The sequence below is a fragment of the Epinephelus fuscoguttatus genome, linkage group LG4 (assembly GCF_011397635.1).
Source record: "Epinephelus fuscoguttatus linkage group LG4, E.fuscoguttatus.final_Chr_v1".
In the NCBI taxonomy this organism is placed as follows: domain Eukaryota; kingdom Metazoa; phylum Chordata; class Actinopteri; order Perciformes; family Serranidae; genus Epinephelus; species Epinephelus fuscoguttatus.
Window position 1 is genome coordinate 8,028,317 of NC_064755.1, and position 72,089 is coordinate 8,100,405.

The window sequence follows — 72,089 nt, forward strand, 5'->3', positions numbered from 1 at the left end:
AAAAGAGAGTGAGGGCTCAGTGATAGGGGCAAGGGGTATATAGGGATTGGGCCTATGTTTGTTTTTATTCAATTTTAAGTATACTTTTATGATAAACTGGGCAATAGTGTTTAAATTGAAAAATACACACACACACACACACACACACACTAACACATTAATTCAATAACTGAGTTGTGTAATCTGCCAGTTTCTGTCATCATTGTTTTCCTCTTGTCCTATTTTCCTTACCTAATATACGCATCTCTTCAGGATGAAATGACATTTTCCCGATGGGGTCGTCTTCAGGTTCTGTATAGCACCTGTTATTTTTAGTCATGTTGCTTCTGTTGTTTGCTACACACTCACACACAGCAGGTCCAATACAGAAAATAACAGCGCTGAACAATTCCACATGTAACACATTTTTGTATGGTTTGCAACACTCACACTTTGTGATGTATTTATTTTCAGTACACAGCACAGCTTACAGACTAGAGACTTACTTTAAAGTGTACTCAGCAACATCTTCAGCACCACAGACAGCCGACATTAAGAAGCTCTGAACTGCATGCTCGTGCCCTCACTCTGAAGTGTTGCTTTGGGAAATGCGTGTAAATTTAAGAAAAACACTCCTAGAGAACACACTGAACTTCTTAGAGTGATCATTTTGAGAATTCAGGGCGTCGCTGTTTTGTGTGTAACTAACAGTTTTTGGATGTCAGTGGAATTCTATAGCACTGTTGCATAAGCTGTAAGATATCAGGCTTGCTACACAGGTTGGTCAAAATCAACTGATGGCATTGGTGTGGTAAGAGTCTGATTCTAATGAAAACAAAAAGACTAAATAACACCTGTGCTACCCAGAGGTGGAAAGAGTACTGAAAATTTGTACTCAAGTACAAGTACTGTTACATTGCTTAAATTGTACTCAATTACAAGTAAAAGTACTGGTGTTTAAAAAATACTTAAGTAAAAATACAAAGTACTCTTCTCAAAAACTACTCAGAGTATTAATTACTTTTAACTGATGGATGTTTTATTGTGTCGTCAATAGCAGGCATTCGATTCGATTCACCTGTATAAAATATCAAAAACAGCTCAACTTATACAGTGAAATTACTGCAATGATATGCCTATTATGAGGCAAGAGTGTAAACACATGGCACACACATGAATACATGGGGCTTGCTGACTCCACAAGAGTCACAGCTTTCCAGTCAGCCCCAATTTATCCAACTGTAATACTGTTTAAGAACCCCAATATGCAGGAATAATGAAATAGAATAGGTGAAATTGCATAAATACCGCACGCAAAATAACCGCGTGGGTTTTGCACAAAACTGCAAGGGATCAGAGTGAAGTGGATGTGTCTGTAAAGGGGTAACGCTTATCATACGAAAACATCTGGTATATTGAAGTAAGAGAACAAGGGACCCCTTGCTTGTGCCCTGTTTTCCATGCTAAACATTAGCCTGAATTTGGAGCACTATTTACCCCCCTTACCGACAAGCTAACATGACATGGTTAATTTTCATGGTTAATGTTTCATATAACATAGCGTCACTCTAGCACAAAATATAGGCCTGCTGAATGTAGGCCTGTGAGTATTAAATGACTACAGATTTAATTTATTGTAATGACGGTGGTTGTCCAAATATTAAGCTAAAACATTTCTAAGAACTGTAGCTTAATTATGCATGTACGCACGCGCACACTTTAGCTAGCTCCATCTTATTTTAATATCAGGCAAACCATTGGCAGTGACAATATCTTTGCAGACTTATCTTAGCCAAACTAATAACCAGTGCTTAATTTGTAAAATTAATAAGTAGGGGAACACTTTGGGCCTCTGAGAGAGCAGTGTTCCCCCACTCCCAAAAGTGGGGGAACATTTTTCTAAGCGGCACCCGAGCCGCCTCACTGCGCGACTCCGAATGGAATAGTTGTGACATCTAGTGTTGTCACAGTACCAAAATTGGGACCCACGGTACAATACCAGTGAAAGTATCACGGTTCTGAGTAGTATCACGATACCACAACGAAAATGAGGCAGATGTGCCTTTTGTCATTTATAAAAAGATAAATCACTTTTCTATAATACATCAATGATATTTCAATGGAATAAACTACTTACTGACTTATTCATACTTCAAAAACAGCATCAATAAGTGATTAACATAGGGGGGATCAAAATAAAATAAATAAATAAAATAAAAATCAACCAGCCACCCTCCTCCCCTGACAAGTCCCTTCATAAATAAAGAACAGTCCCTAAAGTGCGGTGAGGTTTGTAGGCCGTTATCTGCCACAGAGAGAGAAATGTGAACAGCTCATTTCTCCTCTGACACGCCACATACCTGTGTGCCGCCACGGCTCGGTTGTCCAGGTACTACTGGGCAGTCATGACACCAACGAAAGAGGAAATTACTGGACCTAGAGTCGGACTTCTCTGTCGCTGGTGAGCCATTATGTTGCGACGCGGAGGTCACAGGATTTGCGTGGAGCGCATGGACACTCACCCTTGGCTTCTTTGTCTCCAAATCTTCAGTCCATAGATTAGAGCTACTCCGCTGTGTAGGTATGTTACCGCCAGACACCTGTGCCTGCTGCAGCGGAGTTGTCCTTTCCTTACGTCATAGATTAATTGGCGCGGTCGTGATTGGACAGCCTTATTGGCTACAAAGATGCAGATGAAAGGTTTGAATATTAATTCAAATTGTGGGTGTAGTCAGTAGCGACTTATGATTTTAAAAGTAGCGAAGTAGATTACATGGTGTAAATTGTACTCAAGTATAAGTAAAATTACACACTTGAAAAAAAACCTCATAAAAGTACAAGTACCCAAAAATCTACTTAATTACAGTAATGTGAGTATTTGTAATTCGTTACTTCCACCCCTCGTGCTACCCCTTAAGTGTCATTTTGTCCAGAAAAGTGCTGTTATATCAAATAACTAATTACAGCTGAAGCCAGTAACATATTGATTAAGCAGAGAGAAAATGTGTGTCTCATAAATGTGTCATGGTTGCACTGTTCAGATCAACACACACAGTTGCCACAGCTGTCTTGGTTTCACACATTCACATGGTGCTAAAATCAGTTCACCATGTGGTTCCCATTAGACAGGAAATCAGAGATGTTAATTGTTTTTAATGTCATGGTGTGATGGGAATAAAAACACTGAAATGTAATGTGTGGCAATAGGTTTAGTTTATTCTTACAGCAATATCTGGCTGGATCTTACAGACTGTGTAGGAAAGGTAAGAAGTTACTCAGGATGTGGATCGGTCACAATCAAGTATGAGAACTTTTGTATCATAAAAAACAAACACCAAGCCCTTCAAGTTTTTTTTAAAGTTGCTGCTACATACAGTATGTGCTCCTGTCTGAACATCACTGCTGAGAAACTGTCATTGTTCATTACAGTCTTTTCTTTGCTCTGTGTTATGTCTATCTGTAACTCTGTGTTCTGCTCTCTCACCTGAACTCCCCAGTCACCTCAGCTCATAATACAAAATCAACACAGTCAGGCTCTGCTTGCCACACTATAGCCACACAGTACTCACTGAAGAATCCGACATGTCACATTCATCCATTCTCTCTGCTAAATTATATAGTACCTGAAAATGCATTCAATTTCAACTCAGTATTGTCTTCTTTTGTGAACATGGATATAAAATGTCCATGAAGTTAATTTACTTTGCATCATCCTTCAGTGTCATGTGAGTGTTAAGACTCATGTAGCCACATCGTCTCCTACCATTGCAAAATATGTAGCACTTTTTTTTTGGTGAAGACAATGCTGCAAATGTAATATTTTGTGGGACATGAAATAAACAGCAAAAAAAAGTAAATGTATTGCAACCAGCTGTGAAAATGTTGTGACAGCTGGTATTGTTTCTTGAGCTGAGATCAAAATTAAGGTTGAGTTCAAATATGGGTGTGGTCCGAGCTAGCCGGCTGAAAGTAGGGGTCACAGATTGCTGTATTATAGCTGATCCCATTGCAAGGTGTTTTCGAACTAGATGTGAGATATGACTTTGTTCATCTATAGCAAATGAAAATTGTTGTTTAAGGACATGAACAATAGCTAGCCTAATAGTCTATCTATCTGTGTTTTGGGAATGAGTGAGCATTCAAAAACAATTTTACAAGTTTAAAAATGATGGGGAAATTCAGAAATTATGCTTTTTAATAACCTGTTCTAATGTCGGTTGATTTGTGTGATGTGTGCTCCAATTGACCTATGGCTAACAGTCCAGGAAATCTAGCTCATTTTGGACCCCAAAATCAGACTAATTGTAAGAGATTTTTTTTCACCCTACATCATTTCTATGAGGTGTCCAGAACAACATACTAAAAGTCCTAAGAAATCCTAGTTGCGGAAATATGTAGCACAGTCCATAGGGACTTGGGCTGGGAACCAGAGGGTTGCCTGTTCAAGTCCCCGTCCGGACCAAATATGAAGCGTGGACTGGTGGCTGGAGAGGTGCCAGTTCACTCCCTGGGCACTGCCGAGGTGCCCTTGAGCAAGGCACCGAAACCCCCAACCGTTCGGGGCACCTGACCAAGGCAGCCCCCTCACTCTGGCATCTCTCCACTTTGTGCATGTATAGGTCCTGTTTGTGCATGTGTGTGTCTTTCAGACCTGTGTATTAATGACAAAAAAGAGTGAAAAAATTGAATTTCCCCTCAGGGGGATTAATAAAAGTATATAAAATTAAATTTAAAAAATTAAATTAAAATGTGTGCCAATATGGCCGTACAACAATACACCCAAATGGGCTTGTCTTTTTTCTTTTACTCCTATCACAATGAAACTTTCCAGAATGAAAGTAAACATTAAAAGTAACATTTTTTGTATTACAAGTTTTTTTAAAAATGAATTTGAATATGCAAATGAGCTCAAAACTCATTAAAATATAGCCTAAAATACACCCCAATAGGCTAATTTTTCCCTTAACTCTCATCACAATGACACTTAACACAATGAAAGTATACATGAAAAGTAACAATTTTTGTATTACAAGTTTCTTCGGAAATGAATTTTAAATATGCAAATGAGCTGTGTAAAATATGTCAGGCTATGACCCCCCTGCCCCCACCCCCGCAGACAACATTCCAAATATACAGTGGTGGAAAAAAGTTTTCGGACACCCCATGCATTTGTGAAATATTGCATTAAGAATCACTCTTAGGTCTTTAAGTGCAATTTCTTTTAGTACAGTCACAGCCAAAATACTAAATAAATCCTAAAAAAGCCATTAAAAACTTAAAATTGATTGGTTCCATAAAAATACATAAGAAATTTTGAGTATTGGGTCATTTTGGTACCAGTGATGAAGGCCGTTCTTTTTATTAAAAGACACAATTTTTCGTGTCTACATAAAGCCAGCACATTTGAAAGTTCTTCAGACACAAAGATGGCTAAAACAAGGAACCTAACGCAGGAAACACGCTTGAAGATAAAGATTCTCAGCCAGGAAGGGTACAGCTGCCGCCAGATAGCCAGGAAGTGCAGATGCAGTCCTTCAGCAGTTGGATACGCTCTGCAGAAATACAGACGAACCAACAGCTTGGAAGACAAACCAAGATCTGGGCGTCCAAGAGTTTCTTCAGCAAGAAATGGCCGCATCCTGATCCGCATGTGCAGGCAAAACCGCCGAATGACATCACAGGAGCTTCAGCAGCAGTGGTCAAACCAAACTGGTGTCCAGTGTTCCACCCGCACTGTACATGGCTGACTTTTAGATCATGGCGTAAGGTCCTACAAGGCTATCAAGAAGCCCCTGATCAATGAGGGACAGAGGTTAGCCTGGCGTCGTTGGGCCCAGGCACACAAAAACTGGACAGCCAGGAATTGGAAGAAGATTTTGTGGTCAGATGAGTCCAGTTTCCAGCTTTATCTTCCTCCTACTAATGTGAGGGTACGCAGAAGGCCAGGCGAGCATTATCTCCAGCATGTACAGTACCTACTGTCAAGCATGGTGGAGGCAGTATCATGGTTTGGGGATGCATGAGTGCTGCTGGTGTTGGTCATCTCACTGTCTGTGATGGCACATTGAACTCTACCAAGTATTGTACCATTCTCCAAACCCACATGCTCCCTTCTGCGCGTGCACTGTTCCGTTGAGGTAAAAACTGGATGTTTCAACAAGATAATGCCCCTTGCCACACATCCAAGGCCAGTAGAACTTGGCTGCAGGAGCACAGTAAAGAATTAAAAGCAGTAATTCAAGAAGAATGGGACAAGATTACCCCTCAACAGTGTGAAAGGCTCGTGGGGAACATGCCAGCCAGGATTAGAGCTCTACTATGTGCCAATGGCAGGACTACTAAATATTAATTTGATGATGTGATGGTTTATTTATTTTTTGTTCAGTTTTGAACTCATTCTCTGTTATTTGTTGACTTTGATACCGACAATGTTGAGAACTGACATAATGAAACTGTCAAGAATTTAGTTTTGTTAGTTTTTCTTGTAAACAATAAACAAAAAAATATAATTTGTATTTGTTTGTATCTGTCTAATGCAGCCACACCTTTGAAAACACAAAAAAGATTTTTCCACAAATATTTCATGATAATATTTGAGATTGTGTAAAATTTTAAGGGTGTCCGAAAACTTTTTTCCACCACTGTAGAATAAATCACATACGATAATGTGGTGATAACATTTTGTGCTGGTAAATTTACAGATTGTTTGCAAGATATTGTTGGTTAAGATTAGACATTGTTGCTAAAGATAGGCTAACAATTGCAGGCAGTGCAATGATTAACTCGTACACAGCACGTCTAGCTGAAAAACCAGACAGAGCTGACAGACACACATTCACCAATAGCAGACAGCACAATGCAGAATGCACTTTGCACCAATTTGGCTATACACAATAGCAGATAGCATCCCTGAACAGCGAGTATCATAGGGGAAAATAACAAACTGAATCAAAGTGGGAAACCTAGCCAAGTGGGGGAAAATTCAACTCCAATAATCAATCAATTCAATCAATCAATTTTATTTATAAAGCCCAATATCACAAATCACAGTTTGCCTCACAGGGCTTTACAGCATACGACATCCCTCTGTCCTTATGACCCTCGCAGCGGATAAGGAAAAACTCCCCCCAAAAAAAACCCTTTAACAGGGAAAAAAATGGTAGAAACCTCAGGAAGAGCAACTGAGGAGGGATCCCTCTTCCAGGATGGACAGACGTGCAATAGATGTCGTACAGAACAGATCAGCATAATAAATTAACAGTAATCCGTATGACACAATGAGACAGAGAGAGAGAGAGAGAGAGAGAGAGAGAGATGTGACAGTAGCTTTATTGAAAGTAATAATATTATAGTTATAGTTCTGGCTACTGTGGTACAATATGTTGAAAGTATATATTAATATCTGGCAGTATACATGTGTGACAATAGTCATATGTGTATAATAACAGTAGAAGTATGACTAATGACTAATGATGGCAGCAGCAGGAGGCATCCGGCAGGACCACGGCAGCAGCACAACCACACACGTCACGCTGTCCAGGCACCGCTGCGATATGAGTTAATCTGAGAGACAGTGGAGCACAAAGGCTCCGGAGAAGAAGCCGAGTTAGTGACATCCAGAATGGCCGAGTTAGCAAGATGCAGTAATAGAATACAAGAGAGAGAGAGAGAGAGAGAGAGAGAGAGAAGGAGAGAAGGTGCCCGGTGTATTATAGGGGGGTCCTCCGGCAGACTAGGCCTAAGTCAGCCTAACTAGGGGCTGGTACAGGGAAAACCTGAGCCAACCCTAACTATAGGCTTTATCAAAGAGGAAACTCTTAAGTCTAGTCTTAAATGTGGAGACGGTGTCTGCCTCCCGGACCGTAACAGGAAGATGATTCCACAGGAGAGGAGCCTGATAGCTGAAGGCTCTGGCTCCTGATCTACTTTTGGAGACTTTAGGGACCACGAGGAACCCTGCGTTCTCAGAGCGCAGTGTTGTGGTGGGATAATATGGCACTATGAGCTCTCTAAGATATGACGGAGCTTGACCATTTAGAGCTTTATAAGTTAACAGTAGTTTTTTAAATTCAGTTCTGGATTTTACAGGGAGCCAATGCAGAGAAGCTAAAACAAGAGAAATATGATCTCGTTTCTTAGTTCCTGTAAGTACACATGCTGCTGCATTCTGAATTAGCTGGAGTGTTTTTAAGGACTTACTAAAGCTACCTGATAATAGAGAGTTACAGTAATCCAGCCTTGAGGTAACAAAAGCGTGGACCAATTTTTCTGCATCTTTTCGGGTCAGGATAGGCCTAATTTTCGCAATATTACGCAGATGAAAAAATGCAGTCCGTGAGGTTTGTTTTAAATGAGAATTAAAAGACAAATCTTGATCAAATATTACTCCGAGGTTTCTTACGGTAGTGGTAGAGGCCAGAGCAATGCCATCTAGAGAAACTATGTCATCAGATAAAGAGTCTCTGAGTTGTTTGGGGCCAAGAACAATAACTTCAGTTTTGTCTGAATTTAACATCAGGAAATTGGTGCTCATCCAAGTTTTTATGTCCTTAAGGCAGTTATGGAGTTTAGTTAATTGATTACTTTCTTCTGGCTTCATCGATAAATACAACTGAGTATCATCCGCATAACAATGGAAATTTATAGAGTGATTTCTAATGATGTTACCTAAAGGAAGCATATATAGAGTAAATAGGCTAGCACTAGCAAATTCAATTCATCTTGTTGCCAGACAAACACTGTTTATTTCTCCAGAAACCCAAACTCAACTTCTTTATTAATTCACACTACCTCTTTTTGTAACTATAAACAAGTGTTTCGGACCAGGGTTACACTTTGGGCTTCAACCCTTGTTTGGCTATGCACTGTGTATGAGAAGTAGCTAGCACCTGCAAAATCTATTCACACTGTTGGCAGGACACCACTCTTCATCTCTCCAGAAACTCAATCTGGACATTTTAAGTTACCAATTCTTTTCTAAATTTTTGGCCCCAAACCAAAACTGGCGTGAATCGAAGTTGGTTAGTGACATTTCCAGGAGAAAGAGTGCACACTGAATGCCGCCGTAACTACTGTAAAGCAGAAAATATTGTATGTGATAATGTTATACCATCTTTGCAACAACCAGTGCGACTTATAAATTTCCGCTCTGAACAAAACTTCAATTTTTGAGAGCATAGAAGCCAGTCCAAAAGTTGCATTGCCGTCACCCATTGGCAGTAGGATGGTTGGATGAAGATTTTACAGATGTATTCGTCATACATATGAATGGTGTTTTTGAGGTAATTCTATGAAATCACAATATTTTGATGAAATGGTTCATGAAAGTCTTATCGGTGTGTTTGATATCATAATGAAAAACATCTTAAATATAATACATTTTGTGGAAAAACAAAAAACAATTTTCATGATATGCAAATTAGGACATATTCAATTAGTGTTGAGCTAATTTGCATATTCAAACTCATTTCCAAAGAAACTTGTAATACAAAAATTGTTACTTTTCATGTATACTTTCATTGTGTTAAGTTTCATTGTGATAAGAGTTAAGGGAAAAATTAGCCTATTGGGGTGTATTTTTGGCCATATTTTAATGAGTTTTGAGTTCATTTGCATATTCAAATTCATTTTAAAAAAAACTTGCAATACAAAAAAATGTTACTTTTCATGTTTACTTTTATTCTGGAAAGTTTCACTGTGATATTAGTAAAAGAAAAAAAATACGCCCATTTGGGTGTATTGTTGTATGGCCTCTTGGCACACATCTAGGATTGATGAGAATTAAACATATTTCCGCAACGAGGATTTCTTAGGACTTTTAGTATGTCGTTCTGGACACCTCATAGAAATGATAAATGGTCTCTTACAATTAGTCTGTCGTAAAAGGCTATTTTGCCTGGACTATAAGTCCCGCCCTCAAACGCGAGGAGCCAATCACAGTGCGTATAGCCATTCCCATACACTCGACATTCTCTGTCTGGACGTTCATTGAAATGCATTACAGAATGTCAGTTTTGTTCGGTTTTATGAGCTTTTTCTGATAATTGAAGTTTAAAAATGGTCAAATGGTCAAATGGGGTACATGCAACTCCGACACAAGGTATCCTGAGAGGCTGGGCGATGAGGTCTATTTTTTACCCTTTCCTAAACCACATCTCAACCGAGAAAAGTGTCTCCTTTGGATAAAGTTGTGTGGTAACGTTAGACCACAACATCAACTCAACGTGAATAAGATTAACAAGGATGTCTACATCTGTTTTAAGGTAAGTCAACATCGTGTTTGAGGCAACATATTGTCACTTTGCTGGAAAGAAATATAAAGTTATCTTTAACATCTCTAGCTAACGTTAGCTAAAGTTAGCCTAATGTTAGCTCCTAGCTGCGTTGTTCATCATGTCACCTTGTTTGCTGGGAGTTCATTAGCCTATTTTGTTGTAGTTTTTGTACTTTAGTGATCGTACACCATTGTTAGCTGTTGTCCAAAGGGCTCTAGTTAAGCTAACGTTAACTTCTGGAGCTTAGCTTCATTAACTTATCTGTAATCGCAGAGATAACAAAGGTTGGCAAACGTTATGCTGAATGATTCAGTGTAAATGCTGCAGCACCAAACTAACGGAGAGACACTCTTGGTAAAGATGGTAAAAATGCCGTTATCCTTTTCTCTTATTCTGGGCCAAAAACCTTAACTTCAGTGGCACTTTAACTTGTTGTCTTTGATGGTGACAGCAACGAGATGCAGTTCACAAGCGTACACTGTGATCTGTAAATTCTGGCTTGTAATTTAAGCTTTTCATTGACCTTCTTAACGATAAAATGATTAATATATCCCTCCAATGTGTAGTTTAGGCCCTTTTGTTTACTTCTCAATGACATCTGATCGTTATGTCCCCAAAAATCATCAACTGCCTCCTGCGAAATGCCGTGTACTGTGACACCTGCCATAGCGCCAGTCACTGAATGTTGATAGTTTGTCCAAGTGAGTGGAGGGGGGCGTGGCTTAGCCATAGGTCAATTGGTAGCGTCAATGAGGTGGGTGCACTGCTAGGTAGACGGGTTGGATAAACTCTCCAATGGATTTCGATGGGGATTTTCTGGCTGATAGGTGGGTATACTGTAGAAAGCCAGAAAAAGAGGTGGGTACACCACTACTCCACTGGCTCCAAGGCATCATTTCTGTGGTGGCACATCTGCCAACTAAACACACTGTCACTGACAGTAGAAGCAGAGCTGTTTGGGTTGGTCATGATCCGCAACCATGAACTGTGGGAAGAGCAGAGGCTTGTGGATTTCCCTCTTTGTTTCGAGCTTTGTAGTTGGAGCAGCTGATAACAGCTCAGCCCAGCCAAGAAGTCTGTTACAACTGGACTAAATTTCATTGAAAAGTTTGTGTTTTACATTATAGCCTTTATTTCATGTATTTGAGTTGTGTTTTTTAATTTACATATAAAAGGTTCCACAGCATCTCCAAAACATAGTATATTTACATAAAAGTGCTTAATAATTAAAATCTTTTACATCCATGACAGTATTATACATACATGTGTTTACAAGTGGGATGCCACTGCAGAAATGGTGGCTTGTATGCTTCCACCTACAAGCTGGATTTGTCCGTAGAGCCATTAAGCAAGAACCACTTTTTTTTTTTTACCCTAATTATGTAGAGGAATGTGTAAGATCCCCTCCAGACATAATTTACCAGTATGAAAATACTGCTTGGAATAATAATTTGTACCTGATGTGATTTTTCTACAATAAAAAAATATCAAGAACCTTATCAAAAATACTTGAAATTACATTCTCTCCCTTTTTGTCATTGAAAAATCCAGAATCTATGAATAAACAAATGTAACCGATTTCAAGGCTTCTTTTCAGTCTCAGTGTATGTGCACCAGAGCCTTTAAGTTTACCACACTTATGTACATAAATTGCATTTTGAACCATGACTGGCTTCACATCTTACACTTCTTAAACTCAGATTTGAGTACAGAGACTTTCCTCCTTCAGCACATTAAGATGAAAACATCCTTCTAATGCCGAACTAGTCTGCACATACATGATTCTGCACAGTGAAGGTCAAACATCCAAGAGAATTAACAATAAACTGGCAACTAAAATGGCGATGGTTAAGGTTAGGTCAGAATAATGTTATATTTGACATATTATTTGACCGGGCGGCACGATGGTGTGGTGGTTAGCACTCTCACCTCACAGCAAGAGGGTTACTGGTTCGATCCCGGGCGTGGGAGCCCTTCTGTGCGGAGTTTGCATGTTCTCAGCATGTGTCAGCGTGGGTTCTCTCCGGGCACTCCGGCTTCCTCCCACAGTCCAAAGACATGCAGATTGGGGACTAGGTTAATTGGAGACTCTAAATTGTCCATAGGTGTGAATGTGAGTGTGAATGGTTGTCTGTCTCTATGTGTCAGCCCTGCGATAGTCTGGCGACCTGTCCAGGGTGTACCCTGCCTCTTGCCCGATGTCAGCTGGGATAGGCTCCAGCCCCCCCGCGACCCTCAAGAGGATGAAGCGGTTAGAAGATGAATGAATGAATGAATATTATTTGACCATAAGTGCTGTATGAGACAAAACAAAACCAAGGTTGTTGGTGTCCCACACTTAAGTTCTGATCAGACCGAGTGCATTTTGCAGGTTGCTGCTTGTAAGGCAACCACAGAATCCTGTGCTTAACCTTAGCTTAACTGCCATTTTGCTAGGAGTAGGATCAGTACCTTAAAATCTGCATAAAATATGGGCAGGTGGATGGCACTTGAGGACTGGACACAGGAAAACGGACATTGTTTGGGGTACTCGAGTAGCCTGGAAATCCAGACCCAAATCTAGAAAGATTTAGGGTCTGGCTATGAGTAATGCAAATGGCCCAACTCAAGGGGCGGCACCAAGCATGCATTTGAAAATATCACTGCACACAATTAAATAACACTACAACCAATCAGAATAATACACGGGGTGACGTATCCAGAGTGCTACCATAATTCACATCCGTAGTCATCTTGCAATGTTTACTGACTGATTCCGGACTTCGTTGTCGCAGTGCTGTCGTCATCTGTTTAACTCGTCTCTGGCCTGCCTATATCAGATACACCGATGTGATTGGTGCAGCTCGGTTCCAACGGCATGGGTAATGAGCATCATTACTGATTACCAGAGTGACTCGCTGAGCAAATTCAAATTGTGCTCTCGCAAGAACTCTGGATTTCCAGGGTAGTACTCGAGAGCCTCAGAAAAATAATTCACAGGAAGTACAACCAGCTGGTCCAGGAGCCTCGTCTGGATGATGGTCAGTTCAAGGCTTATTTTAGGATGAGTCAGGGACAGTTTGACAGTCTGCTGTCAACTGTCTGGCCTAATTATGGTTGGTAAAATGATAGGAAGTAGTTGAGGCTACAGGCTCTTCAGATATATCTTGCAGGTTGCCCAGAGTGACGATGAAAGTGAGCTAACGTTGGCTTAAAAGACCAGTCTGTTGGATTTAGGGGGCTATATTGGCAGAAATGGCATACAATAAGTCTTTGTCCTTCAGGGCATAATCACCTGAGAGTAAAAATCCTTGTGTTTCCTTACCTTAGAATGAGCCATTTATATTTACATAGGGAGCAGGTCCTTGTTTACAAAAATTGCCATGTTGCATCGCCATATTTCTACAGTAGCCCAGACTGGACAAACCAAACACTGGCGCTAGATAGGGCCATTCAGGTTTTCGCGCCAGCCACCATATTTAGAAGCCTGCAACAAGCAGTGTGGGGAAAAACACTGATTTGTAACATGAAACAGCTTTATTCAGTGTTTTTACAGGTTTAAGATTCTTGGTCTGTTTGTTTTGCAGAGGAAGAGTCCTCATTTCAGCTCCCAGTAAAAACCTTGTGAATGTCTGAATCAGGATAAAGGTAAACACAATGTGGTGGGCAAACCACCCATCTCCAACATGGCAACAATGCTGGAGATTTACTGATTTGTAATGCGATATTGCTTTATGAGTGTTTTTACTTGTTTTAATCATCTGGTCTGTTTGTTTTGGAGAGGAGGAGACCTCTGTTGATAATTCAGCTCCAGCTAAAATCCTCCTGAATAACACTCAAGGAATTCTAGGCAGAAGAAGGTTCAGCTGGTTGCTGTCTGCAGTCCTCACTGCTTGACGCCACTAGATCCCCCTAACACACTTACACACTTTACCTTTGACCCAAACCATGTACCTTACCACTTGTGCCTCTCAATTTATCCGACTGGACAATGAAAAAAAAAAAGACACACACAAATGATGTCTGCCGCTTTTCAATCTGAGTTAAAGTTTTATTAAATCGAGGTGTTCAGGGTACTCCTGCAAAAATGCAAGGCCCATAGTGTGGAAAAAGGTGAGGCACTCAGCCACGCAAGCTCATCAAGCAAAATCCTTCATTCTCACTGGGTGTGGTCACATGATAGCTTCTCATTCAGAATGAAATAAATCTGAATGAAATTAAAAGTTTTTCCAGGTAGTTTACATGGGAAATATTCATTCCAAATGAGGGTTTACACGGGAGATCAGTTTAATCGCCTTTTAGTTGCCTGTATTCGGTTCCATGCAAGGTTTGGGGCAGGGAAGATTTGTGATTGGACAGGGGATGTTACGTGTTCACGTTTACCGGAAGAAAACACTGTAGTCCTCGTTCTGGATAACAAGGTGCTTGGCAACGCCATTCTTAGTGCCTTTTTAGGGCTTGTTTTGCTTACATTCTTGAAGCAGCAGTACGACAACCTTGTTCTGCTAATGTTTTGACTGTTGAGGAGGAGAAGGGAGGCAGAAGACCGTGCTGTGGCGAATGGAAACCAGCGAGTGCAACGAGTCCGGCTGCTCCATCTCAGCCCATTGCTATGCACGCTATATACGTCATCATGCCAGAAGGGCAAGGAAACAAGCATGCACAGAAAGACCAGAATGAATTTAAAGAGGAATGAGTGTACACAAGTGCGAGAAATTCTTTCCTTCGGAATTAGAAACAGAATATTCCAGCCCCTTACATCGGAATGAATTTTCAATCGTGTTGGACATTTTCATTCCGAATTAGGTGTTTACAAGATCACTTTTAATAAATGAACTTTCATTCTGAATGAAAAGGGAATTAAACTGTCCATGTAAACGTACTCACTGAAAGCAAAAACCTGCCCCAGGCTGCTAAAACTTACTCTGTCTGATCAGGGCCTTATCCTCGAAAATGTTAGGAGACAAAGTAAAATACTTTTCCAAGAAGTGTGTCATTGAAGCCTAAAATATACACTTATGAAAGAAATGATGAAACGACTTAACATCTACACACAATAGAGAAGAAGACACTAGTTTTTACTTTGAAGAATGACTATGCCTTAAAGAGTCACTCTTCATACAGACACGGCATGATGTTTTTACTTTGCTGATTTGGTAAAAAACAAAAGTATTTTCCCAGACATGCAAAAATCCACATAGAAATATATACTAGATGGTGTGTTATATTGTGTTGTTCTGGGAATATATATTTTTTGCCATTCTTTCTTTTTACGTAACATACTTGGATTTTCATAACTTGTGAGGTTTTCACCCTGAAGAATTTTATCTCTCTTTCTGTCTGAAAGTGCTGTTTGACTGACTCGGGGTGAGATAAAGGGGAGAGCCTCAGGGACTTGGTGTCAGATGATCCAAAAATGCTAGAGATCAAGCTACCATGGATGCGTCTGCATTTGTGTGTGACCTGGGGAAGTGGTGAGCTGGGTGGAGGTCAAAGGTTATCTGGGGTCAAAAGAATTGCTTGTCTGTTCTTTTTTTTTTGTCTAGATGTCAGTCTGAGTCGCTCTCCTCTGGTCTGTCTTGGTGACTGTTTATCTGCCCTCGTACCCATCTGGCTAGAGTGAGAGAGCAAGAGGGGCCAAAGTGTGTGTGGCAGCAGGAAGTTTGACAGTGAGAGAGAGAGTGTGTGTGTGTGTGTGTGTGTGCGCGCGTGTGTGTGTGTGTGTGTGTGTGTGTGTGTTCTTGGCAACTGTAAATAAGTGTGAGCACATTTCCATAGAGCTGAAAATATAATGCTGCATCAGACCCAACTGTCAGCTTTCTCTTGACATTGAGAGGAGAGGGGAGATGGGAGGACAGAGGAAAGGAGAGGGGAGAGGTTAGAGAGGAAGAGAGGAGGCAAGAGAGGTGAGGGAGACAGGAGAGAGGAAAGGAGAGGCAGGAGCAAGGGGAGGAGAGAAGCAAAGAGAAAGAGAAGAGGAGAGAAGAGCGCACACACACACACACACACACACACACACACACACTTTGTTTGCTATGCGGTGACCTGCTGCAGACAATTATGTCTCCTTCGCTCTGCCACAATCAGATTACTGCTGGAGGACAAGGCCTCTGGACCTGCTGCTGTGAGGGAAATGAACACACACACCCACAAGTACACACACTCTCTCTACCTCTGTCTCTCTCACACACGCACATTCCATCATACACACATACACTCAAACTGGCGTAAATGCTTAACAGGAAATGCTGCGAATGAGTTAACAGATTTATAAAAAATAATTTCAAAGAAACAGAAAAATATGATTAAAACACGTCGTGAGAAAATTACTCTTCTGGCATGAATATGAAATAGCGTGATTATAAAACACCACAATCCCCCTTCTTTATGCAGCACTTGTTGGATATTTTGAAAATAAGAAAGACTGCAGATAAGAGGATGCAGATATGGTGTATAAAGCAGCTTTGAAGTTATTGGTATATGTCAATGAAATAAATGTAGTAAATAAATTCAACAGGACAATGCTAGGACAAGACTACATGGCATTTTTGTATTTTGAAATGGTCGCTGTGTCAGATTAGGTGATCAGCGTTTTTACTGCAACTTGGCTGAGAGACCTGGCAGACTGCACGTTGTACCCTGACTAGTCATTGCTTGCTGTATTCTACATCTTGTGTGATGTACATGGACAATAAGTAGTAAGATAATTCACTAAACAAAGTCCGTGGACTTACTCTACTGGACGGCACCAACAGAGGCTGTTTGCACATGTAAAGATGGTTTTATGAATGGAACTATTCATATTCATGTGACAGTGAAGGTGGTCTTTTTCCTTCCCAGTCAATAGAAAGAGGGTATAATGTGCACAGGACTGATTAATTTGGTATACTGTAATGCTGCTGACACGAGGGTGACAGTCAAATTGTTACAGCTTCACTGAAATGAAATAAAACATGACTGCACTTCTGCTCTGCTGTTTTCTTATTTGTGCATAGAAGAGGGCTCCTGTGCTCCTGTGAGCCAACATCTAATGACAAAGTAGTCAAGAGAAAGCAAAGAAATTTCCACATCATCATCTTTTTGTCAGGCTATCAGATGCATGGGTGGGTTTTATTCCACTATGACACAATAAAACAAACAACAGATAAGCCTATTTTTATGCTCATTCTCATTCCTAATGTCTCTTATCTGTCGGCGAGCTATTACTGTCCTGATTTCATGTGACGCAAACAGGCACACAATGAAAGGCATTACAGTTGCCACATGTGAGTAACCAAATGTACGTAACGACGATCAATCATCAATAAAAATAGCTAAACAACATTATTTACCAGGAAGGTCTAATGATAACTAGAATTATTAATTGCAGTTGTATGCCTTCGCACCCCAGCAAGTTTCTGTTACAGTTTTACCAATTCGGTATCTGACCAAATGTCTACCCTTCTGTTCCTGAGGTGTGCTTTTGATTACTGGGCAAAAAATTATTTTATGCAGAACATGATGATGTCACAGTAAGTTGACCTTTGGCTTTTTATATATAAGATATCATCGTTTCAACATTTTATCTTATTAGCTTCAGCTATTTTGAGATATGGTGCTCATGAGAATGAGAAAGAGGGATGGACGGAGGGAAGGAGGGATGGACAGATGGGTGGACAACCTGAAAATATTTTGCCATTATACCACAGGTGTTGCCGGTGTGGAGACATAAAATCTGTGCCTTTGTGAGATCACACTGACCTTAACCTTTGACCTACAAGCACCAGATTCTAATCAATTTATTCTTCACTTCAACTGGAGGTTTGTGTCAAATTCCCTCAAGGTGTTCTTGAAATATCACGTTCATGAGAATAGGACGGACACACATACAGACAGACAGATGGACAGACAGATATATACTTGCTCAGATATCAGCATCAGCCAGCATCTTCATGTATTGACAAACCTTCAGCTGTCCTTGAAATACACAGTTGAGTTTTCTTTTTGCTTATTTAGAGTTGAAACAATTACTTATTAAATCAATTAGTTTATCAACATAGAACCAGCCAACAGTTTGATTGGTCACTGAAATCATTTATCTAGCAAATATGTCAAATGTCACGTAAATCTTTAATTTCCTCTAGTGAAAATGCTTTCACTGGAAATATGATTTGTTACAGACTCATTAGAGCCCCTTCAATTTACAAGAATAGTTTGACATTTTAGAAAATACCCTTATTCACTTTGTTGCCGAAATTTATAGGAGCAGGTTTCCTCACCAATGAAATGATAAAAAATTTAAAGAAAAAATTTGCTTTGCTACAAAAGGCAACCACGCATCACTAATCATTAGCAAACACTGTTCTGTCTCTATTTCATTATTTTACATATATTAAAAATTAGTAAACTATAATGTAATATGAGTGTTACATAGGCTATATCACTGTTGATTGTTAAGAGTTTTTGTAATGTGTTAGTATGTCATGAAAAAGTCATATGCTGGCACTCAGTCATCAAAACTTTTAGAACCCCCCTTAAGATTTTTGTTTCAAAATAATCTGAAATGGTCAGTTTAGCTGTTAAGTTTATAAAACTTTCTCCTGGGGGAAATCCACCTCAGACAGGTTGGGTTGCAGAAGGTGTCCACTAAAAATGGAAAAAAAAAAAAAAAAAACCCTTTATATTGGTGTTTCATGTTCATTGTTGTGGAGTAGGGTAGTGGCTGAAGTCAGCTCCTTATGTCACTTTAGAAATGCAGATAGGATACGTATGAAACGTAAGCCAACATTTTCTTCAGGCGATTGAGCAGGGCTGCTGGCTGTAGCTTCATTTTTATGTTACTGATCTTCTCATTACCTCCGAGGATGTTAAAACTCTTTCTCCACTTAAACCAAGTAGTTTTACTTGCCTAAGCCAAAGCAAACATCAAACATAAAACAGCAGAAAAAAACATGTACGTGTGCTTTCAGAAGGTAACGTCTCTATGCAAACATATTTTGTTGTTTAGTTTGGAGGAGTTAGAGTCTGCGAACCACAGCCTCCTGAAGTAAAACCAGACCGTGACAACTCTTAGCGGTGGATCACTCGGCTCGTGTGTCGATGGAGAACACAGCTAGCTGCAATAAGTAATATGCAGGACACACTTATCATCAATACTTGAAACACACCTTGCGGCCTGTCTGAGGGACACTTGGCCAACCATTTCCGTGGTTGGGGCTGTCACAGGTACCTGATGCCTTCGTCCCCCTAAGTGCAGAACAGTTGGCGGGATGCCCGTTGCATCAGTGCTGCCCCCGCTCCAGTGACAGAGACAGTGAGATATAAAAACAGTGACAGAGACTGTGAGATACAAAAACACAAAGAGAGACACCTCTTTGTGTTTTTGTTGAAAGCTGCTCCTGGGAAGTAAGATGACTCCAGTTTTTTCCACCATAATTAAGAGTAAAAATGCTGTCTTATATTTATGCCAATACAGTATTTGGCAGTTAAATTGAACTAAAAGAGAAAAAAAAAATGTGACAACAGAAAGCTGAGAGAAAAAGGGAATGTAGAAGAAAGGAAGTGCCACTGAGACTGGTCTGAACAGAGGGGGAGAGGACAGCAAGTCAGACACAGGCAGCAGAGGGATGTTGGAGAGAGGAAGATGTGCAAAAGAGGACGGACAGGAAGGAGAATCAAGCGGCGGGAAAGCGAAACATAAAGAGAAGAAATGTCAGATGAAGGGGGGAAAAGAAGAAGAGGAGAAGAAGAGAGTGTGAGCAGGAGGAAGGAGGGATCTGGAAGAAGAGGGGAGATGATGTTGATGTTTGCTTGTTATTCCAGCTCTAATTTTCCCCCTGGAGCTCATTAGAGTCTGGAGAGAAACGAACCACAAAACCTTAAAAACCAACAGAGTGGAGAGGAGAGAGAGAGAGAGAGAGAGAGAGAGAGAGAGGGAGGGAGGATATGCATCCAAAGGAAATAAAACATAAACAAATGGAAAAGGAGGAAAGAGAGAGAAAAAGGGACAGGGGAGGCAAAGAAACAAGGAGCCCTAATCGATTAGATTTAGGGAGAATAAGATAAAGAGAAACAGAAGAGATTATAGTATAGAGGAGACAATAACAAGAGAGACACATATAGCGAACACCACCCACCATTACACACCAACACACCTGGGGCTGTGTGTGCTTCTGTTTGCTCTCAGAAGTTATGCCAGCTTCCACAAAATAAACTGCCAGGCCAGGCTTAAAGGAGGTTTAAGAAAAATAAAAGTACCATTTAAATTTTATTGATTTCATCAGAGCAAATAAATAAGAAAACAGTAGATAAATTGATTTGATTGATAATAATAATAATAATAATAATAATAATCATAATAATAATAATAATAATAAATAAAATACCTTTTTAGCGGTAGGTTTTTTATATAAGTAGTAGTCTCAGCTTTTTCGCCACAACTTGGTTTGACCCAAAACAAAAACAAGAAGCATGTTTTTAATCAGAAGAGCAGAACGGCAGCCTCAGATTTCCACACACAATCACTAGTAAGTTTCTCTTAGAATATTTTTTTCTTTTATATAACACTGAAGTACGGAAATACAGATATTATAGTCATCAACCAGATTCAGTTTTCAGTATTAGTATTATCATTATTATCATCATAATACCAGTAGAATAGAAATGGTGGCTTAGATTTCGATATATTTATATATCCATTTGTATATATACTGTGTAAATTTATATATATGTATATATGTATGTACATATACATATATATGTATATATATATTATAGAGTTCGTGGTTGTAAGTTGGTTTCAGTGTCCAAAGTCCAACATTGAAGAAAAGCAAGGAAGGATCCGTGCTGGGAGGCAAACGAGTACAGCAGCAGATAAAGTACAGACATGAGGAAGGAGAGGGAGATGGAGCATTGAGGGAAGGAAGAGAGAGAGGTGAGTGAGGGGATAACAGAAGTATACAAAAAAGAAGAGAGAGAAATCTGCACTTGTGGGTAAACAGCATAGTTGAAGAGAGAAGAGGATCCTAGAGAGGGAGGCCTACAAATCTGAGAAACAGCAGCGGTGATAGAGGGAGAGAAACAGCCTGAGGGAGGGGGAGATGAAGGTGTGGACAGAGGATGGTGGGACAGGATGGGGGGGGTGGTTCGAATATTTGCGTAGCTACCAGAGAGATGACAAAAACACTGAAGGAGCAAGGTACAGCAATACTTTCAGTGTGACTTGTATTGTTACCAAACTTAGGTTCACGTGGTATAGTCACAAGAGAGTTAAGTATTGCGTACACGGCTGGAGATAGGGGTTTTATTACGTCTACATTTAACAGTTTACCTGAAATTCCTGTTATTGTAACCTGTACATATACGTCATACTTTTGCTCCATACATTTTCAGTAGAGAAATGTAAAATTGCATTTTTCTGTAATGTTTTTGGAAAGATTGTGCTTGCAGCATATTAATCAGGGATACTCAACTTGCTTTGCGCAGGGGACACTTTTGCAAAATCACAGATGCCCAAAGGCAGCTAAGAAACAAACATTAATAATGTTTATCAGTGTGTATATATATATATATATATATATATATATATAATAAATGAATTGCCTGTCTCCAGTCTCTCAACTTTTGATGTCCTCACTCATCCTTGCCGAGAGGCAAATCCAGTGGAAGCAGCCTTGTGCAGGTCAGGTGTATGAAGGGGTGCCTCTAGGATTTCAGGACATTTGGGGCTTAGCAGAAACCTCTGTTGGGGGGTCCAGGGCAACCACCCCAGTCACTTTTTGATAAACAAGCTCTACTTTGATGCTTTTTTCATGTACTCTAGTACATTATTTACATTCAAAGTACAAAAAATGATCAGTTTATTTTCATTGTGAATAAGAAAATGGTAGGTGGGCCAGTCGGAATCCTATTGCAGACCAGATCTGGCCCACAAGCTACAAGTTGAGTATCAGTGTTCTAGATGGCAGATACCAACTCTGTCTCCTCCTGTCTCCTTTAGTTTCTATACTACTCGTTTGTTTTAGTGATTACACTTTGTACAGAAGCATAACTGCTGCCTGGAGTATAGTAGAGAGCGCTACATTTCAACGCATTCTTACTCCCAGCTCATCAAATACTGAAGCCTGATCAGTGGCACGTCACACCAAAATATGACCAACTAGGTACTCCTCCTGCATCAGTTTTGCAGTAGGAGTAGCTGCTAGATTAATGCATACAGTCTTTTTCAAAATAAACTTATAATGTAGGTAAAAAAAAAAGCTGGAGAGTCAGTGCAAGTAAAGTTTATAACTACTCTCTTTTTTTTTTTTTCTTTTTTTTTGTTATGTTGTCAAACAAGGAGTCTGCCAGTGTAGGCTAATGTGAGTGAGAGGAGGAAAGTCCAGAGTGAGTGATTAGTTAACCGCAATGATCGCATCATCTACACTTATCAGTGGGCCCTTTAGAGATGAACTGCGCATCACCTGGAAAGTGGACAAGAGCAGGCAGCTGTAGTAGGAGGCGGTGACAACAAGCTGCGGTCAAGTCGGAGGCTGAATCTAAATATCCACCCTCTGGACTTGCAGACTGAGCCCTCACAGACTTCAGCTGTACATAGTGTGACGTATTTACTGTCATCACGTAAAGTCTGCGTGAACAGAGGCTGCAAGCGGCTGATAGACAACCTTCGCAGACTGTTGTACTCGTTGCCATGGAAACGTTGAACTAACGCTGCTGTCATATTCATGTCATATAAGTTGATGAATAGTGCCTACTCATCTGTTCCTGAAGATAACAAGAAATAAATCCCATGTATAGACTTTTTTGTGACTGAACAAAAATGTATTAATATATCTCTATATAACAGGCTACACATGTTCAAAAACAGAAATGTTTGTAAATAAGGACACGACTATAACTCAATAAATTGGGCATTACTTACACACATTACAGTCATTAAAATATTATCAGTATCCTATATCAGTTTGTTCTTAGCCCCCAGTTGTTTTAATTATGATGGATTAATTTATTAAAATGCTTTACAGGCGCTCTTTAATTTATGTTCATGGTTCAACCTCCATTTTACATGAATTCTCATGTAAATCAGCATCATATCAGTTTGCTGTTGCCTTAACTACAGAGGCTAAATAAATGTGTCTGACTATTAATATTTTCAGAGGAAAAAAACCCAAAACAACAGGTTTAATCAAAGATCTGTCAGATATAGTCGAGGCTTCACATCTGTACAGTTGTTATTTTAAGAATCCTCACATCCCACGGACCACAAGTATCTGTCATGCTAAATACTTAAATAATTAAAACAGTCAAATGTTAATATAAACTACATATAGTTTACAATACAGTTAAAATGTGAATAATTGCATTGCAGGACCATTTAACATGTGCCCCTAAATCTGACTTTTTGTTTCACGTGGGACAAAGTTAGCTGGCTCCTGACTGAAAGTCCCAAGTTTGTTTGACCCATCCACTCCCACCTGCCCTGCGCTGACTCTCTCCTACTTTATACTATGGCAGTTGCCCAGAGCATCAGAAAATTATGCCACCTGGGGCGTCTCATAGTCTTCATGCTCAAGGGTGCCTCTGTGGGTCGGTGTCTGATGCCAACAGGCCACTGACTGGAATTTGACGAGTTGGGAGTGAGGCTGGGTTGTACTTTTTGTACCGCACATGGGTTGTGTGGTGGAGGACTTCAACACCGGACAATAACAAACTGTCTTGGTATCAGAGTTTTCCTAAAAGCTAATTATTATGAGAACTATAAAACACAGCTTTACAGGGAATGCAAATGTGTCCCAAGCACCTGATTTTGTGATCAGAGTTGAGTATTTCCCCTATAAAAATTCTGGTTTGGCTTTGGGATAGAGGCTGATCCAAAATCAGTGCAGTTGATGTCAAGCATGGGAAAAAAACTACAAATAAAGCCACAGTAAATGGGAGGGGAGCAGTTCTTCAAGAAACATTCTTCAAAGCTTATGTTAATAGAGGTCATGAATGAATGAATGTGGAGGAGGGAAAGGGGGCTTTACACTCGGGCTTTAGAACACTCTGGAACATATAAATGATCAATTGCGTCTTTCAGCTGAGAATAAAAAAAGTTTTGGCTGTCCAAAGCTGCAGTCAAGCCACAGAGAAAACAGAGGGAGGAAAGGGTGGATGAAAGGATGGGTGAAAGGAGGAAGGGAAGTGAAGAAGCTGGCCATACACTTTCATGTACCAGCTTCATATTTCTTCTCTCATTTTACCATTGTATAATCGTTCTATGTCATGCTCATACACCTCTCTAACATCCCCATCCTTCCTCTTCCCTCCTCCCTCTGCAGCATCCCGAACAGAGTCCGTTGTTACGTTTCCTCTGCTTTTTCTTCTTTTCCACCATCTTATCCGTGTCCTTTTCTCTTTCCCACACCCCTCTTCTTCCTCCGACTGCCTTTTCCCCTGTCGTCATCATCACACTTTCCATCCTCCACCAGCTCCTCCTCCTTGTTTCCACCCCCTGCTCCTCCTCTTCCTCTCGCTCTTCCTCTACATGGGGAACACCAGGAAGCCGGAGAAGGTGGAGTATTTCCATCCTCCCATTAGGTTTCCTCTCTCCAGTTTGAGGTAGGCCCGGTCTCCCTTCTCCATCTGGATCAGAACCCCATTACTGGCCGCCTCACGCGTCACATCCTGGTCGCCAGCAAACGCTGAAATCACCGGCCAGCCGTTGTGCATCAGGCTCACCTGAAGGAGACGGGAGAGGACAGATAGTTTATAGAATGAAAAGAGGATAAAAGAACAACAGGGACATATTTTTAGACTTTCTCGTTGAGCTGCAGGATTTAAAAAAACAAAATTTCATTAGCAAGTATGTGCAGAAATGCATGTGGTTTATGATAATACAATGGAATATAATATTTGCATGGAGCAGCTTTTTACTGTGCAGTCATTATCAATAGATATATCATGTGTTCTTACCTTTTTTTCAGTTACCACTTGGAGGAGATTTAACAGTGACTTAGAGAGACATTCACACACAAAGACACAACAGACCCACACTGTTTCTGACTCAACAAATGTTTCAATGGGGAATAACATCTTCTTCTTACAAAGAGAAGTAGCTGTCAGCGATGTGTCCCCTCCCTTTCCCAGGCCAGCCAACATACACACCAGACGACGGCTTTCATCACTTCTCTTTTGAGCAACAGCAGAAATACAAGCATTCCCTGGATTTGCTTCCCCCGTATGCTTCACTAAGAAATGGTTTTATGCTACCCCTGGCATCCATGCAGTGCTAAAACAAACTGAAATGAATTTTGCAGAAATGTCTGTTTATGCAGGATCACACTTTATAAAACCTGTGAGATTACTCGGCTTCCTGCAAGCAAACTCGCTGTACCTTGATAAGAAAGGTGGAACAACACGGGGTTTGTGTTCTCCTGCAGTGGTTGTATGCTACAAGACTGTGACTATGTGATGACTGATTTAGCTTCAGGAGGGGGAGAATATGAAAAACATTTTTTTGTCAGTTATGTCATCCTGCTTTGTAAATTGAGGCTCATATTCTAATTCCTCTGTAAATGTGATAAATGGTATTTCTGGTTTAAGACTGCCAAAAAGCATGAACTATTTATGAAGGATCACTGATTTTGACAAATGTTATGTCTGCAAAAGTTCTGATCTGATGCCCCGCAAGACAACATAATCTGGCTTTGCCCTCCAAAATCAGTATAAATCACAATTGATGAATATGGTGTGACAGTGCTGTGATTAAGGTTTGATTAGGTTTAGGTACAACAGGGTGCTGCAGGGAAAATGTTTTTCTGTAGGCTGATGCAGATGTTACTGTCGCCCTGGTTTCGTCATCAAAAAGCCAATGGGATTTTTTCATTGGGTTTCAGATTATTGCAGAAAATAACCTCTGGGACAAACAAAAGTTCATGATATTTGCACATTTTTTCAGCAAGATAATCTTCACAATGTAACACCACTTTAATTATTTCTTAAGCCCACATGCAATTGACAGACGTAAAAGGCTAACGTTTGGCTTTAAACTATCTACATTACAGTTGCTTGACATATCATGAGAACCAAAACAAGGTGGTAAAGCCATGTTTGGTGTGATGTTTTTCTGTAGTCTCATTTAGTCACTTGTTGAGCATTTATTTTAAGTATTCTATGTCATAAAACATTTAAACAAAAACTCATCCAAAAAGCCTATTGAGTTCAAAACGAGGGAACTAGGAATGCTGAAAATCTAAATTCTGGGTTTTAGGACTCATTCCTGCACCACTCTGTAATGACTTGGTTGAGTTTGGGAGAGAGTTAGGGTTTGGGGTTAGGGTTAGGGCATCAGCCAATACCAAGTACCAGTACTGTATTAGTGTTAAATTAACATCAGGCTGGGCTTAAACAAGGCTTTCCTAACTTTGTCAACCAAAATTTAAGAAATAAGTGCATAGATATAAATTATTATATAGAGGGCGGCTATGGCTCAGTGGTAGGAGTTGTCCACCAATGCGAAGATCAGTGATTCGATCTCCCGCTCCTCCAGCCCGCATGTCGAAGTATCCTTGGGCAAGATACTGAACCTCCAATTGTTCCTGATGGCTGTTCTATCGGTATGTGAGTGCCAGGGAATGGTAACTGAGTAGCAGGAGGCACCTTGTATGGTAGCGTTGGCCACCAGTGTGTGAATGTGTGTGTACACGAGTGAATGTGACATTGAGTTGTCGGAAGACTAGAAAAGCACGCACCAGTAACTTTGTTAAAAAATCTTTAAGTTAACAGCAGGTAGCTGTAGAACTTGCAATTAGACATTATGTTACAACAATGCTTGGTTTTGTTTCGGGAACAACAACAAAACAATAATAATCAAACAGTGCAAACAAGCTAACAGTGGTCTCCTGTAAGTCTGGTGTTTTGTCGACAAGGTCATCCACACTGACCTCCTCCCTATACTCTATAATACTACCACATGACTTCCTTCCTTCGCTCCCATCATAATCACTATGGCCTCTAGAAGGCTTTGTCACTTAAATGCAAAACATGTTAATTCTGGGCAATTGCCGAAACAACTGATGCTGTCATTCCTCCTGAGGAGGCAGTCTCATTGCATTGAATTGCTCACATGGAAGGATGGATTGCATTAGCAATACCAACAGGTGTCCATAATCCTTCCACCACTTTTTTGTCATTTTTTTAACTTTAACGATGGCACAGAAAATGTCTGTCTCCTGTACAAAGACACAACCATTACAAACCCTAATGTACCATGCTGACATCCACCTTAAAGGGAAAGTTCCCCCAAATCATAAAAACATATTTTTCTTCTTACCTGTGGGGCTTTTTGTCAATCAAGATTGTTTTGGTATGAGTTGCCAAGTGTTGGACATATCGTTGGAAGAGGTGTCTGCCCAATAAAATGTAACTAGATGGCACTCGGCTTGTAGTACTTAAAGCGCCAAAAAACAAATACATTTGCAAAACAACAGCAATGTCTATTTCCACATCTCATGACCAAGTTATTAAAGATAATTCACAGACCTTGTTGGGAGCAGTTTCATGTAGGAACTATTTTCTGTCTACCAAACTACACCCACCAACCACATCACAGAAGGAAGCATTCATCTATTGATGGATTCAATTCAATTCAATTTTAAAGCCCAATATCACAAATCACAATTTGCCTCACAGGGCTTTTCAGCATAAGATATCCCTCTGTCCTTAGGACCCTTGCAGCGTACAAGCTTTAACATTAGCTAGCTCAGTGGTGTTAGATGTGTAGATTATCTTGAGTGATCCAGTGATGATTTCTGGAAAGAGACATTGCTGTAAAGTTGTTGTTTTTTAATAAATCTTTATGGCACTCTCAGCACCACAACCCATGTGCCATCTAGTTCCATTATATTATACCCCTTTTCCAGCGTGTGTACGCAGGTTTTTTTTACACACAGGAAAACTTTATGGTGGTTTCTTCATTTTTATATCTCTTAGTCATTCAGAATGATATTTGGACATTCGGAATGATATTTGAGTCTTGACACACAGTATTTTGTGGTAACACATCATTGCATCTCGCTGGTAAAGGAGTACGTTCATCAGGGTGTTAGGTTTCCATCAAATACCCATGTCTGCTACAGAGTCAACTTTGCCATTCCATTAAAAAGCCAGATGTTAGCGGGTGTTGGTGGGTTTTTTGTGCAGTGGAAAAGGAGCTTTGGAGAGAAGGTAGACACCTTTACAGCTGATAACTCCAACACTTAGCAACTCACACCAAACCAATCTAGATTTATAAATAGCACTACAGGTAAGAACAAAAACATGATTTTGATTTTGGAGTGAATTGTCTCTAACCACCACTCAGAGGTCTGCATCACAGCAAAGTGGGTTTTTTTTAACACTTCTTGTCCTTTTTTTCTTACTGCAGTAGTGTCTTATTATTTCATTAAAGACTTCACCCAGTGTATATTAGCAGTGCATTTGTTTCTTCACATTATTTAAGCATCATGCACAGCTTTCAAGTTTCATGATTCCACAGAAACTCACATCTGAGCTCCAAATATGTCAAAATATTTCTCTACCACCTAGAAGTAAGTAATTGTAAAACTGTTGCTAAGTGATGAAACACAGTCATAAACATCCCATAATTATACACTTATCCACCTCATTCTACCCTGATGGTCAGGAGAGAGAGGGAATGTGTGTGTGTGTGTGTGTGTGTGTGTGTGTGTGTGTGTGTGTGTGTGTGTGCAGAGATGGAGAGCCTGTCAGAGTCAAGAGCTCTCTTGGCCCAGCACTCCTCTTAATAGCAAACTGAACATAGCGATTCTGACTGTATATGTGTGTGTGTGTGTGTGTGTGTGTGTGTGTGTGTGTGTGTGTGTGTGTGTGTGTGTGTGTGTGTGTGAACAGCCAGTCTGTGAATTTGATGAAAACACTTAGACTGTACTTAAACAATTTTTTTTAAATTATCAGGGTTGAAACAGTGCAGGTAATGGCAAAATTCACATATCACTCTGGTGAAAATGAAGTTAGTTAAGGCTGCAACAAATTTAATAAAAGAGGTTGTGCTTATTATTATTATTATTGACCCACTATTCATGTACACTGTGTAGTTTATGCACAGTAAACAACTGAGACTAACATGAGGCCAGGGAGGCATCACTCAGTATACGATGAGAGAACATTGTTTTGGCTGTCTGACATGAACTTGGCTCCTGCTGAACACATCTTGTACTGTGGGGGAAAATAACTCTCCTCCTTGTGCATGTTTATTCAACTTCCACTCTTCAGTTGACAGTTTTTTACTCCCTCCTCTGCTCCATATTGGTCCCTTTCTATGCAGTTTGGAGCCGGCAACTGGTCACAGTCTTTAAAACAGTGACATAAAACACTTCTCGTGGACAAGGAGAGGTCGCCAAAGTCAGCAAGTTTCAAACTGTACTTGTAGCAGCTTTATTGCGAATTTAAAGGCATAGTTCAGATCTTTTGAAGTGGGGTTGTATGAGGTACTTATCCATAGTCAGTGTATAACATAGATAATAGTAGATGTTACTGGCACACCCGCAGTTTGGAGAGGGAGGCTGGAGTCTAACACAGAAACAAAGCAATGTACTGCTGTGGAGAGGTTTAGCAGCAAAACCTATTTTCATATTCTACAAAAGAAATCCCAACTAAAGAAAAAAAATATGTATCATTTTACTTATACACGATATTCAAAATATTTTCACTGCTTTAACTTAATGTTAGAGAGCGATTTCTGATGGGGAACTGAGGCTATTATATTGCTCTCTTCAAAGCCAGACTCTCTAGATTTAACACCAAAAGAGCTGCTGTCTAATGCTGCCTAAATCAGTTAGTTTGTACTATTGTGTGGCGTTTAAAAGGGTTAGTTCAGATTCCACAAAGTAACACAATAACACAAACTAACTGACCAATCGAAACAGCTGTAGACCAGCAGCTTCCGTGTTCTGTGAGCCAAAGTCACTATTTCTGTCAATGGAGTCTGGTGTCTTTGACAAAGGCATGGATGGGGAACTAAAGTCATTATTGGCTTCCCCGTCAGAAGGGGCCACCTGGTGGAAAGGTAAATATTGCATACACTTGCACTGTTAATAGATTTTTTTTTTTTTTAGGTGGAACTCATTTAGGTGGCTAGAGTATGTTTTGTTGTTGACCCCTCCACAGCAGTGCATTGCTAAGTTTCCGTGTCTGCATTCCTGCTTCTCCAAACTGGGGGTGTGCCAACAGACTTCTACTGTATGTAATACAATACCCCATACAGCTCCACTTCCATAAATCCAGACTATCCCTTTAAGGAACTAGACTGAAGGAATATTTTCCCTGAACATGCCAATGTGTGGACAATCTAATTGATGAATCAGTTGCAGCATAAATAACTGGTTTAAATAAATTGGTTTATCACCTGTTTTCGCAGGGCTGCATGATATTGACATTTTTGGATATAATTTCCCTGGGCAATTTAGAGGATAATGATACCATTAAAACCGGCAATACCACCACGTGACTAGTTTACGCCAGCAGAGTGTAACAGTTTTAACTGCAATAACTAGTGAACGCATCTTACAGTAAAAACACTGCTTAATTAGGATCCTTCTTGACTGATTACAAATATTGCACTGTTTATGAGAATCTTCAATCAGTGAAGGAGATGAGCACAAATCACTTTAACAAATTCAAGACATGAGATTTGGATCTCGTCCTGCTGTGCAGCCATCATCAATAACTGACACTGCTCCAGCTAACACTCCAAAGGTGAGTGAAGGAAACAAGTACGCAATTAAAACAAATGACACACTTTTTGTTGAGGCTTTTCAGGGGCAATGTAGCAAGTGTGATGGAGAGATGAAGGGGGGACTTGTGGTGTGTTTGAAACAATTCTCAGCATGTCTAATTTCATACATAAATGTGGAGACAAACTTCTTCTTTTATTTACCATCCACGTCTTTCTAGTTACAAATCAAGCAGAAAGACTTGAAGGAGGCCAGTCTAAAAATATCAAGTACTTCCTCCCCCACCCAAAATGTCAAGCTGAGCACAATATTCTTGCAATACAGATAACGGACACTAACAAGAACAATGTGTGTAAAGAGATGCAACCAAGTTAGCCTCATTAACCTCCAGATCATAATGTCAAATAGACAGGAAAGGAGAAGAGGAGGGGGAAAGAAAAAAGACTGAATGATAGACAGAACAATAGACAGACAGACAGACAGGCAGACAGGCAGATAGATAGATAGATAGATAGATAGATAGATAGATAGATAGATAGATAGTAGGGATACGCTGATTGAGAAATGGTTTGTTTGGATGATGGCCAATATGGATGGTTTTTTGTTGAAGGGGGAAACATCAGTGTAACAAAAAACAACTCAACTGTTTTGAAGTCATTCAGCCCTTCATTACACTATCTTTTTGGAAGCACAAATTCAATCATACAAAAACATGAAACAACCTATTACCTTCTTTCACATCAAAAAATTAAATCACTGCTTCAATGGTCTTTTCACTACATATCTGTAATTTCCTCACTAATACCTTTTTTTGTTGTTGTTGTGAAAACATCAACAAATTTCTCCCTCAATCAGCTGCATTTATTCAATATTCTCACCAACTACTACATTTGAGAAGATCACCCTTCAACATGACTATAACGGTGTAATTTACCTTCCCCATTCTCATTTTTACTGGATATAGCTTTAACTCACCCTAATGTCACTCAATGCAAGCTCCAGTACCTGTTAGTTTCAGTTACTGGCTGCTAGCAGCAACTGCTAATGTTATCCAGCTTTCCACCCTCCATTTTCAATCAATGGCTGTATATCAAGATGGACAATGCATATCTAACTCCACTCACTGTGCAAAAATTAAGTCAATATATCCCAGATATTGCCGCCAACATCTTGAGCTGGTGTCATTATTTGGAGCCAAAATCTCTGCAGTAGCAGTTCCCCGCCCATACAACTGTCCGACCAATCACAAGCAGTGCCAATGATCATGAGCACACAGATTGGCAAACACAGCAGTCAGTCATGACATTGAATAACTAATGCTATAAAGAAGTAACTAACTGATGTTCACGTGTAAAGATGTTAACTTAAACATACATCAGTGTGATAAGAACTACCTAAAATGACAGAAACCATCTTTGACATATACTTTAGATGTTTCAGTTTGGCCCATTTCACATCTGCTAACATGGAAGTGGGGGGCTGCAGTCAGACACCAGATTGAGATGTTTTGGCTTCACTTTTGGGGAGCAGTGATGTCATCCATCTTTGTTATACAGTCTTTGATTTCAACATAGATTTGTTGTTCACAATGTAGCATTATAATGGAAAAAATAGGGTGCGTGCCCTGATACGTGGATAGTGAGTTAACTGCGTCCTTTTGTCCTTTTTGTCCTTTTTGTCCCAAATTTGTTTTCTATTGTCTACAGGATTCCATGATGTGCGAAATTGATATGACACAACAACAAAAACATCGGCCACTGCCACTGGTGACAGTCATCTTATTTGCCTTATTTGATCATCAATAAGATAGATAGATAGATAGATAGATAGATAGATAGATAGATAGATAGATAGATAGATAGATAAAAGCAAAAGATAGAGCAAAAGGAGTGGGGATTAAACAAGAGGAAGAGAAAGGCAGACAGAAGAGGGAGACAGGGAGAGGGAGGGGGAGACATGGTTCCTGTCCAGTGTGCATGTAATGCTTCCAAACAGAGACAGAGATGGCAGACAAAGAAAAGCCAGCATCACTACATCACTCTGTTAGCCTCAGATACACACACACAAGCACACACACAAACCGTGCAGACAAAATACATCGTCTCACCTACCAAAGCATTCGCCCAAGTCAGTCATGCGGAACTCACACTTACAAACCTTCACCCCTTGCCTAAACCCTCATATTGTTTCCCTCCATACACATAACACACACATATACACAAACAATCTCTATTTCTTCTGGTCAATTATTTAAACACACTCCCTTGTTGTCTTGCTTACATAAGCGCCAGTCAGACCTGGAATCGGTTACATTGCTTGGTCCATTTATAAGTTAAGTAATGGCTTTTTGCCATGTTGGCTCTGTTAAAGCACGGTGGGACTGTTAACAGACAGAGCCACAGCAGCGCTTGTGAATTCTGGCTTTACTGTAAGAAGCGAGTCAGGACTTTATGTATCATATAAAGAACATCCTGCTGTTATATTTTCTGCAGGGAGCAGGTGGATCAGGCCCTTAATAAGGTATCACACCAAAGTCCAGTCTTTTTTAAAAAAAAAACAAAACAAAAGTAGAATAGCACACAAGTCATTCTTTAGAGTCAAAGCTGCTGCTTTGAAATTATTGCTGTGATCAAAACAAACAAAACTTGGCATCTCCAGATTAGATTCCATAATACTGCAGATGCCTTTACTGGCAATATGGCAGCTTCAACTCACATCTGAGAATAAAGCCATTTGAATTGAATTGAATTGAATTGAACTGAATTGAATTGAATTGAATTGAATTGAATTGATGTGGGGAAAAAAAGCCAAAAATTACATTATTGTCAACATGCACAATTAGCTGAAGATTTGCAGAAAACAGTGAAAGTTTAAGGGGGATTCAAATCTCTCTTTCCATATTCTCTTACCATCTCTTTCTCTCTCGCTCACACAAATACACACACATACACAGGGTCAGTGCGTGGTGTGTGCCAGTGATGTATAGCTCTAATAAAACTGTGACAGTGGCTTTGGAAGGATGAGACTGTGGTCAGCACACACACAAACTCTCTCTCTGTTTCTATGTCTCTCTATCTCTCTCTCACACACACACACACACACACACACACACACCTGTATGAATAAAGAACGTGTTGGTTGTGCCTGTGTGTGGTTGCCTGCCACCCTCTCCCTCAATCACTCGCACACATTGTCAACTACACCCTTAAAATTACCAAGCATAAATATAAAAGCATGATAATAGGGCTGCACATCGTGTCCGGCCTCGATCGATCTGCATTCATTAATTCATAAGCACCAATTAACTGGCTGAGTAACAGAGAGAGAGAGACGGAGTAACAGTGAGAGAGAGGGAGAATTGGCAGAAAGAAGATACATAAAAAGAGGAAAAGACAGCGGGAGAAAAAAGGGATGAAATGGCAGGAGACTGTTGGAGGAGAGAGAAGATAGAGAGAAAATCTGGCTCTTGATATGTAAATAGAAGTTGTCTGACGTCTCAGTGCAGCACTTAATGCCAACGACATGATGACATCCTGTTATTGCATCATCAATCCCTGTCCAGTCGACTGTCTTGACATGACAATGATACTTTTTTGTCCTAGTTTTTATTTCTTTTTGTCTCTCTTTCTCCACATATTATTTTCTTTTTGATGTCTCTCCCTTTTATTTCATCTCCAGATCTTTTCCTTAAGATGTCTGTCTTTTCACCTCTCTTTCATTTTCTTCTTCACTCTTTGCATTTCTCCTTTCCATCTCCTTCTTTACAGACTGATGCAGATGGACGTGGTGATGGATAAATACATAATGATGCATCTGTCTGGAGCCTGTGACACCCTCTGTCTTTAAATGCCCAAGCTTCCTATAGTGGAAGTTTTCTAAAGTTTGTAGCAAAGTTACTCCAGGGTCATTCAGGATATGGGTACAAAGTACAAAAGCAAGCCTCTAACAGGAAAGTGTTCAAAGATTTCCATCAGTGGATGTAATATATGTACTGTAGATAGGATCTGTATTGTCTTACACCATACAGAGACACCCATGTCAAAGTGACAAACTCACTATGTTGGAAGAGATGCTAAAATTCTAAAAACTAACCTGACTAGCAGTGTCATCCTTTTCTGTTCTTGTTTCACGATAAAGGCTTGCTGCTCCCTCAGTGTTAAAACATTTATTTATTATGGAAGCACGCAGTGTTTGGGCTAACAAGATCTTTACTCATCAGCAGTATCTTACTGCAGCAAATTAGCAGAGCAAAAACTAAAGGCTCCCTGCTGTTTGAGTGACAGGACTGCTGGAAAATAGTGATCAATGAAGCACGATTATGCATATGGGATAGATGCAGTCGGTATTTATGGGAACCTCCACAAAACAAAGCATTAACTACTATGCTAAAGAGCTGCTGTGTGGTTTTCTATTTGTCAAATAAACCTAAAAATCCAGACTTAAGGGCACTTTTCAACCTGGAATGTATTTTCCAATGTTTTTGTGTCTAAGTGACTGATGGGAACATTTTTTGAAATTCGTCTGCAGCCAGCCTTTAATGTAAACAATCAGGGCATGTTTGCACTGTTGATTTACTTCCACTTAAAGTGCTGGTTTTTGCCACTGACAGGCTCAGATTTGTATTCAAGTGTCTGATAAGATTATTAAAAGGACCCCTATAGAGTTAGACCTTTTTGTTAAATAAGATCGTTTTTGTTTAACCAGAAACAGTCCCCAAATTGCTATCATAAAACCCACCAGACTCTATTTAAATAGTAAACAGTAATTTTATCATCGTAAAACGCTCTGCATTCAAAGTTGATAAAATAAAACTCACAGAGACAATCTTCATCTCTCCACTGTTTTAACAATCACCAGCTCTAGTTTGAATAAAATAAACCCTTAATTTTAATCACTTAAGTGTAAAAATATGTGGGCTCCGTACAGGCTAAAATGACAGTTTATCTAAATAAAGTCTGGTGGATTTGGTGATGGCAATTATGAGGCTGTTTCTGGTTAAACGAAAAGGATCTCATGCATTGTCCAAACAATGTAAGATTGTTTAGCCACTGGTAAAAAAAAGTTGTGAGCCTTCAAGGACCTGTAGTTCTTGAGGTTGCGAATTCCTCCATGATAACGCTGAAGCATGTCATTAACACAGGCTAATAGTGTTACATAACATCACTAAAACATGCTAGTCTATTACATCATAGCATCAATGGCTGTAGTAGGGTACTGATATTATGGTAAGTTTAATTATTCTTATCTAGTAAATTTATTGACGTTTCTTATACGAGTTTGAAATAAGCGCTTTCACAGCATTTACATGCTGGGGGAAAGGAGGTTTGCTGACCATGTGCCCTAACTATGACTAGAAACTGACTGTATCTATTGTAGCGCTACTAGTTTTAATGAATGTTGTGGAAATCTGGTGATGCTGGCTAAAATCATACAGTATTACCCACAGCTAATTGCCTGCTGCCAACAGTTTAAATGTGGAAACCATTTCTAGCAAATGCTTTGCATTTTGGAAAAAAAAAAAGCTTTTCCTGCTGCACAAGCGTGCTCATATTTAGAATCTGGAACATCTGAGCTGGCCAGGAGATTATTTAGGTCAACTCTGAGTGTCTATTCAGTGGTTTTTACAAGCTTTTTGATTTTTTTGATTTCCATTCTTTGTTGTTGCACCTTATGAGGTGCAGATTTTGTGGAAACCCGCAGTAGGTGCTTTTTCGAAATGCAATCCAAAAAATGTAATTACCACCCTGCAACTCTCAGTGGGGCATTGCTGTGTTTTGTAACCATTTCTAATAAGCAGTTTTTCTGTTTGGGATTGAATTGGTGCATAAATAGAAGAGTTAACATGTTACAATGCCTGAATATCCTGAATATATTATAAGAATGTTTCTGTGCAGTCTAGGGGGGCTTTCACACCTAGTATAACTATTACATAACAGCATTAGTCAGTGCATACAGCAAGTGATGATAAATTATTGCTGAATTACTCTGGATCCACTATTTATCTGTGTTTTAAACAGTGAAAGTCATTGCTCCCCAAGCCAACATCATTCCAGATAAGTGTTGTATATGGCACTGGCATTACAACAGATTCCTTGCAAGCACTGAATCTTACAGTCCCACTGTAGAGAATGCTACTGCAAACAAAAGACAGTCAGTGTTTCTTCAGTCTTAAAGTATCCTCATCCTTCATCAGTGCCGCAGTGATCGCTGCAGCCTCTTTACCTCTGCCAGCACAGTGTGACAGGCGTTGATAATTATTTTTACCTCAATACAAACAGTGTAATTGTTAAAGTATACCCAATTAAGGAGGGATGCTTTCTATTACGTACCATATATAGTCAGATGTTTCAAGGTATAAATTGGTGGGCGCATAGGCCTACTAAAGAAGGAAATTTGACATGTCACAGAAGGAAAAGCGCAGGTGTAAACAATAAAATATGTTGCTGGCTCACTGTCACACATTTATGGCTTACTGGGACACTTGAATGGAACAAAGCTATTGTTGATGTAAATGGTAACACATGCTCCTCCAACAATGTTCGGCCCATATGTCAGGATTTGGATGGAGTTTTATAAATCTAATATAAAGGTTTTGTGGGCAATTTTCTGATCGCTAATATGGCAAGCCGTAGTGTAGTAATGGTGACCTGAACAGAGAATGAAGTCTCAATTCAGCCCGTTTCCACCAAACTCTTTTGGTTTAGTACCTTTGAAAGTAAAAGTAACCCTTCAGACATGGTACCCAGACCCTAAGTCCATTTAGCATTTCCACTGCAAACAGTACTTTTCAGTGTTGTTGTCTGGGGTTGTTCCATCCAGCACTCACTGTATTTCCTCATCACCAGTGACACACGCCAACATTTTCAGAACACAATAAAACAGGTAAGAGTCAGAGTCTCTCTCATTCGGGTATGTAAAAATAGTGGATTTGTGCATTTAGTCTCTCTCAGGAGAGCACAGGGATTTAGCCTTGCTATAGTCCACAGGAACAACACTTGAAGATCCACTCATTACTAAAAGTCTGTATCATCCAAGAGAGACAGTAAAAGCTAATGGAATGGTCAAAGTTGTCATATTGAAATTTAAGATGTGCTGATAGATTCACGCCATCAACTCATGCATTGAGTAACATTACAAGTAAAAACTCCACCTAAGAAGTTGCCGGCAGTCGGCTCAGTAAATTAAGTTGTTTTAATCTAGGACCCACATGCTGCGAGAGGCAGCAGAACATTCTTTCATTTTATAGTTACACTTTACTAATATATGTAAATCTCTCTACAGTATGACCAGTGGTTACATAAGCTTCAAAACCAGCCACAACTCAGCCCTGAGCAAGAGTATGTCCGCTATTGACCAATCAACGGACTGCAGTGTTTCTAGCTGCACCTTTTAGTACCAGATCTGTGTGTTAGGTACCAAAAATGGGGACAGTTAGGAATGGTTTTTTGGTACCATCCACAACTTTTCACAGTGGAAACAGAAAAAATGCATACCAAACTGAAACGACTCTTTGGTAGAAACAGGGCTTTAGTGCATGTGTGTATTCCACTGGCTTGCTCATTGCCACCGCTTCGCACTGCCATCATACAGTGGTTACAGCTGATATGGACCTTTTTCACAGCAGACATTTTGACTTGTGTCAGTAGAAAAAGCACAGGTGAAACTGATAACATTAAGGATGGCTGAGTTCCATTCAGTGTCCCAGTAAGCTAGTAACATTTAGCCAACATGGACAATACCAGGGTCTCCCCTAAGTGGAACGCAGCTGTCATTAGTGTCATTGAACACACCTGTGTTGCTCCTACTCTGACGTGTCAAAATGTCTGCCGTGAAAAAGGTCCATTGGGACGACATGCCCACCCTCCGTTTTCTCCCTGATTAACACTTAGCTCTGTCAGCTCTATTGCTATGGTTTTCCGCTGTTTATGGTCTTAGCATCGTTAGCTGCTAGCCCCCAGCTCGGCCACCTCTATGTTGAGAACCAAGTCAAGACTGCTCATACACTCTGAAGTTTACTCAGTGCTTCTTCAATAAGAAACTACATTTTATCCAATTGAATTGTTCCTGTTTAAATAGCTATAAAAAGAGTGCATCTGTAGCACAAAGTTGGAAAGAACATTTGCTTTGCTCCTGTGTAAATACAGCATTGGATGTTACTGTGCAGTAGATGTGTGGTTATAGACTGAAATCATTTTGGATAGTTTCAAGGGAAGAGATCTGTGAGTGAAAAACAAGAAGAAATAATGCCAAGGGATGGAGGCAACCACAGCAAAAGGTCAGAAGTTTTTCTGAACTATTTACATTTAAGACCAGGGCAAAAACACAGATCCTACAAATGTCAACAGATCTTCAGCAGTCTTCATCAATACTGCCTAAGGGAAAAACATCATTAATCTTAGGAAGCCACTGGGCAAAGCCTTCACCCATCATATTTCTCCTTTAGTAAAAAGCAAATCATGCAGCTCCGAATCAGCTGCCAAATGTCAAAACACACCAAAGGAGGAAAATTAATTAAGATAAGCCAGTTGAGAACTTCAACAAGAGCAGATGGCCCTTAACAGTATTTACATCGAACGCACCAAAAACCTAGAGGAATTCATTATTTGATGCTGAAAGCAAGCCCTGACCTCTTATCATTAGGTTTACACAGCACATCAACAAATAAAAAAAGACAGTACTTCATATTACTCTTTGTCAGCTGGGAATAAAATGAATCAAATCATGAAATCAATTTGTAATATAATGATGTGCATAATATTGGCTTTGTTTTATCACCGCTTTACAACTTAAAAACAGGCACCTCAGACCAAGGGTGAAATCATGCCATAATGTTCTGACATAACTCTGTAAATCCTTCATGTTGACGTCTGGCTAAGCTGCAACTGGAAATCACAAAGTGCTTTTTGTCCTCTGCAACACTGACACAGCCTGCCATTCAAGTTTCATATCGTAGACTAAAGTGCTGCTTGGGAAACATATTTCTGTCCAAACCCAACCGAAGTCCAAGAGTGGAAACCTTGCCTGGCCCAAACCCGACCCAAACCCAATTTTAATTAATGATAAACAATGAACAGTGTGTGCATACATGCATGCATCGGTTTGGCAATTCTGGGCAATCTGCTTGAGGTCAAACTGTCCTTACAAGCATCTGCCACTGTTGAAATAGCCAGTAGTCTGACATTTATTTTCTTGAGCAGGCTGAACAACTAAGGTCCATGTTTGCTAATCCACACATTTTTTTTTCTAGGGCACACTATGACCAGACAGAATGTAGCAAACCTAATACTCTGTCCAACTCTACTGGTTAAAATATAAATACTTTTACCATCAGCTTTTCACGAGTTTTTATCAACTTTGCCAACTTTGCAGTCATGGAAAATCTCAGTTGCTCCTTTGATATGATATGTACCCAAAATCTGGCACCATTGCTTACCCAAATACCACATTAAGGCAACACAACAGAACATGTAGTTTTCTGAGCTGAACATAACTGTTGTCCAAGCAAGAGGTTTAGGTACCCCATCAACTGAACTGATAAACACTGACTTGTCACAGCTTACAACTAGATCAAGATTGGAATTGGACTTACAATTGCTTGATAGATGAAGGCAAATAAGAGCTGAGGAGACAATCTGATGAAAGACTACTGAAACATGGGATATTTAAAAAATTGTTTCTTCCGGATATTACTTGTTGACAAGATCTCTCCAGCAAAACTGCAGATGTTCAGTCCAGCGCTGCCTCACAAACAGCTACAGACTGAAAGTGCTGCTCATACAGTCTGTGAAGCTTTTAGCTATACACAGATATGGACAGGGATGATTCAACACTTCTCAATGCTTCAGACAATATACATCCTTTAGGGCACATGCCTTGTAATACATTGTTAGGCTTCCTGAAAGCCTGATGTCAGCACCATGTTTTTACCTTCATTACAAAAGACGACTCAAATGAGATTTCCTCAAACTTTTACAAGCAATAAAATTTTCACCCTAGAGACTTCCGAGAGACTTACTGCATTGTCTTCAAGAAGTGTCTAGGACTGTCTAGGACTTTTGTAATCATTGATCTAAGAAGGTGGAAAAAACTGTGAGTGATTAAGTTAAACATTGCTTTAGGCCAAAAGAGCAGTTGGCAAGAACTGTAAATGTACTTTTTTGGACTAAATCTAGAGTCCTAATGACTCACTTTTGTTCGGTCTTTGTAATAATCTTGTTCAATTAAAAGACAATGAATATTCAAAGAATACTTTTTCTCACACCTCCTCTTTCACACATGAGCACAAACCAGCGCAGCTTTCTATAATGTTCTGCCAAACTGAAGGAGACCGAACACAGGTTGGTTGGATAAAAATGAAACCAAGCATCTGGCTTGCGGATACTGTGTGTTACTGTGCACATGTGTCTGTACAAAAAAGACAGTGACATAAATTGTAAAAACAGAAGATGAGAGGTTTCCTCTTTGTAAGAAGTGAACCACTTAAAACAAAAGCAATGTACAAACACACAGAAATGTTTCTCCACTAGATAATTTTCACATTAGTGTATCTATAAATTACCTCCACAAACCAACACCATTGGGAAAAACATGTTTTCACAAATATATTCAGTGTATTTCTTTGATTTGCATCCATTTCTGCTCAACACCCTGACTTAATATTCTTCACTTATGAAAAACAAACATTTTTCTAATCAGATCCCTCAACTTCTGACAGTGGATGATTTAAATGAACAAGTCTCCACTATGGTCACCACAGCATCAACCCCCAGATAAATCCAGTTTCATATTAGACAAGAGAACCAGTGGGGTAATACAGGGATAGGCAATTAATCAAATTTTATTTTCTATTATGATTTTGTCTTCAAAAGACTGTAACTGTGAAAATCGAGATAAAATGATTATTGTACCGTAGGATGTTTTGCAATGATGCTCTCGTTTTGTCTTTTGTTACAAATCCAGACTTTCCTTTACAGTGGTGCACTGAGTGTTGCCGACTGTGATTTTTTGCTAGTTTTGTTGACTTTTCAGACCATCTTGATGACTTTATTTCTAAAAAGTGACTAGCGATAATGTATGCAACTTATTCAGCCCATCAGCGAAAAAGAGAGAAATGTATTCAGTTATGTTATATTGTAATTCATTTCCATGTATGCTGCTTTATTGTCCTTCTCCTCTCGCATTTATATTTTTGTTTATTTATTTATTTAGTTAGTTATCTCTTTTTTTCAGTTGAATTTAAGTTCAATTTATATTTAATATTTTGTGTTATGTAATCATCTTAAATAATTGTGGCCAAAATAATCATGATTTAGATTTTGCCAGCCCTAGAATAATTTGAGCTGAAATGTGACTTTTTATATTTGACCGTTTGGAATATACATTCTTTTAAAGTAAACAAAGGGCTTACTTTTCATTCCTGGATTCTTAATATGTTGGATGACCATATCACTTAATTGAGATAAGTACTTTACATCTATGATTAACATAAAGTACTCTCCTTGGGTTGAATTGGTGATTATAACATATAATGTCACACTGATCTTGAGCTGCTTTTAAGTATTTTTATGACTAGGTTTCAATGAGGACATGGGTGTTTATGCCTAAAGTAACTTCTCACATGCACTCTACTGACCAACAACTCAATCATCCTTTGCTAACAAGTCCCAAACAGACGACACAGTGTTTATCTGGATCTCAGAATTATACATTTCTAAGCTGATTGTTTGTGCATTTCACCTCTTATTAGGTTGCTGGTGGTGAAGAAGCAGAGAGGAAAGTAGGAGAGGGATAGGGATGCGACATGCAACACAGGCCTCCAGCCAAATAAGTGAAAACTTTGACCTACTGGTGGCACCAGAGGAAAAGCCAGGTGATATCAGAGACAGCAGGCTTCATCCTCTGGGGACCATGAATGTCTGTACAAAATTGAAGCCACCCTGTAGCTGTTGAGACATTTCAGTGGTGGACCGGCTGAGCGGCCGACAGTTCCATCCCTAGAGCCATGTTGCCACAACACCGCTAAAAATGACTTTACCTCACTACTGCAGAATTGTCTACGCCCACCCTTGAAAGAAGCTCACAAACAAGCAGCTAAAACGCAGAGTCTGTTAGTGAGGCCTGCCAGCTCCCAGAATATACTGTCTCTCTGGCCAGTTGCAGGCAAACCAACTCCATTACCCCGTCTCTCCCACCTGCTTTCTCCTTTCACCATTTCAAAGGCAAGAGAACATAGGAACAGATAAGGCGGTTATTTATGTTGCTTTGACTTCCATCTCATTCTCCAGCATCTCTAGTGTATAAGATGAATGCTGTCTGAGCCAGTAACAGAGGACCAGTGTATTACTATTTTTTTTCTTTGTCATAGCACAAATCATGCTGCTCCCTCATTCTGTTCCCATGTCCTCATGTGCAACACATCAACACACTGCTGGCCACACACTTCCCCACAGCTGTAGTAAGATGGGAGTGTAGTGACACATCCTAGTATCTCTAACATTCTCACTTTGTTCTATTTCAAAGTGCTGCTGGTCTTAAACACCATGTGACTATTGTTGAGGCGGTCACAGATAAAGCTTAAAGACCAAAAGACACCCCCCATATGGCCTGATAGGGATCTTGTGTTTTTGTCACTACTGTGGAGCTGAATAGAAGAGAGAGATAATAAGATAGATATGTAGATAATCTACAGAGCACATAGATTTTCTGATTTCCCGTACAGCAGAGTACAGAGTACTTTAACTCTAAATGCCAAAACACACTGCTGCCCAACACTGTGCATCAAAACACACCAAACAAACCTATTATTATTGTACTATGCCCAGCCAAGTCACGACACTTTGCCCTCATGCCTCACTTTGCACTACTGACTTATTTACAACCTCGCCGCCCCATGAAAAAACACATTTTTTCCCTATTGCTCTGTGCTTGTACATCCCGGCCTGTACGTCTTGCTGTCACTGTCTCTCATATGTGTCAAAGAATGGTTGAGGTGAGACTAGCTGTTAGTGTAAAAAATATCCTAAACTTTACAACCCATAATCATGTCATGATAAAGATAATGGCAAAAAGTTACTGTCTGGCGAGCCATAGCTATGAGGACTGGCTCTTCAGGTGAGGAATCAAGTTTTATTGCTGTGTTTCCACATATGTCTTTAAGCTAATGGGAGAGGGTGGGAGAGGTGCAGATTTTTTAGTAGAAGTAGTAATAACTGTGTGTGGTCTTCTGCTGATGTGCAGTGCAGTGCGTCCTATTGGTGCTACGGGCAACACTTGATGTGTCTCATATGATGCTGCACTATGGCAGCCGTGTGTTTTCAGTTTAAACCCACTTTTTATAATTAGTCAAAGACTGTTTACAGTCACTTTATTACACTTCATCAATTAACTGTCCCTGGTCTATGCTGGGACTGGGCAAAATGAAATAAATTAACTATCACAATGTTTTTTGACTAAATACCTCTGTATCAATATGGCGACAATTTTGTAGGGTTGACTACAGGGGTTTTCGCAAAATATTTACACAATGAGATTATTGTTCTATAATCAGTCATGTGGATACAGTGATTAATTGGGTAAAGGCAAAAAATAAAGCAGCTAGAACAGTCTGGTAAGTACAGAAAATCACATCACTTGATGGCCTTGTCCTACAGGGCAAAGGGGCATGTGGTTTGATGTGTTTGGTCCATGTGACACATTATAAGTTACTTTTAACAGTTATTAACAAATCTCATTGATACAATCTGTCTTCAAGAGCAACATAAAGTGTATAAATTCAACAGCATTATCAACTTTAATATATGTGTTTCCTGCATTTCTATACATCAAGGCTGGCCATTTGTGTGTTTAGCCAGTGTTTAACAGTCTGTTGGCTGTAGTGGAAAGCTGCACAGGGAATCAGACTATATTAAATAAACCCTTTGATGATATTTAAGAATGTCTAGAAGGGATGTGGCTTTTGCTAAGTTTTGTCTCAGTGGTTATACACACGTATCAATCTTTAAAAAGTGTGTGTTTTCTAAACAGAATCCGCCAACACTTTAATGAAGCGGTGCTTATACGGCGTAAGCAATTTGCAACAACACTGTAACCATTTTAATCAGAGCAGCCTGATATAATGCAGTCACGCAACATTCATTATAGATTATTCAAAATATAAAATTACATAGCTAGACACTGACATTCATTTCTTGGTATTTGTGTTGTTTGTATGCTGTGAAAAATATATCTAACAGGTACACTTATCTGAGCTCTGTTTAGCACATATAGTTCTGCCCTCAAAGTGATTGCTGTTGACAAGCAAAACTTTGATCAGCAAAAATCACTTGCTGCTTATGAAAGATAACAGTAGATATTAATGAAACTAATAACTATAGTCTCTTGCTTTTTCTGTTCAATATATCCTACCACCCACATGCTGATGTTTTTGTTACTTCCAGTGGCAGATCTTTCTATAGACAACATAGCGGGCCACCTAGGATGCCACTCAGAGTGGGATGGGGGGGCTGCAAATTATTATTTTTTAATTCACAAGAAATTGAGCATAAGTGAAAAATGAATGCTAACAGTTGGCCTGTGACAGGAGCGCCACCTCTAGTCCTGACAGTGCAGTTCATGTGATGTGTTCATCAGTAAGAGATTATCACACAACATGCTAAAACACTGATGGGTATGGTGGACAGCATTAGAGTTAGAGAAAAGAGAGAAAGGAAAAAGCCACTGGGTGCAGTACAAAAAATACTAAATTACAAAAAAAAAGAAGAAGACGTAATGTGCAAATTGTAGGTGTTCTTCTTTTATTGTTTGTATGTACTATTATTGTTAAGTATCTACCTTGTTCATTTTCATTATTGCTGATTAATTACCTTTTTTTCTTGTTTGTACTAAATACTTTCTTTGGGGGTCGTCTGCAGGGAAAGCTTACCTAGGGCACCAAATGTGCTACATCCAGCACTGTTCAGCACTGTTTACTTCATTTGTTTGTTAAAATACTATGATCATTTATTTTAAAACACTAGTACCGTATGAAGTAACTGCATGATAATGAGTTAAATCAGCAAGTAATGAAAAGGTTAAACACTAATGCAAAACATACATTCGGATTTCAGCTTGGCACAATTGTAATGAATTGAAATTATATTACACCATTTTGGTATTAAGAATCTTCTTGCCTAATGAATTACAATTAACAGGGGAAGCATTTGCTCTTCTAAAAGAACTGCTCTGCATTTAAAAACGGAGCATGTTTGCTACCTCTCAGGAGTGAAATATCTCATTACAACATGGGTCGACCCCGGTGACCCAAGTTAGAGAATAAAAATGTGCGTATTGGAAACCGAGGCACAAACCTGGGCTGGTACTGCAAATATTGAAAGGATTCTGCTTTGTTACAGACAGATGCAGCTGCCCCAGGTCAAAATGTAAAATAAGTTCTCATAACCCAAAGAGCAGTACGTAAAAGGTAAAATTTCCTATTATCAGAGCAGCGTGCTATCAGCAGCTTGAAGCGGTGCCTCCAGGGTTTCTCCTCTCAATAGGAAAATTATAGTGACAGAAAGGCTTAATACGCGTACAGCATGAGGCATTTTAGTTGTGCTCCTTGTGTAGCTTTCACCCTTACCGAGCTGCTGTGACCCCCGAGCCTTCATGAATGCCATTTTCTGATTGCTAGGTGCTCAAAATAATGTTGTAAAATACCATTACTCACTCTGCAAAACCATAATAAACAGCAATAAAATTTATTTTCAATAATATTCTATTTCATGCTTTATATCTCCTGGCCAAATAAGATTTTTTTCTTTCCATGATCTGTTTTGAAATTTACACCCAGTGCTCTGTGGAAGGCCGTATTTAATAACAATACAAGTGACTGTCTGATAAGTAACAATACGACTGCTTGCTTATGTTTAAATTCTGCGTAAGTTGCCACACATTGTTTTAACAAAAGGAACATTAACCCCTGTCGAATACCTCAATTTATTTCCAACACACAGTATTATGGTCTTTAGAAAACACTGAAAAAGAAACTTGAAATAGATTTAAAAGCCCACCCTTCTATCCGGAGAGCACGTCACATTGTTGAGTATTGATATCCTACCAGTGCCTCATCTGTTTGTCTTTCTGATCTGCTAGCTCTCTGTTCCAAGCTGCAGGTACAAGATGTTCACTAAGGGATATAGAATTCATTTGTTTCAATTTAATTTCAAATAGAGAGCAGTGGCACATGGAGGAAATGCAAATAGCTGCACCTGAGATGATACCCAGTAACAAAGAGAAGTGTTTGGTATGTATATTGTAAGTGATTTTCAAAAACAATGTAAGTCCATTAGTGGAAGTGTAGGCATCGCTGATGGGTGGCATTATGGGGAGTGTGAAGGAGCTCACTTTAGATCAGAGAATAAACTGCATTTAATTTGCAATATTTGTATTTAATTGCCAGGCAAAAAGCAAAGAGAGATAGCTTTTTAGATGCTTTTTGACACCCACATTACTTCTCTCACCCCTCACAGATAGACAGACACAGGAAAGGACTGATGAGAGATGGAGCCAACTGTTTCTCCTTCCCTTTGTACATCTACCCAGCAGCCACTGATCAATAGTTACTCATGATGGTTGGCTTTCTTACTATCTCTCTCTCTTTGCCCTGCCTAACCCTTCTCTTTTTCTTTTCTCCTCACCCATCCTTTGTTCTTTTCTGATGTGCCCCTCTTTTCTACCCTTTTTTTCTGCCCCTCCCCTCAATCCTCCCACCTTCTCGGCTCCCCATTTGCCTTCCATTTCTTCCACTCCCTGATTTCTATTCACATTCTTTTTTCCTCCACCTCACTTCTTTCCTCCCCTGTCCCTCAGTCCACCTTTTCTTCTCCCCTGTCACTATTTTACATTTACTCTCATCCTTTCCTCTCCATTCCATCCCCTTCAATCCCTACCGCTCTCCTTTCCCTGCTGTCTCTCATCTCTCGCATTCACCACAGTAGCTGCCTCTAAGGCAATCAAACAGTGGGAGTTTTCAACACAGCAGATGCGCTGGATGGATGGGAGGATGAGTGGAAGAGGTTGAGGGTGAGCAGCACACAGGCTGGATGCTCGGAGGAGAGAGGACAACCTACACCTGTTTCATGTCAGGAACGTGATGGAAAACAGCTTTTCCGACTTGCATTTAAAGTTAAAGTTTATAAATCAGTTTTGAAATGTTATTATTTAAAAATGTTTGGGGCTTTAGAGGACTTAAACTGAAGTGGTGCACTCTAGCCTTAAGATTCTGGTTGTAAAAGTCACTGTTTGGGTGTTTGACTGTGCCCATTATGTCACGGCTACACCGCAGTTTCATATTGAGAACACAGCACATTAACACAAATAACAGCACTAATGGTAATGTGACAGACATTATCACCATTGTGTTCTGCATGTTATGACAGACTTAATTACCTCAGTGCCATGAGTCAAGAGTAGCCATGCACGGTCTATTTGAGTTCAGTCACACAAAGATGACTGGGAGTACTCGCCAAGCTTGACATAGCTTACACCCCCCCTCCTCACATATCGCCCGCCTTCCTTGTTGTTGTTATTGTTGCTGCCATGCTAATTAATTCAAGACTCCAATAATAAAGTATAAGTAGCAAAACATAATGCCAAAGCCCCGGGGAGCCAACGGCATAATTACACAACAGTTTAATTTGCAAGAGATACATTGTAATTAACGCTGTGTGCCTTGTAAAGCGTCATCACGCGCATGTTAAATGCTGGGAATGGGCTTAAGACTGCTCAAGTGCTTCATCACTTGACACATCAAAAGAATATGGAGACTGCATCTAAGGCAGAGTGAAAACGAGTTGTTAGTAGGATGAAAGGGAGAGCTGTGATGGGGCATACTGCAGGCGGTGTGTGCGAGAAACAAATAAGTGGAAAACATTATTATTTCTGCATAAAACCCATGTGAGTGTTGTTGTGCGTGCGAGCAGGAAAATTAAAATGCCTGTCTCTGTTTGCTCTGTTCAAAATGTACTTTATGTTTTAATCTCTTAAATAATCAAAAATCTTAGTCAGCCTGCTGCTGCTGCTTCTTCAAGAGGAGAGGCAGAGAGAGGAGGAGACGTCGCTGTCCACGGTGCTGAAAGTAAAGCTGCTGGAGCCTCGCGCCCCTCCTCGTGCTCACCACAGCACCCCGTCCTCCTGCCGGCTGCACGCGCTTCGTTTGGCTCTGTCCTCTCTGCATGTATTGATTAATTATGATTGGGCCGGCGGGTGGCGGGCGACTGGCTTTCATCTGTTAACGCCCGCCTCCGTTGTTGTCTCCCGGGAAAGACATCTCAAACATCTTACAAAATGACTTGCAGTGCGGCTGAACTTTTATGAGGGGGGGGCGCCTGGTGTGGGCCACGCGCACAGACACACAAGCACACACATCCACATAAAAGACAAACACACCAAAAGGCGCTACCTGTATAGTTTGGCGGTTGTAGACTTTCACTACGTGGAAGTTAAAACTGTAAATCCCTTTGCGCGGCGCGATGAAATTACTTCTTTCCTCGTCAAAATTCCTCCCAACGTTTACTAGAACCTGAAAAAGAAAGAAAGAAAGAAAGAAAGAAAGAAAGAAAGAAAGAAAGAAAATCTCATTGATAAAATTGCTTTATCCGGCTTATGTCTTTCACAGTATTTGCACTTCTAAGTCACTGCGGGATCACATGGATGCATTAAGAATTTATTACAAAGATGCCAAACGAACATTAATAACCAAAAGCATAGCCCGCATCTTAAAAAGCAGATAATCCCAAATGTTTCCACATTACAAACAAAAATTAGACGCACATTAAGCTGCGGACGCTTTCTGACAAAATTTTCAAGATTTGTTTATTTTGTATTAACTTAGTTTGTATTAAACCCACATGTCATTAAATTATATATTCTATTTTGGGAATGATGTCCATTATAGCCTATTGAAATTGATATCTCATGTGTTTTTAAATAAAGGACTTTAAAGGGCCCCTCTGGCCCCGGACCACACATTCAGATTCACTCATGTAGTGGAATAACTCTCAGCTTTTATCTCGGCTCCCCCCTCCTGTCAGAACTTCCAAACTTTATGGGAAATGAAAGGGAACTTAATCAATCATTCAAATAGAATTTTCAATTATGCATTTCTGCAGCCAAATGTCTGGTTTTATGGATGGAGGCGAACTATGGCGTGTAATTGAACGGCAGTTTGAGAGAGAATTAACCTTTAACGGCAGGCGGGTAGGACCTCGCCCTCGCGACCTGCCGTTACTAAATTATTTGGCGAGATGTCAGTTCCCATATCCCGTATTGTCAGCTCAGAAAAGTTGAAATATTCAAAAGGCTTGCCTACCAGGCTATACTTTCCCAGCCACTTTGGAAATGTATTACCTATAAAAAAAAAATAGTCGTTACCGAGACGGATTCATTTCCGCTGCACTTTTCTCGAATGGAGCTGCCCGCTGCTGTCCACGAGACCACTAGCTATCAGAGGTGCACGCGATGCAGCTGCGCGTATATCCAGCCACTGTTACCTATAGCCATTGACTTTCACCTGGGTTCCTGGATTATGAACTTTTTATTATTTTTACACGCTCCGAGACTACGATCAGCCTCTATTGCACATAGCCTATCTTTTTTTTTTCTTTTTTTGATTTGCATAAAAAGACCACATGAAACAGTCATCGGGAGGTCATTTACTGGTCAGTGGCGCAGAAATAAGAACGGCCTACTTTTTGATTCTGGTTTTTCTGTAAGATAGGTGACATTTTATCTTTTATCTTCCATTCACTGATAGATCAATTTGTCTTTCCTCCATGGGCTATTTGACAACTGGCCACACCAGGCAATAAGCACGCTACACATGAAACACACGCCCACACACACAATCTGAAACTTAGTAGGCTATGTGCGCTGATCGACATCATGCCTTCATCAGGTAGAATTCATTTATAATGAAAGCAGACACAAAAGTGACAAGACTGACTGAAACATTTATAAACTTACTTTGCTTATTTGATTTTTATGATACAATTGTCATTTTAGAATAGAATAGAATAGAATAGAAGAGAAGAGAAATGTATTTCTCCTACCCGGTCGAAGTAGATGACCATGGTCCGGTTGCTCATCTCGGAGGGTTCATGGTTGGTGTTCCGGACTGCGGAGAACGCCACCTTGGCGCTGCCCGAGCGCACCGAGATCCCGAGCGCCGTGCCTGTGGGGTCCGCGGTCGGGTTGGAGTCGCACACCACGAGGCACTTCCCCTCCAGGACGATTGGTTCCGTCTCGTTCTGAGCGCGGGCCGGGCTCGCCGCGAGCCACACGGCACTCAGCAGGCAAAACGCCAACATACCGGACCAGAACGATGAACTTCTTCGGTCGTCTTCACACCTTAACCCGCGGGTCTATTCCCCAGAAAAGTAAGGTCGGAAGAGTTTCCCGTCGTGCCCCAGATGAACCTGTTTTACAACTCTGCCACTCCGTTTTTCTTGGATTTAATTAGCCTACTGCGAACAGTTTCTCCTTCGCGGAAGGGGAACCAGACGGTTTATTTTTAGGCTTCTCTCCTTTTTTTCTTGAAAACCAGTTTATTGCCCCCGTATCTCCGGTCGAGTCGCCAGTTTTCACCTGTTCTTTTCCTCTTTTCTCACTTCTCAGCAGCTTTTCTGTCACTTGGAAACACAATAAGCGGGAGTCGCGCGCGGTGCGGAGGGGCCCTGGACGAGTGACGAGGCAGCAGAACTCATAGCGCGCGGGGGGGAGCTCCGTCTGCTCTCTCTCGCGCGCGCTTGAATTATTGATATGTTGAGATATGAGAGTTTCAAACACAAAAGGCTCGGGAGGAAGGGACGCGGCGCGCGAGCGCAAGATGCTCCCGCCCTGGTCCTACTCCTTTTTTTTTCTCTCTTTTTTTTCTTTTTTTTTTTTAAACAGACCCCTCCCTCCCCCCGGTAACTGAGACCCATCATCGGATTAGCGCGTGCGCGTCTTCGATATTTTCCAATCACTGCGTGCCGACCGCCCCCTCCCCGCCCCACCACTTTATCTAGCATCTCTCTCTCTCTCCCTCTCTCCTTCCCTGCTTCCCCCTCCCCTTGTCTTTCTTACACATATCTATCTATCTATCTATCTACCTCCCTCACACACACATGCTGTATTCTTTCTCCTAAAAATCAATCTCCCTTCATCTTACACGTGTTCGTTTTGCTCTCTTTCTTTTCATCTGTCTCTCCTTCCCTCTTTTATCCACCAACCCAAACACACACACACACACACACACACACACACACACACACACACACACAGAGTCTCATCAGCATCTTACAGGTGAGCCACAGAAAGCAGCAGCGGTCCTTACAGAGGAGGAGCCATGTAAGATGAGCACACATAAGCACAGTCCACACTCATGATACGTTCTGCTACTCATCATCATCAGCAGCAGCAGCACCATTATCATCATTATCGTCATCACTGAAGCAGAAGACTGCCTGAAAACGGAGTTGTTAAACTGTTCTACAAACCAGCAAGAGGAGACGAAACCTCTCCAGGGTGTGTAAATACCTCCTGAAGCTATGTAAAATCTAAAAGTTTGCAGAGGGATTTAATTAAAGCTGCAAACGAGCGCAGACAGACACGGTTTAGGCATAATGATTTTAAAAATACCCAAATATCAGGAAGCATTAGGCATCTTTGGTATCATGGCAGCCGTAAAAGACACCGTGGGGAGATGCAGCAATGCAGAAAGTGTGCCAAATGAGCACCGCTGGGAACCAATCCAACAGGGACACACAAACATGACAGGTAGTTTTAAAGGACTATTCCAGTGAATAAGTATTACACTAAATGAATGGTCAAATTAGCGGCAGAGGAAGAGACTGACTTTTAGTCTCTTGGGTCAAGCTCCACAATTGTTGTACCCTACACTTCCCATAATGCATCACAGCAGCATTGTGGATAGCTTTAACTCACGTGTTTTTCAATATTATTTAACAGGCTTGACTATTTGTAGTATCAAAGCCTGAACACAGTTTATTCAAGTGATGGAAGCTGAGTTGTTTCCTCAGACTTCAGAAAGCTCCCCGCAGAGCCACAATGAATATTATGCAACTGTTTTCACAGGCTCTGGAGTACTCTCCATTTATAGTAAACTGAGTTTGACATGTTAAGTCAGCAGCGTTGCAAACCACAGATAGCTTCACGTGAGTCAAGAGTGATCACTTTTTTCTTTTTAAATAGATCGGTCAAAAAGTGTTTTATTCAACAAATCTATCAGCCATTGTATGGCTTTGTACACTGTTGGATTGGGTGGGTGTGAGTCTGTTGCTGTTTTGCCCCTTTTTGTAGTTGTTTTGGATCCCTTTGAAGTTGTAAAGTGTCTCTTTGTGGTCCATTTGTGTCTTTTTAGTCATTTTGAGTCTGTGGTTGTTTCACTCCTTTTGGTAGTTGTTTTGCATCCCTTTGAAGTTGTTAAGTGTCTCGTCATTTTGTGTCTCTTTGTGGGGGGTTTTGTGTCTCTTTGTAGTTGCTCTGTGTCTCTTTGTGGTCACTTTGTGCATCTTTGTAGTCATTTTGTGTCTTTTTGTAGTCTTTTTGTGTCTCATTGTGGTCATTTTGTGTCTTTTTGTGGTTATTTTGTGTGCGTTTGTAGTCATTTTGCATTTCTTTGTAGTCATTTCAGTTCTCTTTGTCATTATTTTGTGTGTTTGGGATTGTTCTGCATCTCTTTGTTGTTGTTAAGTGTCTTTTTGTAGTCATTTTGTGTCTCCTTGTGGCTGTTTCCCCCCTGTAGTCACTCTGCGTTTTATCTGTGTCTCTTTGAGGTCCATTTGTGTGTCTCTTTCTAGTCATTTTGTGTCACTTTGTTATTATTTTGTCCCTTTTCATAGTTGTTGTGAGTTTCTATGTGTCTTCTTGCAGCTTTTTCACATTTCTTTGTAGTCCTGATATCTCTTTTTGGTCTTTCTTTGACCACTTTGGGCCCCTGGGCCTGTGCCTGGTAGGTCCATTCCAGCCTCAGTTAGATCCACAGTTTCGATGGTTAAGAGTTTAGTGACACTGAAGAGCATCGAAAAATAGCTTCCAATTGTTTCATTGAACTAACAGAAGTAGGCTAATAAAAACATGTCATAAGAGTCAACGGATAAACAGAAAATAAGAGACTGAATGCATACTGTACAAAACACCAAACCACACACCAACTTTGACAACACTTTTTAAAACCTTTTGTTTTGACTTGATTGTCACATTTCTCTTCAACATGTGCCTCTCCTTATCTTCCTCTAATGCCTCCTCTTTTTTCTTTTCTCTCATCTTGACTTCTTTAATTTGTATAGCTTTTTACTTCTTTTCTGATTTTTCTGTCAGTGCTTTTTTTGGCTTTTTTTTGGTTTGTCTTCTTTTTCTTTGCTCTGAATGATTGTGCCTTAATTTCTTCGTTCTATTGTTTTTTCTCCCTTTCTCTCTCCCTTTCACTCATTCCTGCCTCCCTCTCTCTTTACCGGATCTTTCTCTCATGGTTTCTTTCTCCTTCCTACCTTCTCCTGTCTCTTCTCTCTCCGTCTTTGTCATCCTCCCTCCCCTCTGCCGTTCCTGCAGTTTTCCTCCCTGCATCTCCGTTGCTGTTTCTCTCTCCCAGGGGTTTCCTTCAGCCTTTAATACAAGCTGACGGTGAATGACAGGCCAAAAGGACTTCTCTCAGATGCAGGATGCAGGGGACGAGCCACATCTATGCTCTCTCTCTTTGTCATATACTCAAATATAGATGTTGTCACACATTCAAATCTGCATTTCCTCTCTCCTTCTCACAACCACAATGCTCTTTTGCCTACTACAATTTGTGTGTGTGTGTGTGTGTGTGTGTGTGTGTGTGTGTGTGTGTGTGTTAGCTGTCTGAGGTTGTCACGGGCACACAGGGGGAACACTGCTCATTGTTTCTCAGGGTGACACGAGCCTGACTGCAGTTTAACTGGACTGACAGACAGGAGCAAGCTGCCACTACACGCCTACTTTGTCCATGTTTGTGTGTGTGTGTGTGTGTGTGTGTGTGTGTGTGTGTCCATCAGTGTACGTGTGTCTCTGTGCATGTGTTGGTTTGTTCTCAGCAGAGATTAAAGAACGATCATGGATATCATATTCATCGCCTGTGGACCATGAGGCCTGTCTTCTTTCCCAACTGCCTGTCTGTCCACCTGCCAGCCTAATTACCTGTCTGTCTCTCACGCTCATCTGTCTGTCTGTCCGTCTGTCTGCCTTTCTGCCTGCTGGCCGATGATGCTCTCTAGCCTCAGACTCTGAGGCTGCGCAGTGCTGCCGTGACATTTAGGAAGTGAGATCACCAAAGTTCATCTTTTGGGGGGGGGAGTAAAGAAGGACAGAAAGAAATTAATCAAATCAAAGCTAATGTGAGGAAAAGACACATTCCTCAAATCATAATTATGGAGACAGCATTAGGGATTGCGGAATAACCAAACAGCCAGTGTAATGTGAAGAAAAATATGGCTTTAGTTAGTTGGCATATTGTCTGGAAAGAGTCCTATTGTCGTCACTGCTCTAAAATGTGCTGTTTGGAAGCTAATTAGGTGTGAATGCTGAAAGGAACAAGTATCACTTTTTCTATTTGCAGGCCTTTTTTAGACTTAATACTTAGTGTACATGAAAGGGATAGGGATACATGATATTGCATTATAGTCTTAAATAGACTGTGTTGTTTGAGGCTATTATTTCTATAGAAAAGTAAAATAGATTACGGTCCATGCACTGTAGAATCATTTCCTCAATGTAATTGTCAAATTACTTTTGAGCACAACGTCTAAGCCTATCGGCAAGAAAATTGGCTAATTCTATGTGTTGCATTGAGTATTCAGTATTTATTATTGTCCCTGGGTGTCATTTCCCATTAGCGGTGCAGACGCTGACTTAAAGCATCAAGGAGGTCCCTTAACTAAGTCACAGAGAGGGCTGCCACACTTTAAAATGTGAAGCTTCTCAAACTTGCAGATGTGGAAGTGTTAAGGAAACATATTTCCCAACAGCTGTGCTCTCTTCAGTAAAACAAGAATTTGACAGAGACGGAGGCAGCCTGAAGAAAAGAGGCAGAGCCTGTGGGAAGACCAGAGATTAACCTCTGCTGTTGGAGACAGCTAAAGGGACTCAACACAGACTCGACACCAAAGCTGGAAGTCTGTCAAAATCTGTTCACAAAGCTTCATAAAAAACATTTTTGTTACCCTTAACTCAGGCTGAAAATTTAGAAACAAATTTGAACAAAAAAATTAAATATACAGTTTGTTATCATACAAGCAGATACAATTATATCACACCACCCACTGAGTTTTCCAATGTCTCGCTACAGTAGTCACATCGTCCCCACCTACTCACCTACAAGAGCTGAGCAAGTTGAGCCTTCTGTACCCTATACGATGAGATGAACACTCTCTGTTAAATACAGGCTGCTGTGAGCCACCAAACCAGTGATCACGACATAGTTGGTATTTTTGTTTTTTGTTTGTTTTTGGACAGCCTGGAACTGGCTTCTGCCTCCCTACTTGATGGCTATAATTTTTTTGTTTGTTTGTTTGTTTGTTTGTTTGTTTGTTTGTTTCTCTGTGGGGACAACCCCTCCTTTAATAAATCAATAATACTCTCCCATTATCAATTAATGTTATTTATAAATGATCTGTTTATACACTTAATGAATACAAAAACTCATGCACACTTACCTTATAAATAGCTTTGCTGGATGTATTTGTACAGTTTCTGCTTGTTAAATGCATGTAGTCATTTTCAAAATTAACTTAACAGCATTGGTAAAACACCATATATTTACCTTTATTTCATTGTGCAACAAAAGCACGTGGTTAGGTTTAGGAAAAAAACATCATAGTCCCTGGGTGAAAGTCAGTCAGTGTGTTTACATGACAGTGAAAAGAAAATCGTTTCAATTCACATCAGTTTATTGTGTTAGTCTGACTAGAATTGGACACTTAAAATACATGTGAACATGGGGCGTCGGTGGCTTGGTGGTAGAGCAGGTGCCCCATGTACAAGGTTGTTGCCACAGCAGCCCGGGTTCGAATCCAGCCTGTGGCCCTTTGCTGCATGTCACTCCCTCTCTCTCTCCCCCTTTCACACTTGTCTGTCCGATCAATTAAAGGCTTGAAAATGCCCAAAAATACATGTGAACATGTTAGTCTGACTGACATCGTACTAAACTGAGATTCTCAAAGTCGGACTAACACACCAAGACACAGTGATTTGGAGACGAATCGCTCCTGCATGTATACAGTCAATTGGACCCAAACTGGCCAAGGTGCTCGGCGCATGCTCCACAATGTCCACCACAGGCTTTGATCTTTAGGTTGAAAGCATTACATGTGTAACAGAAGAAGATGCCACTAACAACATGGCCAAATCTACATCCAGTGCTGTGCATTTTTGAAGGGACTAAATGTACAGAGCTGTAAAGTTGTCCACCATGGTATCAGTTTGCTGCCAGCTGACCGGAGCTAACTTGTTTGTTGATTGTTTGGTCTGTGATGTAATAGGTCAACCTGAAAAAGGTCCAATACTAACAAGCTAAAAGGGGGCATATCGCCACCTATTGCAAGCAGTGTCGGACATACATTAGTCAAGAAATCGATTGCCCTCCCATGCTTGTATCCTGGGACAAGAACAGTAGTCCAATTAAATGGCCTAGTTGAGCTATAACCATAGCCTGACTTAAGTGAGTGTTTGTTGGACCCATCTACATAAAGTCTCTGCATGAAGTTACTTTAACAGTTTTTTTACCAGTGTCAAAAGGGCGCATATACAGAAGACTACAGAAACAGAGTGGTTACCAAACAAAAAGAAGCATTAAAAATATTTTTAGGCTATAATTTACAGTAAAAAAAAATAGCACCTTGAACAGTATATGTATACAGCATATTAGAAGTCCATGAAAATGTTGTCTCTTCAACCATAATTTGAGGAGTGCTACATGTTTTTCCAGAGTGTAAAAATCTCAACCAAAAATAATCACCGTGTTAACATTGGAAATGGACTGAAATTTGCCACTTAAAGATTTAAGTGAATTATAAACAAGGTGTGGAAAGAATGTGTGAATAGAGCTTTATGCAACACACATGCACGCAGAACATGCATACACATACTTAAACACTTGCACTCGTGTACAAAGACACACACACACTGTGATTTTTCATTAGCTAAAAAGAACATCTCAGAGGAGAAATCTCAGGTCCCATAGTTTTCAGCGAAACAACACACCCACACACACACTAAGCTCGCACAGAGACAGAGGCAGTCTTCCAGAACAAAACGTGCACACACACACACACACACACACACACACACACACACACACACGCATGTGCACACACAGCAAGCCAGGTAAGCGCAGAGGGATCGGGGTTAACCAGGCATCAGTGGGATGTGCTGTCTGGTGAACGTTCACTTCCCCCTGAGACCCTTTTGGATGTGAGGGTCTCAGTGTGTGTGTGTGTGTGTGTGTGTGTGTGTGTTTGTGTGTGTGTGTAGGTGGGTTCATGTGAGCATGCATTATCATTGAGTCATACCATTGCCTAAGGTACAGTACGTTTTTCCCCACTATCTCAAAGCGACAGAAACAGGAGGAAAAAAAGGCTAATGCCCTCTGCTTTCTGTCTGCCCTCTCTTTTATTCATCGGGGAGCCTGATCGCTGCTTTCCGCTTGCTTGTACATGTCATACATCTCTGAGAAATGGGGGTGACTGAACACAAAGAGAAAAGCAGAGAGGCAGAGGATGCAGTGGACCAGCGGGACATTACACAGCGAGCTTTTTAGGAGCCATTGACAGAGCAGGCATGGAAGCAGTCGGCAAAATGGTGTCTGGTCCCAATTATTCCACAAGGCGATGCCCACTCTCCTGTTTGCATGCACCAAGCTGGCTCTCAATCTCAGTGCGCTCTGCCTTATCAAAGGGGAGGCTGAGATAGTTGCGTAAGGATGCAAGGGCAAAATCACAAATGTTATATTCTTAAATCTTTAAATCTTTAATGGAGCCAGCGGCAGCTAGATTATTCATGCCTTGAACTCAGGTAAGCTTAACTTCCATCTGGATCAAGCCAGGCAGGGAACAAGCTGTAAACTACTGAATAAAGCCGGAGTATATTTAGGGTAGGAGGTGTTTAGGATTTCAAAGCCTAGCAGCCTGGAACGTCTGAGTAAGTCTGAACGGCCAAAGGATGAAAAATGTCTAAGTAATTATGAAATGTGAATTTGTACTGTGTAACACTGACAGGTCATTCTGAACCTTGACAGTTCACGTGGTCCATTTAATCACATGTCCTGGAGATTGTGACTGTATCACACAGTCATGTTCTGCAGATTTGAGAATGGGTGTTCAAAGCTTTCAATGATCCCGAGCAATTAGCTCAATCACCAGAATAATTTGTTGGAATATTTCATTTCTGCAAACCATGGTTACCTTATATATTTGTACTTTTTTATATAGCGGATGCATTGAAACATTTCACTTCAATTACCGTAAAAACTTAAATTAATAGCGCCGGGTGAAATCAGTGACAGGCATCTATATGGGGGAGGCCTTAAATTCTTCTCACACAAAACTGTTGCTCAGCAAAGATCAGGAAATATGATCAAATTGTTTATTTAAACCAGTAAAAATATTATTTGTATAAAAATAAGGCCTCAATTACATATCAATTATGAATCATTCATTTGATTTAGCTCCGTCAGACAGCGCATCAGACAGAGAGTTGCGACATTCAAGGACTACTCACAACTTGAACTAATTTTTATGAGAAACATTTTAATTCTTTTGATCTTACAGGGTTATAGAGGAATGGACTCATAATTGAGGTAGTCACCAACCAGGTTTTATACATCCAAAGAACTTCTGTAAAAAAAAAAAAAAAAATTAACTGCTTGGCAAGCAGACTGGCATCTACTTGAGACAAGTGTTTATTTGTCAAAATGTGTCGCCACTCCAAGGTAGTAAAAGGAACTGGGTGTTTACTTGGGACTAGGCTTTTAATTGAAGTTTCACTGTATACTGTGGTTAACTCATGGTTAGGATTGGGCACAAAACCAAATGGTTATGGTTAGGAAAAGATCATGTTTTGGTTTGAAGAACCTGGTTTTAGAGGTACGATCCCTAATGAAGAAGCAGCAATGTCTCAACCAAAAACAACCACAGTGAGGTGTCCCTAAAGGCCCTGACACACCAAGCCAACAGTAGTCCGTCGACCAAAGTCGGGCCGTCGGTGAGCGTCTGTCGCCCTAGTTTTTGCGGTGTGTCCTGCACCGTCGGCACTTCAGCATCGGCGGCTTTTCAGCCGATTGAGCATGTTGAATCGGCGGCGGAGCTTGTCGGTGAGAGAGATCACTCTGATTGGTTGTTCAGGTTTTATTTCCTGCACAGATAGGAAACCCCTCGCTGACAGGATGTACCACTCTCTCACTCCGCTACTTTGTTTATCTCATGCATTTCTCGGACTTCCGGTTTCCCTTTTGCGTTATTTCCTGTCACACAGAACGTACATGCTACTTGGCTGTCGGATGTAGTCTTTGTAGTGTGTTCAAATGCAACTGACACCGGGCGACGTGAGGCGACGTAGACGAAGCAACAGTTGGCTTTTGTCGCCGCTAGTTCTTTGATGTCGGTTTGGTGTGTCAGCACCTTAAGAAAACACCCACGTTTGATACCTAAAAATCTGCTGAAAACTAGGGCTGTCCCATGCAGGTCGCACATTAGCCAAAATAACTAGAAAAAAATAATACCTTTCAGTTTTTTCAGGTGATTTGCAAAACTCATTGTAGATTTATTACATACCAGTTTCCTTTAGAATATCTAGCATCCACCTTTTGGGATTCTTACAAATCTTCGTAGCTTTTCTGTAAGCCTGTCACGTGAGGTCAAAGTGCCTGGTCAAACAGTTGTGCTGGAGTGCTAGTGACTGACATTAGATTAGAGCAAGTCAGAGTCACAAAATCAAACAATCAATCAATTTTATTTATACAGCCCAATATCACAAATCACAATTTGCCTCACAGGGCTTTACAGCATACGACATCCCTCTGTCCTTATGACCCTCGCAGCGGATAAGGAAAAACTCCCCAAAAAAAAACCCTTTAACGGGGGAAAAAAAACGGTAGAAACCTCAGGAAGAGCAACTGAGGAAGGATCCCTCTTCCAGGACGGACAGACGTGCAATAGATGTCGAACAGAACAGATCAGCGTAACAAATTAACAGTAATCCACATGACACAATGAGACAGAGAGAGAGAGAGAGAGAGAGAGAGAGAGATGCAGGTAATGACAGTAGCTTACAACAACATTATTGAAAGTAATAATATTATAGTTATAGTTCTGGCTACTGTGGTACAATATGTTGAAAGTATGTATTAATATCTGGCAGTATACATGTGTGACAATAGTCGTGTATAATAACAGTAGAAGTATGACTAATGACTAATGATGGCAGCAGCAGCAGCAGGAGGCATCTGGCAGGACCACGGCAGCAGCACAACCACACGTCACGCTGTCCAGGCACCGCTGCGATATGAGTTAATCTGAGAGACAGTGGAGCACAAAGGCTCCGGAGAAGAAGCCGAGTTAGTGACATCCAGAATGGCCGAGTTAGCAAGATGCAGTAATAGAATACGAGAGAGAGAGAGAGAGAGAGAGAGAGAGACAGAGGGTCCTCCGGCAGACTAGGCCTAAGTCAGCCTAACTAGGGGCTGGTACAGGGCAAGCCTGAGCCAACCCTAACTATAAGCTTTATCAAAGAGGAAAGTCTTAAGTCTAGTCTTAAATGTGAAGACGGTGTCTGCCTCCCGGACCGTAACAGGAAGATGATTCCACAGGAGAGGAGCCTGATAGCTAAAGGCTCTGGCTCCTGATCTACTTTTGGAGACTTCAGGGACCACGAGTAACCCTGCGTTCTCAGAGCGCAGTGTTCTGGTGGGATAATAAGGCACTATGAGCTCTCTAAGATATGACAGAGCTTGACCATTTAGAGCTTTATAAGTTAACAGTAGGATTTTAAATTCAATTCTGGATTTTACAGGGAGCCAATGCAGAGAAGCTAAAACAGGAGAAATATGATCTCGTTTCTTAGTTCCTGTTAGTACACGTGCTGCTGCATTCTGAATTAGCTGGAGAGTTTTTAAGGACTTACTAGAGCTACCTGATAACAGAGAGTTACAGTAATCCAGCCTTGAGGTAACAAAAGCGTGGACCAATTTTCTGCATCTTTTCGGGTCAGGATAGGCCTAATTTTCGCAATATTACGCAGATGAAAAAATGCAGTCCGTGAGGTTTGTTTTAAATGAGAATTAAAAGACAAATCTTGATCAAATATTACTCCGAGGTTTCTTACGGTAGTGGCAGGGGCCAGAGCAATGCCATCAAGAGAAACTATGTCATCAGATAAAGAGTCTCTGAGTTGTTTGGGGCCAAGAACAATAACTTCAGTTTTGTCTGAATTTAACATCAGGAAATTGGTGCTCATCCAAGTTTTTATGTCTTTAAGGCAGTTATGGAGATTAGTTAATTGATTACTTTCTTCTGGCTTCATCGATAAATACAACTGAGTATCATCCACATAACAATGGAAATTTATAGAGTGATTTCTAATGATGTTACCTAAAGGAAGTATATATAGAGTAAATAGGATTGGTCTGAGCACAGAACCTTGCGGAACTCCAAAACAAACTTTGGTACGTAATGACGATTCATTATGAAAGTGAACAAACTGAAAACGATCAGATAAATAAGATTTAAACCAGCTTAGTGCAGAACCTTTTAGGCCAATTAAGTGATCCAGCCTCTGCAGTAGAATTTGATGGTCAATTGTGTCAAACGCCGCACTAAGATCTAATAAAACAAGTACAGAGATAAGTCCTTTGTCCGAAGCAATCAGAAGGTCATTTGTAATTTTAACTAGTGCTGTCTCAGTGCTATGATGCACTCTAAATCCTGACTGAAATTCCTCAAATAAATTATAATCATGGAGAAAATCACACAGCTGGTCTGCGACTACTTTCTCAAGGATCTTTGACATAAAGGGAAGATTAGATATTGGTCTATAGTTGGCTAACACCTCTGGATCCAGGGTGGGCTTTTTTAGTAGAGGTTTAATTACAGCTACCTTAAAAGACTGTGGTACATAGCCTGTTAATAAGGATATATTGATCATATCTAATATATGAGTGTTAACTAAAGGAAAGACCTCCTTAAGTAGCCTAGTTGGGATGGGGTCTAAGAGACACGTTGATGATTTGGATGAAGAAATCACTACAGTCAATTCTTGAAGAGAAATTGGGGAGAAGCAATACACCGGAAATGACACAACTCGCTTACCACAATACGTCAGCACGTCAGCCTGACTGTCCTGACCCAAAGCTATACAAAACTATAACTAGTTTAAATATCCTTGTCTGAGAGTATCTAGAAATAGTTCATGTTGATGCATAATAAATAAATTGGATAACTATTTCATACTTCATGAGTTATTTGAGATCTTAGGGGTAATTATTGAATATATAAATAGAACATTTGAATACTGATTTTGATGTAGATTACCATGGCAACAATTAAATCTCCACAGCATTCACAGTTAGCCCTGCTGAAAACACTGTAATGACTCTCTTACAACAACTAGTTTTGTTGTGGTCAGCAGCTTGTCAGGCATCTGGCCTATGTGTAACACCATCCACCATCCCCTCAATCTACGTATGACAAACTCAGTTTATACATTACATCACTTTAGCAACATTGATATGATACTTGCAAATGTAACCAATTCACGGTTTGCCGAAACAAACCCTGCCAAAATTTTCTTCTGGCAACTGGGATTAAACCCAACCCAATCGCCAGAATAAATGTTGGTAATGTACATTTCTGTAAACCATGGATAGGTTACATTAAATGTAACCTATCATATGTATTAAATTTGTGTATTTCATATGTAGCGGTTATGTCAAAACTTTGCATTTTAATTTTATGTCGCCACAAACAGCTAAAAAAATACATGGTTTTGTCACAACAAACACAGCGGGAAATGTCCCATTGTGTTGTTAAAAATATCTGCTTTTGCTGTTTGTTGGTCTTTAACAGTGGTTCGCTTCTGTCTGCTGCTTTGCAGCTGTCCGAACAGGTGTCTCCTAATAAGAAACTCAGCGCATATATATGTAATTTGAACTATGTCAATGTCTGAACTACGAATTGTTGATATGACATGGAAAAAACATACAAATATAATATATCCATGGTTTGCAAAATGTACGACGCCAACATGATGTACTGGTAACTGGGCTAGAGCAACTCTAGGTCTTTTAATCCATACTGACTTAAAGTTGAGGGTGACAATTTGTTCATGACATTGGACTCTGAAGTTGAGTCTCAACTCAAGACTCAAGGTGCGCTGCTTATTCGGGAGCTTTAAGCTGTATGTGTGGAACATGTAAATTCAAACTGCTGATGGAGACGGTGTGATAGTTTAGACTGATTTGTCAGCTACAGCATGTCATACAGGCACGTTATCTTTCAGTCCTAATACATTTTTTGTCAAGACAGCTGTATTACCCGTCAATCTGTTTCCTGATAAAAGCATGAAGAGATGGAAATGCAGATTAATGCAGAACGACAAATCTATTACATGCTTTACTGTAATTGGGTCCAACATTTGTCAAGCCTATTCATGTGCAGCACAGGAAATACATCTGTTGGTTTGCACTGAGTTGTAGTCAAAACCTGTCATCAAGTGGTTTAAAATGTGTAGAATTTATCTCAGTATTGCATCGTTTTTGCTATTATTTTTACTATTGATGCATGTGAAAGTAACATTTTACTGTTGTAGTTGATTGAGTTGGAGCAGATTTTAACTACTTGTTATACTGTTTTGTATAATCCTTAAAAATGTTTGATATTTAATAAAGTGTTACAGGTTTTCTGTGTAAAAACTTCAGAGCATGTACAAGATGCCATTCTATGTAACAATAAAATGTTATCTCCACAGTTATACACTGCAACTTCCAAATCATTAGTTGTCTAAAGTAAGGATGTAGACCAGATGTGAGGCCACCCCTGCTGTGCCCTCACACCTGGTGTTGACCTCTCTGCAAAGCACTGTGCAGTATCATTGCTTTTTCCTGTCTTTATTGATGTATCAGCATTGTGGTGTTCTGATGCAGCAGGCTGGCACAAATCTAATAGGTTATTTAATATACAGTTGTCTTGGCATAAGATTAATTAACAAACGCTCTATAGGCTCTATTTATAGGCATATTTTTGAAGTGGGGCTGCCATTAAGTGAATTATCGTTTGTCACCGCATCCAGCACTTCTGTTGAAATAATCAAATCAGATATGTAAAGTGCAGCCTATAATCTCATTTTCTAAACCTGATTACATTTTGTTGACAGGACATTGGTGGGTCTGATGGTTGCTGGGCGTGACAGTCTAGTGCAGCACAAGGTTGTCATGTCCTATAAAATAGTCCTCTATGTGCTGAGTAATTTTCAGGACCACTGGAGCAACAAAACAACATAAAACAGTTGCTAACTGGTATAACCAAGGGCCTGGGGCTATTTTCAAAATAAAAGTATTGTTGAATAGTGACTTATATGACAGCATAAGGAATGAGGATCCAGACAAGATGAATTGTAAGGATGGGCATGAGTTCTCAAGTACTTGATTTGGAATTTTTTTTTTTTTTTTTTTTTTTTTAACGCATAGAGTAATCACTTACTTCATAGTAGAGCTGCACAGCAGATTGCTTTGCTGATCACCTCCAGGCCCAACTATTGCTCTTCTTTATCAGTAGAGAAAGTAGAAGACTACTGGTGATATGGTCACATCAAATACATGTATGTAATTAAATATACTTAATACAATAAGTGTGGAATTTTGCCATTTTTGTAAGCATCATATTTTGCAGCCCCAGTGTCATGCCATTGATCATATAGGATGATCACATGTACAGTTCCAAAAATGCTTATTTTTAAAAGCACAAAATGAAAAGCACATTTTCAAGAATCACGTATTATAATGATTTCTTTGAAAGCAGTTACAATAGTCACTTAATTCCTGTAGTTTTGCAGTAGGTATGAAATCTTTTGGCACCTTAAAGCACCCTCCTGTGTCTTAAACGCACTGTATAAAATAGTAGATGTAACCATTGTGATGGTTACAATGGTCACAAGTTGGCATTTTGGTATTTTAGCCAACACCATCTTTGTATTTCAGTGCCAAAAATGACTATTATTGGACGAGAGGAAGCAGCTGTGGAGGGGTGAGGGGTGGATCTGACTGAGAACCTGAGGAGACCACTCATTTTGGCCACTTGTATCCTTGATCTCATTCTTTCAGTGATTACCCATAGCTCCTCACCATAGGTGAGGGTTGGGATGTAGATGGACCACTAAATCAAAAGCTTTGTCTCCTGGCTCAACTCTTAGTTCATGATAGTTAACTATAATGTTTTGGTCAATTAAACAGTTTTGTTCAGCACTTGTTTTTACTAAAAGACCCTTTAAGAAGTTGGATATGAAATCTTTCTGGTTAGTTTGTTTTTAATAGTTTTAAATCATTTAAATTTATCAGAAATTAGCACTGCATTGTGCTAACTAAGCTAGCATTAGGGTTATCTTCACCCTCTCGTCCAAATATTCACTTCTGGCCCCAAAAAACCAAGATGGCAAACCAGTGGGTGATGTCACAGTAGCTATATCCATTATTTTATGCAGTCTATGTTTGCAGCCACTGGAGTCGCTCTCTGCTGGCCATTAGAAAGAATGCAGGTTTAAGGCACTTTTGCATCGACCTTACTTTTCAGGCCTGGAGATACCCCTTGGTTAACAATGTATGTCTATGTTTTACCTACAAAGTCATTGCTAGGAGAATTATAAGGAGCTTGTAGAGGTAACTGAGTGGAAAGGGATGGTTGGATGATGATAAGTTTCTTATTTTCATTTTGGTCATAAAGGGCTCAGTAAATGTATGTATATACAGTATATACATACTATAATATATATAAATATATATATATATATATATATTTTTTTTTTTTTTTTTTTTTTTTTTTTGTCATGCTGTAGCTGTGCTCCTTTTTACCATGGAAAGAGCACTCAGCAGAAACAAGCAGCAAACTCCCCAGGGAATCTGCCATCAATATTGCACGATATCCATCTACTATCAAAGACAAAGTAAAACCACTCAGAGCAGGCATGCTTAATATCTAAAACCCTGCCTTGAGTGCATGTTTTCTCTCTATGTTTAGATAGTAAATGAAAAGTCTAGCCCAAGTTGCAAAGTCTAATTTGATCTGGGAAGGAAAATCTGATAATAGAAACATGTTTTTTGTAGATTTAAGAGTGTGGTAGCCATTGGATAAATTCCCACAGTCTCAGTCCATTCTACTTAGGCTTAATGGTTACAAGGGTATCCATTATATAGAGCAAGCACCCCATCCTGGATATTGTAAGCAGAGGTGGGAGTAAGTCACACATGTGCAGGTCTCAAGTCCTAATCTTCAAGTCTCAAGCAAATCCCCAGTTACTGTGGTGAGAATCAAGCAAGTCAAGTCCCTGCTATTAGTCAAGCAAGACAAGGCAAGTCGTTACTTGGGTCAAACAAGTCACAAGTCAAGTTACAGGAAATTTTGATGATGACAAATCAATAAGTTAAAGTTAGCTAAAAAGTCACATTCATATACCTGTCTTTATATAGCTGCCTCATGGTTTGCCTCCACTAATCTGCCATGTCCTGTAGGTTGCCAGGTTTGTGCATTGCACTAGAAATCACCCAATCATAGGTTCTCAATATCTAGAAAATGCAAATATTTAATTTTCAAAAAGTCAAGTCTTTTTGAGTCATCTGTCTCAAGTCTAAGTCAAGTCTCACACACTGAAAGACTGTTCTCATGCACTGTACATAAGTATCCGTATGAGAAGTTGTGCCCCACAATTCGCATGTAAGCCACGTAATCATTAATCAGTAATTTGTGTATAACACACTTAGGGCCCTATTTAGATGGTCTAAAATGTGAAGCGCCAGGCGTGTGGTGCATGGGCGTGTCCCAGTCACTTGCTAGTTAGACAGCGCGTTTTTAGACTGTGCGCCATGGTTAAGAGTCTAAAAAGGTTGGACTTACTCTGTGAATTAGCATGGGCGTATCATTCAATAAGCCTTTCAGAGTGTCACCTCTCATTCCCTGTAAAAGAGGTGCAATTGGAGCGCATGGCGGAGAGCTAGTTAGATGGTGGACCTACCAACTGGAAAGAGTGAGTGTTTTACAGCTGAGGAGACGGATCTCCTCGTGTGGGAGGTGAAGGCCCGTCAGAACCAGATCTACAGGAACAGCAGACAGGCACCCAAGCTCCCCGAGGTAAAGCAGGCGTGGGATCACTAATACAAGAAAGATCTTACTAAATATCTGTGGAATATTATTCAAACCTGTTTTCATCATATAACAGAGCACAGCTGTCAGGACTGCCGCGGAGCTCCCCAAGGTGCTGATCCTGCATCTAGGACCTGTTCAGCTTTTCTCTCCCACCCACGTTTGTTAATTGTTTTCACATGTTTCCTAGAGCTGTGTTCTGCCTCTTATTTGCATGTGTGTCCTGTCTACACTCAGATAACAACAACATAATATAATATAATGTAGCCTAGTTTAACATGTTAAAATAAATGCAATGTGTGGGCTTTGGTTTTCAATCAAAAAAATGATTGATTGGTCAGATAATTTCACAATTTCATTTGTCATTATTACAAATTATGATGATCATTATTACTGCAATTAGATCATTCTGATTAATGACTGACCATTAAGACGTGTTTCTGATAAATATTTTAATGTGCACAATAATAACCTTTCACATTGTAATTATATTTTTATTTGTTATCTTTTGCATATGTGTGGCTGCTCCGTGTGTGTCTGAGCAGAGTGCACGTGCGTTGTGCACCCGCCTAGAGACGCATATTACTAAGTTGTTTAACAGCGAAATACTGCGCTGTTGACTTTAGACCAGGTTTTTGTTGGTCACATTTGCTTTTTACGTCATCTAACTAGCAATGCACTATGACTGCGCCTGACCACTCCTCATTTTTAGACCAACACACCCAGAGAAGCACAAGTTCATTTGCTAGTTAGACGACGAGGGCGCAGGGCGTGAATATGACAACTGCGCCTGCATCTAAATAGCAATGACACTTGCGACATGAATTATGCGCCCTCCGCCGTCTGCTTTAGACCATCTAAATAGGGCCCTTAGACTGCGATCAAATGACCAGTGCACAAATGTGAATATCAAGGAAGCAGTCCACATGGGAAGGCAAGTTGAGGTTGTGGATGGGTCACAAAACAGAGGATTTTGCCTTAGACGGCCTATGTGTCTTTTCCTAAACCTAACCTACAAAAGTTTACATTAAGTACATAATGTCATTTGTGTGGCAATAATAAGTTGCATGAATACCAGGTCAAAGTCAAGTTTGAGCTTATCATTGTTTTAAAAGCAAGTCTTCAAGTCCTCAAGTTAAGTCATGTGCCTCAGGTCCCCCTTCTGTGATTGTAAGACATTTGTAGGAAAATCTAAACATTTGTGTTGTCTTTGTTTCATTAGGAGAGCTGCAATGCCTCAGTGATTCTAAACCCTCAGTCCAGCAGTCTTTATTCCCAGTGGTGGATGAAGTACCTGAAAGCCATACTTAAGTAAAAGTACAGATATGTTACTAAAAATGACTTAAGAGTACATTACATTTAAAGAAAAATTAGGTCCTCTTCACAACTAAAAGCATTTAAAGAAACCTTTTGACCTCCAGGGCTGACACACTGCAGTAGAGCTTTAACCGCACAGTTACCTGGCACAAATCCTTATCTCCTTGAATTACTCCCCCCCTCCGCTGTGGGAAAATTTTTCTGCTTCCATCATAAAGTAGATCTCATCATTGAGTATAATGTAGTTGCAAGCATGTAGCATCTAATTTGACATGGAGCCTGGGCTTGACTGAAAATCCAAATGTAACTGTTGCTTTGAGAGCACTTTCCACTTGCCCTATATGTGATTATCCTATGATCTAACTTGCAAGGTAGGACCACTGATTTGTCAAACCTTCCAATTTTATTTTGTAGTACAAAGTAACAAAATTACTTGGGGGATTGAAAAACATAGATACTGGAGTAAAACTGGAGAAAAATACTTAAACTCCAGTACGTAGAAATGTATTGGACTAAAAGTATACATTTTATTTAGGTAATGTAGTGGAGCAAAAGTGAAAGTTGACAGAAATATAAAAACTCAAGAACAGATAATGTAATGTAACAAAGTATTACTACTTTGTTACATTACACCACTGTTTATTCTTAAGGACAAGTTAACCTGAGTGTAGCAGATATTTGTTTACAGTTTGGGAACATGTATCAGCACATTTTAAGGTTGAGACATGACTCATGCTGAGGTGCCCCTCTGTGCACTCAAAGTAAAACAGAGCTCAACGTCTTTCACACTGTGTTCATCAGTGGCAGACAGACTTAAAATAAGCAATGTCTGGGGAATTAGTCAGCCTCTTACATTTTCACAGTGAAAGTATTATAGTAAATAATCCTCTTATTTTAATGGGTTCTTCTTTTTTTTAAAAGAGGTCTTTAGTCTGTTTTTCTTTTCGTTTCTCAAACAAATTAAAAAATGTTTAATGAGATTTTGATGTTTTTCAAAATCATGAGCAAAAGCTAATTCTGTATAAAAAACAAACTAACTAAACAAACTAATCAAACATCTCAGTTGACCAAGAACCTAAGGGCCAATTATCCTACTAACTGACTCTGAGGTTGAGCCCAGTAAATTTACAGGAAAACTGCTAAAATTGCAAAGTTATAACAAGGTAAAGCCAGCACATCTCATGAATTCATTGTACAAACGGTGCAAATAATTGTCTAAAAATCACCAAGTGAATACATGATGTTTACGGCATTGCAACATGAAATACACTCAATTTCTGCATCATATAGATCACTAATGTAACGATACTCATACTCGTACTCGTACTCGTCGTCCTCCGCTTATCCGGGTCCGGGTCACGGGGGCAGCAGCTTCAGCAAGGAAGCCCAGACAGTCCACTCCCCAGCCACTTCCGTCAGCTCTTCCGCAGGAACCCCGAGACGTTCCCAGGCCAGCCGGGTGATGTAGTCCCTCCAGCGTGTTCTGGGGCAGCCCCGAGGTCTCCTCCCGGTTGGACACGCCCGAAACACCTCCCTAGGGAGGCGTCCGGAAGGCATCCTTACCAGATGCCCGAACCACCTCAACTGGCTCCTCTCGATGTGGAGGAGCAGCCGCTCTACTCTGAGTCCCTCCCGGATGTCTGAGCTCCCATATTAACTAATTGATCACATGTTAATTCTTTGTGAATTCTTAATAAACTGTAAAAATAATGGACATATCTGCCATGATGTAACCCATTGATTTATGAGTCTCAAGTTTGGCAGTTCGGTCTTTGTCATCATGGATTTTTGGAGCCAGAAGTGAAGGTTGGCACTGTGGAAGAGTGAGGGGTGGATCTGACTGAGAAGCCAGGACGTGTTCTGCTGACAGCCTGTCACCCAAAGCAACCTACTCTTAATTATGTCAAACTTTAAGCCCTAATAAAATGTAAACAGGTAAGTTGTAAAAAAAATTCACCCCCTGTGCATTTGTCATAAACGGTGAAATTAGCTATAAGGACTACAACTGTTTTTTTGTACCAGACTGTAAACCTGTTTATTTCTGCTGTAAAGTTGGCCATTTTAACACGGGGGTCTATAGGAATTGACTGGCTTCTGGAGCCAGCCTCAGGTGGCCATTAGAGGCACTGCAGTTTTTTGGCACCTCTGTGTTGGCTTCATTTTTCAGCCCTGGAGGTTGCCATTGATTCTAACATGCCTCAAACAAAATATGCAACTCTGCATGTTCCCATCTTTAATTATTTTGTTTTTCATGTACATTAATGGAAAATTTTCATTGCAATGCACTAAACCAGCCATATATTCAGCAACACATAATATGTCAGGTCAGGTTCAGGCTTTTGTGTTTTGTTGTTGTTTGTTTTTGCATAAAGCTTTAGGCTCAGGTTGGATTAGAAATAGATGTGCAATGTCCACTGGGAAGCCAGAAGAAAGACACTGTA

General features: G+C 40.2%; 1 protein-coding gene across 1 annotated transcript; it reads right to left on the reverse strand.

Moving 5' to 3' along the window:
- Positions 1–20,609: 20,609 nt before the first annotated feature.
- Positions 20,610–51,812, reverse strand: cbln1 (cerebellin 1 precursor). Its single transcript, XM_049575196.1, has 3 exons — positions 51,025–51,812; positions 49,377–49,496; positions 20,610–24,929 (listed from the first exon to the last, which is right to left on the reverse strand). The coding sequence occupies exons 1-3, from the start codon at positions 51,280–51,282 to the stop codon at positions 24,732–24,734; spliced, it is 576 nt and encodes a 191-aa protein (XP_049431153.1). The 5' UTR covers positions 51,283–51,812; the 3' UTR covers positions 20,610–24,731.
- Between the last annotated feature and the right edge of the window lie 20,277 nt (positions 51,813–72,089).

Bases quoted from the DNA above. Each gene is read 5' to 3' on its own strand.
- cbln1 (XM_049575196.1), bottom strand. From the start codon at position 51,282: ATGTTGGCGTTTTGCCTGCTGAGTGCCGTGTGGCTCGCGGCGAGCCCG. The intron at 49,497-51,024 runs GTAGGAGAAATA...TTTCTTTTTCAG, and splicing joins TGGTCATCTACTTCGACCGG to GTTCTAGTAAACGTTGGGAG. The intron at 24,930-49,376 runs GTAGCGCCTTTT...CGTCTCCTTCAG, and splicing joins ACAACCGCCAAACTATACAG to GTGAGCCTGATGCACAACGG.